This window comes from Equus przewalskii, chromosome 6 (genome assembly GCF_037783145.1).
Source record: "Equus przewalskii isolate Varuska chromosome 6, EquPr2, whole genome shotgun sequence".
Taxonomy (NCBI): domain Eukaryota; kingdom Metazoa; phylum Chordata; class Mammalia; order Perissodactyla; family Equidae; genus Equus; species Equus przewalskii.
In genome coordinates, this window is record NC_091836.1 from 73,708,922 (window position 1) to 73,781,010 (window position 72,089).

Genomic DNA, 72,089 nt, shown 5'->3' on the forward strand with positions numbered 1-72,089 from the left:
TATTTTCACCTGAGTCAGGGTACATAACTGCTTTAATGAAAGATCTAAAGAGATTCATTATGGATAAGAGAAGAAAGGTGAAAAATGCTCATTAGACCAAGAGGTACTCATGTCCTAGATCAAATTCTGACAGCGGAATTACTATTTCCTTTAAAGATTTTTGCTCAGAGTGACCTTTATGAACAATAACAAGGTGCAATTCCCACAGACTTTCCTTGGATCCTTTCTAAATATTTCTCTATCTTGATCTCAGAGGCACCTATTAGAACATATACTCACAAGTTTAATTCTTCAACTTTCATATGTGCATTCACCGACTCATGTGGTGTAGTTATGAACAGTGCAGTTATAAACACGCAGTTATGAACAAATCGTTTTCAATGAGACAAATATAGACCAGCAGTTGGCCAGGACTATGACACAATTCTTCTGAGGAAGAGACAAGTGATGAATTATATTCCCTGTGGTCAACACAACTTAATCTAGCTGGTTTTTAAAAAACGTTGGTATAAGGATGGGATATAAAAAAATAAAGCCAAGGCTCTTTGACCTCTCCTCCCTGAATCTTCGTGATGTCTGTTCCTATCCCACAGAGTTTGACAGCAGAATTCTCAGTCTTTGGCTGAAATTGAAGCCCGAGTGAGTAACAAACAGGTCAAGAAATGCCATCATATAACATCTAAATTTTTCTGGCTTAATAAGATAGGGTAAAACGTCTCAAAATTCTCATCTAACCCAATCTTAAAGAAATTATAAAAAATAAGGTTTTCCTGGACAAGGTGACACAGAAATGTGTTAAAATAATGCACTAAATTCAAATTAGTTAGAATTATCCTTTTAATAAAACGACGTTTATTCCCACATCCTTAATGTGTCTCTTTTGTATTTTCTGTCCCCTTCAACTACCTTTTCCTGTACAAGCTACCTTTGGATAACATTACTTAACTCAGTTTCCTGTTTGTCGACTTTATTCATTCTGACATGGAGTATTAGTAGGTGTTCCAATTCATAGACTTGCTTTCAATTTTCATTTAAAAGACACTACTACAATTCCTTGGAAGTTTATTTTCCTTTTACATGTTGAACTTGATACGCCATTCATATAGAGTAGAAATTCCGCCTCAGAAACTATGTTGATGTCCCATCAATTAAATTCTTTCAGTATCTTTCCCTCTTTGCAATGGGGCAAATTTAGCTTGATGAATGAGATTCTGGTGTCAAAATTATCTTTCATCTATATTTTCAGAATTAAAAGAGGTAACAGTATAAAAGGTCATAACATACTTTATAACTGGGATACAGAAACAGAAACGTCTGAGAGACAATTATCATTCTTAAGGCTGGATCTACTTTTAATTATGTGGTGAGTGATGTCACTGTAAAATGACGTGGCAGGGTAAGGAAGTCTGTCTAATTAAGAAGAAATTAGTGAAAAGCTGATTTGGCTTTATATTTGATCAGTCTTTTTCAATCCAACATTACCAACAATACAAATAATGTACACCACTGGGTTTAGGACTTCTATAGGGAAAACTTTTATGTCTATTTTTGTAAATGACAGCAAAATACCAAACTTCTCTAGACAAAAAATAACTGAATGTTTTCCTATTCCTTCAAAGTCTCTCATCTATTCAGTGGCTAACTGACAGAGATTTAGCTTCTGACCACCTCTCTGTTCCTTTGTCTCACTCTTTTCAGTCTCTTTTGCTCACCTATGTCATTAGCATGTTATCCTCATTGCTTTCTCTAACATAGATCTTTCTACTTCCTAATTCATGGCTTGCTATGCAACTGAAAATTGTGTTTTTGGATTTTTTTTTAGTGAAATATGAAAACTTGTGTAGCTGTAGTATTTTATACTTTCCAGGGTGAAGGTCACATGAAACTACCTGAGATCTGTACTGCGTCCACATGGAAAACTTCATAGTGAAGTGGTTGACATCATGGATTCGGGAAACTGAGTCTCAGCTCAGTGCTTTCTAGCTGTGCAGGCTCTGCCAAGTTGCTAAATGTTTTGCAGGCCTCATTTGTCTCAACTAAACAATAGGGATCATAAGCATCCTTCTTCACATGGAAAATAAGGGGGTTACTTGAAAAATAATGCTTGAAAGCATTATCTGAAGACAACATGCTTACAAGAATGCTAGGAATATAGGAAGCACCACACAACCGTATGCTATTAACATTGTCATCATTCAATTCAACCTTCCTTACAAACTTCTTACTATTCATTAAGAAATGTATTTTGGAACACTCAAAAATATATTGAAGTGCTCCAGCATGTATCTTCTACTTTCTTATGCTTATATTCTGTTTCTTTTAGATTCTCTCCTGTCCCCATGATTTTACCATCTAACACATATCTGTTTATCATGCAACTCTCAGCTCAACCCTCACCACCTCTATGAAACACCTCTTGGTTTCCTTAAGCAGAAGTCCATATTCCTCCTTTGTGTCCTCAATGGAAGAGATGGAATTTTTACTGATTATATCCCTTTGAAAATTAATGAATCAACTCAAGTTTAATTTGCCCTGAATTAATTAAATATCAAAAATACACAAATTTTAATACAGATGGAAATCTATTGGCCCTCCTGCCATGTGTATATTTGTAGGAGGAACAGAGGGCTAGAATTAGTAAAAATGAAGACTCAATCTAGGAAAAATGCTAAGAATCTTTGCATCTTAATGTATAAGCTTCATCTGTTTTTATCACAGCTTTACCTTCCTATGTTGACCTGAGCAGGGATGCATACCCGTCTTAGTTGAAGATTTGCTGAGCAAAGAAAATAAAAAGGAAATACCTACTAGACCAGGAGGAAATCAATAGTAGTTTTAAGCACCTCTCATGTCCTAGCTCAAATCCTAAATGAAATATTAATCTCCTTTTAAGAATGTCTATACAGAGCTGACACTTACTCGGAGTCAATCCAATTTATACAATTACATTTTCAATTTCCTACACTCCCTTTATATTTCTCTAAATATTTCCCTCTAGATTTCACAGGCACCTGTGATACATACGCCCAAGTTTAATTCCCCAGCCTTCTTATGTGCATGTGCCTACTCATGTTGGTGTAGCATTGTCCGAAGATAAAGAAAGCCATTCCCAGAGGCAAACATGGAACAAAAATAGCATCAGCACTTGGACAAGGGCTAGGAGGCTATTCTCCTGAGGAATGGACCAGTGATGAAATTATCTTCTCTATAGGCCACAAATTGTATCCAATTCCCCCTTTATTATTATTATTACTGTTTCTCTGTGGAGAAACCACACAAAAGAAGTATTGCAAGGATCCCGGGTCTCCCTCTCTAAATCTTATTGACTCCAGTTGTCCCCATAATGCTTTAGGAGACTAAGTCTCACAGTTGGACTGCCCTTAACAATTGAGTTAATAAATGAGAAGTCAAGAAATGGTATAATAAGCCAAATAATATTTTTTATGGCTTTGAATGACTGCTAAAATTGAATGCCTCAATACTGAGAAGGCATCATCTCCAAATCCAGGACACCATTTCCAGCATACACAGGGACTCATAATTTATAACTTCATAAAACTGAAAGTGAGCTGTGGAAAAGAATTCTTCTTCCCAAGAAGAGAAGATCTAACTTCTTGAGATACCTATCGGGACCCTTGGACTTTTCACAAATAACTATCCCTATGTCTAGAAATCAGCTCTGGTGGTTGTCAGTTTTGACCAATGGATGCTAGGTAACTCACAATCAGAATCAACTATTCTGTCTTCCATATGAGCTGGCTCATAGAAACATTTTTTACTATGGTTTACTGAAGAAGTGGCATTTTACGTAAAATGGAGTTACACTGATTCACAATCCCTGTACATTCCAAAACAAATGTATTTAAAACTATTTTACCTATAATATCCTGAAGCATCAAAGATTGATTAACATAGCACTGCTTGTTTTACATAGGAAACGGGGTGTTGACCTTAGGAGGGTATGTTCTAGTTCCTGAAAGAATGAAGATTTCCTCATAAATACATTATTATTACTAGTAATATTGCTACAAAATCAATCAAGCTATGGGGGCTGGCCCCGTGGCCGAGTGGTTAAGTTCGCGCGCTCCGCTGCAGGCGGCCCAGTGTTTCGTCGGTTCGAATCCTGGGCGCAGACATGGCACTGCTCGTCAGACCACGCTGAGGCAGCGTCCCACATGCCACAACTAGAGGAACCCACAACAAAGAATACACAACTATGTACCGGGGGGCTTTGGGGAGAAAAAGGAAAAAATAAAATCTTAAAAAAAAAAAAAAAATCAATCAAACTATGAATTGGGAACCCCGCAGCTATCTAAACCCTTTCTTTTAGAAATAGTCCTGACAAACTGATAATTGCCTTATGTTTCTGACTTGCTGGTTGGCAGGGAGCACTGTTCTAATCTGTGCATTCAGAGTCATTTCTAGCAAAATCTTAGGCAAATGTACTTCCAATTGACCATGCCTTCCTTGGCTCTTGTTTTCCCTATCTATGAAGTGATGGTATTTGGCTTCTTAATTTTGAAACACTTAGCCTGTCTCAACTATAACTCTGTGAGCTGACATGGATACGACACTTTGTACACAAAGAACATGAACAAGAACTCTCCAGTGGGAGTGTGATAGAAGTCTATAGGCAAGGGTCTTCATCTTCATTGTGTAAGGAAAGAAGGTGTGAATAGAATACGTTCTGTATTTTTAAATTTATGTAAATGACAAATTCCTTGGTTATTGTTTTTTCCTAACTCCCATTGTTACTAATGTAAACTGAGAACAGATGTGGAACACAGACTTGGCCTTAGATTCTGTATGGAGTGAGGACATTGGAGTCAGAGAGGAAGGGTAATCTTAGAAGAAAATACTGACTGCATGGACAGAACTTTAAGATTGGGATTCTTCCTTTAAAAACAATCTATTGTATTTCTGGTAGAGATAAGGAGGCAAAATAAAACTTAGTTTTTTCTTATCAAACAGTGTTTTATATCTAGAGTTCTCCGGTTGTAAGATATTGGCCAAATGACTTAAATTTTGTTACAATATTTCTCTCATCTATGAAAACAATAATAAAGTTGTAAAAACAATGATATGTAATCTATGAAAAGATCATGACATACAGTACAGAATAAATGGCAGCTAAAATGCATGCGAGATTTAAAATCGTCTATTATGTGGGCTGTCCTCATCTTTCAGTGTCATCCCTTGCTACCCTCTTTAATTTACATTTCTTTAATTATGAATATCCTAGAAGACCTCTAATCTAATAAAGTAAAACCCATCTATTACTCAGTTATTATAAAGATTCAGTAAGTGTAGAATCGTTGAAAGAACATACACATATCCCACATAGAATTTATTATGTCTTGAAACATAAATGTATATTCATCTGCCAATCTGTTCATTTAAAGGCAGCCAAAATTTGTTCTTGGAATATTCTCAGCTTCTACATATGTATTCTCATGCACAAATTGCATCAAAAATTCAGTCTTTAAAATTATTTTTCTCATTTTAAGTGGAATAAAAATTATAGATGTTCTGAATCAAGGTATAGAATCCTTCCAAAGTTTATTATCTCTTTTTTCAATCATTTGCAATAATGTCTCTCAGGCAAATTCAACACCAAAGATGAAAATATATCAGGATGTATTTGTACATCTTTGAAATATTCAACTTAGTGGCATTTTTTCCTCTTTCAAAATGCATTACTTTATTTTCTACTTAAAGTAGCCACACATTGTAAACTTTAGAATGTAGCAGTCACGTGATTTCTTTAGTAAGCCCCAAGATTTCTCTGAGCATTCCCGGAGCTTACAGCCTGAGGAGTGGTCCTGAGGTCTCAAATATTAAATCTTTTCCCACAACCACAAATTCCTTTGAGGTTTGGCTTATTTAATCGCTGGGTAATTTGCCTTGAACATTTCTAGTTTCTATTTCTAAAAGTATCAACTATGCTTCCTTTTTATGAACACTCTGATTTCATCTTGCACAACTTTATCAGGATCTTCTCTGGTCTTCATAGATTCTAAAGCATAAGAGAGGCCATTACGATCCTCAGTGTAGACACCAAATTTCACACCCACGTGTTCAAGTTCATCTCTAAGTAGCTATTTCATCTTGTTTGCTGCCAGAGATGTCAGGCCGAGGGTGGTCCAAATGGGCCGCAGCTTGCTCTCGCTCACATCCTGGACAGTGGCCCTGAATAACGCTGACTCTGGGCATGCAGGTGCCCCGGTGCCTCAGGCCAGAGTTCAGACACTGCAGCCTCTCTTCCTGGACAGCGTGGGTGCATTGAGCCAACTTAATTTTTATAAAGTAATTCCCTTTATTTTCACACTTATTAGTTTATATGATATTTCATTAAATGACATTACAAAAAATGAGTAAAAGATATAACTAACAAAATATATGACTCTTGATGAGCATATACTTCAACTTGAAAATAACAAAATCATTATTTGTACTAGTTTTTTTCCAAAGTGAATATGTATTTTCATGCTGCTACGTCTTTGGACAGGACATTTTTTGAACTGAACTGATATTCCTTTTCTTCAATGCGTAAAATCTTTATTCTCCTTAGACTGTACATTATACCATATTTCCCCAAAGTTTGCTTACTTACCCATTGCCACACAGCAAACCACTTTAGGCTAACATATAGAATAATTTGTCCAACATTTTCCAAACATCATCCACGTTATAGTTAATCAATGTGGTCACAGATACTCCAAGCTATTACCTGATAAAGAACAACTTATCCTATATCTTGTACTTCTCTCAAAGAGAACCACAAATGTACCAGACTGAACATAGGAGAAAATAGATCCTTGGTCCGACTTTGGAATTTATCACCGCATTTGGGCAGAGTTTCACATAAGTGGAAAATAAAATAACATAAAGGAAACTTTCTGTCATCAGATTTAGATGAGAGAGAATTTAGGGATGAATGAAGAAAACTAGGGATTCTATTCTATAACTCAACAGCAAAAAAAACTAGCAAATCAAAAAATGGACAGAGGACTTGAATAGACTTCTCCAAAGAAGATCGATAATGAAAAGGTATTCAATTATCGCATGACAAGATACTCAAAACACTAATAATTGGTGAAGTAAAAATCAAAACCACAATGAGATACTACTTTACACCATTAGGTTGGCTATTGGCAAAAAACAGAAAATAACAAGTGATGTCAAAGATGTTGAAAAATCGTAACCCCTGCACACTGCTAGTGGGAATGTAAAATGCTGTGGAAAACAGTATGCAATTCCTGAAAACAATCAAAGTAGTATTACTGTGTGATCTAGTAATTCCACTTCTGGATGTATACCCAAAAGAGTGGAAAGTAGGGACTTGAAAAATATTTGTGCTCTAATGTTCACTGCAATGTTATTCACAATAACTGAAAGATGAAATCAACCCAAAAGTGCATTGGAGGATGACTGAATAAACAAAAAGTGATCTATACTTACAAAAGAATATTATTTAATCTTAAAACGGAATGAAATTCTGACACACGTTACAGAATGAATGAACCTCAAGGATATATAATAAGTGAAATAAACCAGACAAAAAGGGGAAATTATTGTATGATTTCCCTTAAATGAGGTACCTAGAACTGTCAGGATCATAGAGATGAAAAGTAGAATGGTGGTTGCCAAAGGCTGGCGGTAGGGAAAAATTGAGCAGGTAGGGAGTAATTGTTTAATTGGTACAAACTTTCAGTTTAGGATGGTGAAAATGTTTTGGAAAGAGATGATGGTGATGGTTGCACAACAATGTGAATATATTAATGCCACTGAGCTGTGCATGTAAAATGGTTAAAATTATAAATTTTATGTTATATATGTTTTACCACAACAAAAATAAAGTCCTTATCACATCATACTCCTTAAACTAAAAACAAGCAAACAGAAAACTCTATGGATTCCAAATCAAAATGAGTTCATTACAGAAATTTCAAAATAGAGATTGTAGAAGATTGAATAATTAGCCCCCCCAAAAATGTTTATGTCCTAATCTCCAGGACCTGTGAATGTGTTAGCTTGCATGATATAAGGGACTTTACACATGTGATTAAATTAATCATCTTTCGATACAGAAAATTTTATGCACTATCCAAGTGGAACTAATGTAATCACGGGGTCCTTATAAGAGGGAGGGCTGAGGGTCAGAATCAAAGAAGATAATGGGACAACAGAATTAGAGGTCACATTGAGGCCACAACCAAGGAATGAAGACAGGCTCTACAAGCTTAAAAAGACAGGGAAACAGATTCACCCTTAGATCCTCTAGAAGAACAGAACCCTGATGATTTATTTTGACTTCTAACCTCCAGAATTGTAAGATAATGAATTTGTATTAAGCTGCTAGACTTGCAGTTATTTTTTATAGCAGCTGTAGAAAACTAATACAGAGATATCTTCTCATCAGCTGAGGAAGAGGTGTGGCTTTCAGGACACGGCAAGATTAATCCTGTAGAGATTGCTATATTGATGAAAGATATTTTAAAACTTGGAGATTTAAGTCTTTGCAGCAATTCTGGAATGGGTGCAATATCAACTGAGCCCTATCCCCGAAGATATTTTCAAGGAGAACTTGGTAATTCGATTCTAAAGCACTGAAAACACAGAGATGAATCAGAAATTATATTTTTCCTTGAGATGGTTCCCATCTATTTGAAGAAGGATGAAACAGACACACAGCACATTTCTGCATAATATTAAACATTCAGGGTGAAAACAGTTCAGCAACCCATAATGTTATTAAAGTTTATTTGTATATCCTAAATATCATTCATATCTCTTATCATATTTCCATTTTCACAACCATTGCTCTAAGAGAGGCCACGATCAGTTCTCAATTGAGCCTTTGCAATAGTTTCTAAACTAAACTCTTTTCTGCAGACTTTATGGATAATTTACAATGCCACAAGGAAGTCCTAATGATATAATATTTAGTGAAAAAATGTAGAGTGAAAAATTGAATGCAATAAGGTCGCAGCTTCATAACACTGAAAAAAATTAAGGAGAAAACCTTTGGAATAGAGGGGTTATACATCTTTTTATTCCAAAACATCTTTAATGGACTTGCATTAAGTCAGTAATAGAGGAAAGAGAATAGAGCAGAGGGAAGCCTCAACATCATAGTAACTCAACTCACCTGTAGGAGTGAGGGAAGTGCAATTTCACTGTATAATATATTTTGATATAAGGTCCATTACTTGAATAACATAAAAATTAGGTGTGTTTTTGAAATTTTAGGTAGAGGTGTGACTAAATGGAATGAAAATATTGATTAACTCAGGATAACACAATTTTCATATGGCAATCATGCTGCAAGGATATACAATAAAATACAAAGCTCCTCATCGTTTCATCCATAATGGTTTGAGTATCCTACAGTAAACTTTGAGAAACCTGCTCTGGATTCTGTATCAACAAAACTTAGTTCATTACCTCTCTTGCATTAGCAAGTCACTTAAGTTCTTTAATGCTCAAGTCCTTATAAAAGAATAAAACCTTATAGAAAATAGTATTCAAATTGTATCTTGTTGCACACATGGGGACTAGCATTATTATTTTGACCTTAAAACATTCTTACTGATAAAACCCAAGGGTTTCACCCCATTTTCAGGGAAAACCACTTCTTCATCCTGCTTCAGATCTGCTGGGTCTTTACACTGTAGATGATTGGATTCATCAGGGGTGGAAAGAGAATATAGATATTGCCCATAAGGACATGAACCAAAGGTGAGAGATGCTTTCCAAAGCGATGCACTATGGTGAGACCAATCATGGGAATATAAAAAACCAGGACAGCACAGATGTGGGAGACACAGGTCTGCAAAGACTTGAGCCTCTCCTCCCGGGATGCAATTGCCAGCACCGTATGCAAGATGAAAATATAGGAGATAAGAATGAGGACGGCATCCAACAACACGGTACAAATCACCAGAGCCAGGGCATAGAAGCTGTTGAAGCGGATGTCAGAGCAGGCCAGCCGGAGTAGGTCCTGGTGAAGGCAGAAAGAGTGAGAGAGGATGTGGGGACGGCAGTAAGGGAAGAACTTCAAACGAATGATGACGGGAAGAATAGACAAAGCACTTCTCATCAAAATGGTCACCATAAAATGAATGACTCTATTATTAGTCAGGATGGACGTATACATCAGAGGATTGCAAATTGCTATAAAGCGATCAAAGGCCATGGCAAGAAGGACTCCAGACTCTGTGCAGGAGAGTCCATGGATAAAATAAGTCTGTGAAATACAAGTATCCAAACCAATCTCCCGGCTGAGCCCCCAGAAGATCCCCAGTACCGTGTGCACTGTGGACAGCCCCATGCACAGGTCGGTGAGGGCCAGCATGGCCAGAAAATAGAACATGGGCTGGTGCAGGCTCGACTCAGCCTGGATCACATGGAACACCATGCAGTTTCCCAGGAAAACCATAGCATAGATGCAGGAGACGGGAATTGAAAACCAGAGATAGTACTGGTCTAGGCCAGGGAACCCTGTGAGAATAAATATCGAGGAATTAATAATGGAAGCAGAAGAAGCAGACATGAGCATTTGGAGCTAATTCCCAAGGTAAGGTAAATATTCACAGTTTTGTTTATACTATCTGGCTTTGAGAACAGTTTAACATAACACAGTGCCCAGAGCTTATGTAGCACAAGTTAAGCTAATTGTAGAACCCCAGGGAAGTCAACTGTAGGAGAAGCTACAGCACAAGATGGTTTCACAGAGAACGTCCTTGATGTCAGGTCTCAGAGTTTATAGAAGCAAATCAACGTCCTGACCATTTTAGGCAAATTGGATCATTAACTTCCTTCCCTTGTAGTCTCTCTCAGCCACTTGCACCACACACACCAGGTGACAGTGACTCAAGTTATTGAGAGCATAAGGCTGCTCCTGCTCTGCTGCTCCTGGCTAACCTCTGAACGCTCTCTCCTTCCCCAGTCCTTGTGTACAGGGAGTCAGAAGGGTCAGAGTTAGGAGGAAGGAATGAAGAGGATTGTGGGAGCTGGTGAACCCGGGATCCAGGGAGAGCACTATTCTCTCGTGAAGGATGATGCAAGTGAAAGATTCTTCCTGGTTCTTCCAGGCTAGCAGTTTCCTGGTATTCTGAGGAAAGGATAAATAGCAGCCTTTTCCCCAGAGTCCACAACTTTTCTAATCTTAGAGGGAGGATGACTCATGGCATTGACTGAAAATGGACTGGATTGACTGACTGTGCTCAGAAGAAGCTAAGAAGCAAAGATCCAAAGGGAAAGATAGTATCAGAAATCTGAGGAATTTTTGTGTCCATTTCAGTCTGAAATAAACTATAATGTTTACATAAGAGTTATTTATTGTTTTCCACTTAAGGAAATTTTTATTTTTCACTGAATTCCTCAGTCAAACTCTCTTCCTTTTTTGAACTCCAGAGAAATGTGTCTCCTTTCTGACAGGTATAGTATAAGAGCTATATACAAAAAGGTTTCATAAAAATACTATAAAGTGACACACACCATACTGCTAAAACATTCACTTATGTGTTAGTTGTACATAGTTAATTATGTACTTATGGTGGGCAGCATGGAGGCACACAGGCGCAGGTGGGACACTGCCAGCAGACAGAAAGTAGTACATGGGCTGGTGCAGGGAGATCTAAGAGCACGAGTGTAAACTCAAACTCAAGTACGTCAGAATTAGAACGAAGCTTATAGACCCTGCAGCATCCCCAGCCTTGTATTGATGAGGTTCCAGTGACTCCAAAAAGGCAAGAACTTGTCAAGAATCAGATCTCCTGTAAACAGCAGGATAAACCACATTTGGGAATAGAACCACTGTCCACCATTTCTCCACATTTTCTGTCCCCTGAACCTTGTGGGTCTCTCAGCTGCCAATCCATGTATTTTCTAAGGTGTGCTATTTTGTCCCAGACCCTAGTAGAAGATGACTCTATTTTAAAGTATTTCTCAATCCCTCTTCAACAAAACCCAGCCAGGAGCTTTCTGCAAATCCACAATGATCCAACATAAGAATAACAATAGCTGGTAAGAGCAACTGAATTTTGAGGAGTAATGGGTTTGTTTGTTTTTCACAGACATTGTCTTGAGTTGAAAACTGTTGTGATGATAACTAATTTGTCTGGAGATATGTACACTAGTATTCAACTCCTTTCCAAAAGAGATCCCCCTTATGGATCCTGCCCTCCTCTGAAGGTAGCAAAGTGCAGGTGTAACCCTTCATATTTGCATTTTCACTTTAAATACTTTAAAATCACTTTTTCGTCTATAATCTCAGATAATCACCTCAATTCTCTAAGACTGAGAAATGAGATTTTATTATGCCTGGTTTCTAAATTAAGAGATAGACTGCAGCAAATGAAGAAAATAATTTGCCCAGAGCCTCCTATTTAATAAAGAGTGGATGCACGAGGAGAATACAATGCTTGGTGTTTGTTATTTAGCTTCTGAGCATTTTAGCTTATGGTAAAAAAAAAAAAAAAAAGAAGGAAAAGAAAAAACAGAGGAAGATCTCTGCTGTGATAAGGAAAGACTTTGGAGAATCAGAAGCCTGGTGTGACTTCTACCTGCATATCGGCATAAGCTAAATACTCCCTTAAAATTCTGATTTTTAAAAAGCTACAAATGTGATGGTAGCTTCAGATGTTTCCTTATTACAGTCAGAGAGTCAGTTTTAAAATCCTAGTATTTGCTTAAATAATTTTTTTCAGTAAGTAAGTAGCGTTAAGGACTCTTATTTATAGGTGCTAGCGTTATAGCGTCTACAGGATAGACAAAATTACACCTACAATGAAGCATCATGAACACGATGGATGCTAATAAAGGTAAATATTGTGAAATAAATAATGCTGATAGAAGGGCTGCATGTGATAGCATTTTATATAAAGTGTTCTGGATATAACTCTCAAGGAGGAAACAGTTGGAGTAAGATTAGAATTGAAAAAAAGCAGCCATTTAAAGACGTGCATATATATGTGTGACTTTGAGGGAGTGCATTGCCTGGACCTCTGTGTGTGTGTGTGTGTGTGTGTGAGTGTTTAATGGGGTAGGTGCAAAGAGAAGCATCAGGCAAAGGAAAGAACCTTGAATTGTTAATACCTGGGGCAGCTGGCAGACATAAACCAGCTGTAGCTAGTGTGAGGATGCCAACAAGAAAAGTTGTAGACAACAGAGAATCCAAAACCCAAGCAATCACTAAGAAAAGTTCACTCATCCATCTTAAAATTTTGAATTCTATACATCTGTGCTTACTACCTACACAATTCTGATCTTCAAAGAGAACACTGTTTATGCAGCGAAATACATTATTGCTCTCTAAATGGCGATTAAAGTGGGTAAGGGAGGAGAGGAAGAGGTTAAGAATTAAGAGACAAGGTTTGTAACCCTGAGTCCTTAGGTGAAGTGGGAAAAGTTCTTCCCAAAAGCTAAGTTTTGAGACAAACGATGGTGGCAATGATGATCAGGAATGCACATATACTGAGATGATCCAACATGTTTATACAGACAAGCATTAAATGTAAAAAAGAAGGGGATGCCATAATAACCCAAGGCCATCATTTTATCAGTGGTGATACAATGCAAAGAAGACCAACTGATCAGATAATCCCTATTTTAGGCTTGTCTCTGCTGTGGTGAGAAGCTGGGAAAATGCTTTTACTCCTTCTATAAATGGTTTTATGAATTTCCAATAATGTGCTGAAAAATGGAGGGAGTATAAGAAATCATAAGATAAGAGAATTGTTGGAGACTCTCATTGAGGAGAAGGCTGCTTTCAGAATAACAGTATGCATTCAATGTACGTACCTGTGGACTCTCATTACCACATCTTTCAACTCTGCACATATCTTACACTAAAAAGAGCTATTTCAAGACTTTTATAACTAATTAAATAGTCCATCAAAGACTTCTAACATGAAGATACAAGCACAGGAGATGCTCTTGTGGTAGACAGATTCAGCAATATGACTTTTATTTTCCTAACCAGGGCAATAAAATGAGTATTATGTGACAAGGATTTGAGATTCGTCAATACATGGAACACGTCCTATTTACTTCTTATTTCTTACATTTATCCAAGTACCTGGAAGAGGATTTTTTTGTTGTTATAAATGACTATTTGTTGTGAAAAGAAATTTAGTGATAGAAAGTGATAAAAATTGTTTCAGGGCAAAAAGCAAAGGCTATGGTTTTTGACCATAACTTTATCACAAACTCACTGAATAAATTTGTTCAAACCTCTTATTCATTCTGGGTTTCTGTAAATTGTAAATAAAGCAATCTCATCCCTCTTTACTTGATTTTTTAACTTGCGATTCCTAGAAATTATTCAGTGCAAGTATATTGTGAAATATATAATCCAATATCAAGAGATTGTCAACATTATTTTGTCTGCCGCAACATGAAACATTTCTTATTTTTGCCAGAGAGAGAAGTGAGCAGAAGTTCATTTGAACAATTTTAAGCATAGACTGTAAGCTGACTGCTTAGAGGAGCTCTTAGTAGCACTAGTAGGTAGATGGTAAAACAGCTGTTCAAAAGTGGTATCAAAGCAAGAGCAAAGTTGGAGGCAGCACTGTATTTTTCATTGAATCAGTATGCATTCTTTCTGCAACTATATTAGGATTTACACCAGAGGATCAATGAAACTCATACTACCGGATAGTCAAAAGATGATGGTTCTCATCCCCCAAATAAATTTCATACCACCATATATACACATGCAATATCAAGGTGGTATGCTTCAAAAAGAAGTAATATTTAATAACAAAGTTAAGTCAAGCAATTTTGTAAATTTAGACTCATTTATTTATTCCTCAAATTTTTACAATTTTAAGCTTCAAGTATGTTTTCAAAGTTGGTAAGTCAACGATTTAGAAATAATTGACTTTGACCTTAAGAACCCTGAGTTTATTGACTGAGATTATCACTTTTTTTTTTCCAAGAGGTGAGAGACCCTACATTTTTCAAATCTCTTCATAGCACAGCTTTCTCCCTATGCAGTTCTCTTCCACAGTCCTTCCTCAGTTTTACCTTGGCTTATTTGAGGGGCAATCAACCACACATAGATTCAGATACATACACATCAAGATTTGTTTAAGAAGAGAGGATTTGTCAGTGGGTTTCCATGCTTTCCTAATTATGCATTCTACTGTTGTTCTCTCTTATAGCAGTACACTTGGGGAAGGCTTAAGGAAACTATGTCTCCCAATAGCTCCTAAATGTCACCTTGGGGAACGGATCCTCTTTCGTCTCTCTAGACATCCAATGCACTGATATGCAGGGCTGCATCACAAAACTTATTGGTACCATCCTCAAACATGTGGCTGTTTCTTCTTTCCTTTCCAAGCCCCACAATATTGACTTACCCTTAAGAAGGTCAATGCTGAAAATACGTCTTCCTTCTGTAAGAGGAAAACATCAGGGGGTTCTCAGTGGAGAGTAATTTCACAGCATCTTGGGCAATGCTCTAAACATCCCTGCCTTGCAGAACACAGAAGCTTCCCTCCAGGGGTTAGGAGAAGTCATTGCCAAACAAGTTCTGCGATGGGCTATAGAAAGACTTTTGTGACTAAGAACTTTTTGGCCCTGTCCAAGTGTCAATTCTTCAGATTCTGAATGCTCCATCCTGGGCTGAGGCAAGCCTAAAATGCCTGGGCAAAAAAGAGTTTCTTTAAAGAATTCTCTCATCCTGATGGCTAGAACTGACCATTTAGAACTCAAATGAGGGGAAAGTCTATGATCTGTGTGTTAGAACAAATATTTGGACTGTGAAGGTTTTTCCAGCCAGTGAGTCAGGATAAAATAAAGCACAAATTCTAGAAACAGTAAGATAGACCTGAGGCACTACAGGACAAGTTTTGTGTTTCTGGAAATTAATATCTAAGGCAGAAATTATAGAAATATGAGAGAGAAGGATTTTGTGTGTCATGCTAAGAAATTTCAACCTTCATAGAAGTGGTATTATGCAGCATTTGTCTTCCGTATCTGGCATATTTAACTTAGCATAATGTCTTCTAGATTCATTCATGTTGTCACAAATGACAGGATTTCCTTCTTTTGCTAAGACGGAAAAATATTCCATTATAAGTATATACTACAATTTATTTATCCATTTGTTTGTTGATAGACATTTAGGTGGCTTCCCTGTTTTGGCTATTGTGAATAATGCTGCAGTGAACATAAGAATGCAGATACCTCCTTGAAATCCTCTTTTTATTTCCTTTGGATATATGCTCAGAAGTGGTATTGCTGGATCATATGATGGTTCTATTTTAATTTTGGAGAGATCTCCATAGTTTTCCATAATGGCTGCACCAATTTATATTCCCAAGAATGTAGAGAGTTCCCTTTTCTCCACACACTGGCCAATACTTGCTATCTTTTGTGGGGGTTTTTTGATAATAGCCATACCAAAGGGTGTGAGATGATCTCTTATTGTGGTTTTGGTTTGCATTTCCCCGATGATTATTGATGTTGAACCCATTTTCATTTATCTAGTGACCATTTGTGTGTCTTCTTTGGAGAAATACCTATTCAAAATTTACCTTAGATGGAATTTAATTAATGAAGTCTGTCTTGAAACCCCCTAAACAATTATCACCGTGTTCAGTTGTCTATGTCATTTTCCCATGATGTCAGTAGGGAATTTTCAATATTCCTATATGTCTGTATCTTTCAATTTAGAAAAAATTTATTCCATTTTATAGCCACTGTTTGTATGGTCAGCCCTGGAACAAGTCAGAGAATACATAGATGAGTTTTGATTTTCTTGGGTGAATTTATTCTCCTAAAAATATTTATTACCTTTCTAATGAGACAATGAATGACTGAAAGAGTAATCCTGGAGTCAGTACCCCTCATGTATGTGCACAATTTTGCTCAAAGCAGACTTTCTCCAATGTGAATGGGATGTTTTATTACAATTGGGCGGCAGTCAATATTCTCATGTATCTGCAGATCTAAAGATACAGTAAAACCTAACAGGCATGAAAAAATATGCAAAGAAAAGAAACTATGTGTCCTTGAGGATGTCTATGTGTGTAGGATGGGGACGGGAGGACTTGGCTTAATTTCATTCCTGATTTCTTTCCTGCTCCAAAATTCTGGTGCTCAGAAAGTCAGGCTGCGTCCCTGCTCTTGTCTTTCACAGCCTGTCCTTACACAATTAAAATAAGTTTCTATGTGTTGCTTAATTTTGATTTAACTATGTTTTATTACTTGCAACCAAAATTCTGAAGGAGTAGACTCCATTCCGAGGTCATCCACAATATTTCTTTTCTCCGTAAACTTCGATATATTATAGATGAGAAACAAAGAAAGATATACTTGTGGCTCTGGCCAAGAGAATGGAGGGGCAACCATCATGAAATATACCCAGAGGCCTTTCCATAGCACAGACTAACATTTCTAGAAAAAAAGACAGTCATAACCTTATCCCAACTGAGGGAAGGGCATTCCTCTCCTCTCCAGCTCCTTCATTCTTCATGTCTCATCTAAGGGGGAAAATGGATCACAATTCAATAGATTGAGAATGCTGCTATCAGGGAAGGAAAGGAGCCTGGTGTGGGGGGAAAGACCTCTGTAGAAATCCTTGTGAAGGTCACAGCTCTGGGAAATAGATCCAGTAAAATCTTAGACCCACTAAGGTTTAATTAGTAGATTATTGTATGCTTGACTCTTCCACATGCCACATCTTACCACTAACCCAAAAAGTTTCCAGTATAATAATAATGGATTGCAGCTAAAAGAGCTGCAAAACACAGATTTTCTCTGAAGAAGAATATATTGGGATAACTAAAGTCAAGAGAGACAAAAGAACAAGGACAGTACCTTCTCCTATCTATAACTACAACAAACACAACCCTATTTCTAGTCATATTAACATAAATTCTCATGCTAAAGGCATAATGACCTACCTCCTATTGTGCAATAAAACATGCCTTATTGTCAACAAAAATTATAAGGTGTGCAAAAAGGAAAGATGAAAACACACTCCAGGGAGACAAAACAATCCATCACATAGAATCAGATATATCACAGAATATGTAACTATCAAATGGGAATTTATATATCTATGAATAACATGTTATAGGCTCTAATGGAATTACTAAACATGAAAAAATGAATGGCATTGTAAGCAGACAGACAGAAATGCTAAGAGAGAATCAAAAGGACAGGCTAGAAATGAAAAACCCCTGTTATAGAAATGAAGAATGCCTTTGATGAACTAACTGGTGGATTCAAACAAGAATAAATGAGAATAAACCAACTTGAAGGTCAGTCAGTAGAAACTTCCCAAACTAAAATGAAAAGAGAAAAAAAATGAATGAAAAATAGAACTCCCAAGACCTATGGAACAGTGTAGAAAGATGTAACATATACGTAATTTGAATGCCAGAAGAAGAAAAAGAGAACAAAGTAGAAGAAATATATGAAGCAATAGTGGCGGAGAATTTTCCATGGTTGGTGACTGAAAACAAACCACAGATCCAGGAATCCCATCTGACAGAAGAAGGAGCAATGCTGAAATAAATGCGTCAGTCAAAGTTTATTCAAGTGGAGAATTCACAAAGAGAAAAATCTTGAAAGAATCCATTGTGTGGAGGGAAGACTTACCGATAAAGGAAGAAGAAGATTTATAGCAAAATCTTCTTCAGAAACAATGCAAGCAAGAGGAGAGTGGAATGAAATATTTTACATATTTAAAGAAAAAAACCCCACCAACCCAGAATTTCATTTTCAGTGAAAATATTCTTCAAATATTAAGGAGAAATGCAGATGCAGATTTCAGCAAACCCCAAAATGTAATAATAATAAATAAGCATGGGGCCGGCCCCCCCGTGGCTGAGTGGCTAAGTTTGTGCGCTTTGCATCTGTGGCCCAGGGTTTCACTGGTTCGGATCCTGGGCGTGGACATGGCACTGCTCATCAGGCGATACTGAGGCGGTGTCCCACACAGCACCACCAGAGGCACTTAGGACTAGAATATACAGCTGTATACGAGACGGGGGCTTTGGGGAGAAGAAGAAAAAAAATGATAAAATAAAAAAGAAGATTGGCAACAGATGTTAGCTCAGGTGCCAATCTTTAAAAAAAAAGAAGCAATTCATGAATTCATGCGAACTAGCTGACCTTCCCTGAATGAGATGTTAAAAGAAATCTTTCAGACAAAAGGAACATTATATGTCAGAAACTTAGCTCTCCATTATGAAAGGAAGAATGTCAAAGAAGGAATAAATGAACGTAAAATAAAGTCTCTTATTTCTATAAATCTTAATTGATCTAAAAAGTACTGTTTACTTAAAGCATATGAATCATTGAAACAAATGTCAGCAATGTCACAAGGCACAGCAGGGAGGAATTGGGACTACCTTGTTGTCAGATAATTGCGTTACATGAGCATGGTGTAGAGACACTTGAAAGTAGATTTAGATTATTTCAAAAGGTATAATGTAAACTCAAGGACAACCACTGTTTCGAGTTTTTCATTAAGATTTTGTTTTGTCTCTATAACTCCAGTTATGGTATTACTGTAGTGTGCCTACTGATATTTCAAGAGATGAGTAAACAATATGAGACTATTTAGTCCCTGCTCTGTTAGCTCTTCTTTTACTTGTGTTAGATTTCTCAAAAATTTTTATCTTGTTTTCCCATCCTGTTATAACATCTGTAACTCACTACTTCCCTCCCACTGCTGTATCTCTAAGTTCCCCTCCTAATATGTGTGAGGAAGCCAAAAGTAAAGGTGTTATGAAGTATATACAAAGAAATAACTACTGCATTCAGTGTGAGGGCTATAGTAATAAAACTCACACATTTTATTTTCAAAGCCTCTTTCATTTATAGTTGGGCGACTACTTCTGTTCAAGACTGATGAGATTTAAAACAAAAATAAGCTCAAAGCTAAAAGAATTTTGCTCAAAATTGTTTTTCTTATTTAAAAAAATATGTTGGTAATTCTGGCCAAAGCTATTTGCAATTTAAGAGCTGGATAGCCACAGCATCTTTGAAATTTATATTGAGAAGGAAAGAAAAACAGCAAAATCCTGGAATGCTCTAAAAGTTAAATTAAGAAGTTCTTGTAGGCTTGATTTTCCACATATCTGGAATTACATTCATTGCCTCATTTCACCCTTGCCAGAAATCTTCCTCAAAAATGTCACCCACTCATTCATTCCTTCATTCTATACAAACCAAATACCTAATATGTGGAAACCTCTAAATTCAGGAAAGGTGATGCAATGGTCAATGAGAGAAAGAATATGTTTCCTCACGGGGATTATATTTAGTAGGGATTTTCCAAAATGCTTCTAATATCATTGAATTCCAAACATACCCATCACTCCATCTGTCAAAATTTTTTTCTCCTAAACTCTAAGGCAAAGCTTTTTGTGCACTTTTATAAATTTGTAAAGGTCCTAAGCTATTCTTTAGAGTTCTTTTTCCTTTTAGAATAGCGGTTCCCTTCATGAGTCTTAAATAGTATGAACTTTTCCTCTAAGACAGAGGTTGTATCTTAGTTATATTTCTATTTGCAGGGTCTATAATAGTGTATTTAACATGGTGAATATTTAATGCAGTTTTGATTTGCATTTCCCTGTCTATCTTACATTTTTCTCTTCACTACCGGACTCACTTTATGTTCAGTGGCTCATTAAAGACTGTGACTGAAGTCCCTCCTGCCTTTTATCTCTCTACCAAAGACTTAATGATCCTGACCGTCTCTGATGCCAGCCTTATGCAACCAGAAGAGGCGCAGCATCCTCAGTCGAATCTGCTTGGTCTTAATGGTGTAAACCACTGGACTGAGAACCGGGGGTGTGAAAAAGTGAAGATAGGAAAGCAGTACACGGGTGCCTGGGGAAGCCCGTCTCCCAAATCTATGGATCATAGACAGGCCAATCATAGGTGTATAGAAGAGCAACACAGCACAGATGTGGGAAACACAAGTATTGAGGACTTTGAGGCGCTCAGCCTTGGAGGCAATGAACAGCACTGTTTGGAGGATCAGCACATAGGAGAGGACAATGAGCACTGAGTCCACTCCGAGAGTAGAGAGCACTACAAAGAGACCATAGGCACTGTTGATATGGGTGTCAGCACAGGCCAGCTTCATGACATCTGGGTGCAGGCAGTAGGAGTGGGAAAGCAGGCGATTCCCGCAGTAAGGCAGCTTCTTCAGCATGATGGGGGCTGGGATGTGGAGACCAATGCTGCGCACCATGATGGCCAGGCCCAAGCTGGCAATCCGGGGACTTGTGAGGATGGTGCCATAGCGCAGGGGGTTGCTGATGGCCACAAAACGGTCAAAGGCCATGGTCAGCAGAACAGAGGATTCCATGATGGAGAAGGTATGAATGAAGAAGAGCTGTGCCAGGCACACATCCATTGCCACTTCCCTGAGACCCAGCATGTAGATGGTGAGCATGGTGGGCAGCGTGGAGGCAGACAGGCCCAGGTCGGTCACTGCCAGCATGGACAGAAAGTAGTACATGGGCTGGTGCAGGGAGGGCTCCGACCTCACCACCCACAGAATCAGGCTGTTCCCTGCCAGGGATGCCAAATACATGACACACAGAGGGATAGAGAGCCAGGTATGCACAGCCTCAAGTCCTGGGAAGCCTGTTAGGAAGAAGGAGGTGCTGCTTTGGTTGGAGACTGACATAATCATCAGGAGGAGTCGAACTCCAGGCAGAGGGGCAATCATAGACCCTAGAATCAAATCAGTTTCTGAGTCAAAACCTGTCCTATAAAGCAAGACCTTATAAAAACTCACCAAAGTCTCTTTTTGATAGCCACGGCCATGCAATTTGCCTAAATATTTCCTCTAATTCATAGACAAGGAGCCCTTAAAGAAAAGTTAGTTTGAAATATTAGAACAAACCTTGCATACCTAGTAAGCTTCGGTCAGGAGCCACACAACAAAATTTACTCCAAGTCAGAGTTTCAAACACAGCTCTGGAAAGGGGCAGAGGGAGTACTGGTCTTAACTCTTCAGTATACATATTGGGAAATGAACTCCAGGTTCCAATATGGTTAGTGTGTCTGGTCTGGGACCAGAATCTAGGTTACTCACTTCCTGTCGAGTTCTCATTCATACTGCTTTCAATGGGTACTTCTCCAATGTGGTGAATATGAGAATTTTTCGGAGACATCTTCTTTCATAATTAAAACAATACAAAATGATTCCTCAACGTATCAGCCCACTTCTGTGAGCACACAAACACAATTTTGTCACAAAATTTAAAATGCCAAGCTATGGCAAAAATAGACATTTACACAAATACCATTCATTCTCTAATGGAGCTGTGCATATGGAACATTAAATAGATGGATTCTTAACTCATAGAACATTAAGCAGATACCTTAAAGCTTACCTGTAATTATTCAGCATTATACTGATGAGGATATAGAGACTAGAAAAAGACACTTACTTGCCAAGGAATCAGGACTTCGATCCACTTATATAAAGTAAGTTCCGGAGAAATACAACACTCCGAGAACAGATCTTCTGCCGCTGTGTTCTCTCCCTTGAACATTAGCCACTGCTCCACTTCCTGCCACCTCAGCTACCTCCCTGTATCTGCTCCATTATGAGTTCTATTTTTTGAGAACTCAGTGAAAGAGAACTTGATTTCAAAGTGTTACATCTTCCCTCGTAATCTTAAACAAAGATAGGAGATTTCTGGAGTTTCCCAGAAATACAAAACGCTAAAGAATAATGACTAAGAAGGACAACTTAGTTTTGAGGAATTTTATTTAATCATATATTCAGAGGTTTTTTGTTTCTGCTTTTCTTTTAGATGATCTCGATTTTCTCTTGATTTTGTCATATTCCCTCTCGTATTCTTGTTCCCTGCATTCTTGGGGAATACAATCCAGTATTCCTCTCTCTTTGAAAAATAAGTCCAATTAATAATGAATTCTGTCCCTTTTTTCTGCAGGTAAAAATGTGCAAGTGCAATTTATTACTTTTTTATTTCATTTAAAGTACTTTACAAAACAATTTCACATATACCATTTTAAAGCATCTCAATCCTCATACGTTGGCTGATTAGTTTTTCCAGACTAAGAAATTTAATCAGTAAGGATTCAAGTATATAACTTTGCTAGTCACATGGGTTGTAATTGGAAGATCCAAGACTGGAAATAATTCTGTCTCACTTAAGGCTCTTTACTTGGATGCTGTTGTTTGTAGTTGAAGACAAATGCCAGCTATTAACCCACAGACTCAGGACACTCACAAGGCTTATCCTTAAATCAAAGGAAGCTGAAAACTCCCATGAATTTCTATTTTTTAAAATTTCTTATATGAAGGCCACTTCTGGTTTTCCTCTTGTATTCCACTTTATTACATCCAGCTTAGGTGCCTGCATTTTCATTCAACAAGTAAACTGTCCTAGGAACCGTTCTAGATAGAGCAAATAGAGCTATGAAGAAAATAATAAGGTCCCCAAAATAAGGGGGACATGAGTCAATATCATTTAAAATATGTGAAAAATAATAAAATAATGTGGAAAGAGAAGGGGGTGCTATTTCAGATTGAGAGTTCAGGTAATAGCTCTGTGAGGAGGAGACAATTGAAGAACAAGCAAAACAGCAAGAAGGAGTGAGACGGTTGGAGAGCTGTGTGTGCGTGGGTGAGTGTGTCAGTGATCGTAGGGAATGTGTAGAGATGTGTCAGGAAAACTCCAGTATTATTGCACAAGTTAACTAGGAGATGGGTGCCTGTTTTAGCTAGAATCGTGATAGAAGTAAGAGTGTTAAGAGAGCAGAGACAACCTTCTTGCTCCAACACAATCATTTACGAAAACTGCATTGCACCTGCCCTGGAGTGGGGAGATATTCTCTTCTGTGATGAATAGATACCTAGTGGCTCTGAAAGTGTGGACTCTGGGCATCAGGAGTGGCATCAGCTGCACTTGAGAACTTGTAATAAATGAAGATCATTAGGTCCCACCCCAAACCTACTGGATCAGGATTTCTTTGGTTCAAGCACAGCATTGTGTTTTAACAACCCTCCAGGTGATTCTGATGCAAACCAAAGTCTGAGGATCACTGCAGTACATAGGCAGGTAGAGTATTGCTTTGTAAACACATGTGTGCAATGCTATTGAGGACCTAGTAAAGCAAGACAGTAGGGGAGAAGCAAAGGTTATGAATAAAGAAAAAAGAACAACCTTAGACAAAGAAAGAAAACTTGCACCTCAGTGCCAAGCTCTGAGATGGGGCCAGCAAGGATGCTCAGTCACAAGCACAGATTCTTTCATTGAGACGCCCCAAATGATCTTACCATAGATCATTCAAGACCCAAATGCATATGGCAATTATAATAAATTAGGACACTGTTTTTCCTTATAATTTATTGTGCAAAATATCAAATTGTTAACAAGGTAATCTGTATGTTAGTTAAATGCTGCTACTGCAGGAAACGGGACGAGCTGTTTTACCCCTTCTATGGATAGATTTGTTCATTTCTATTCAGTTACTGAAAGATGGAACAAATGTGAAATAAAGTGAAGAAATACTTGAGGCCATTGATTGGGAAGAACTGTGCCTTCAAATCAAGTGTCTGAATGCTCTCTATCTATGAATTCTTCATTTTGCATTCACCTTGCCCTGTTTAAATTTAAATTAGAGAAAAATATTTAATATTTCTTTAAAAAACTCAAAGTTCCCTGTCTTCACCCATAGATTTCAAGTGCAGAGACACGAGCACAATGGATGTCCACGGTGTAAGCAGTCAGAATTTCTGACTTTATTTCACTTATTTAGTTTTTTCGAAAATGGATCTATGAAAAAAGGCGTTGAGATATTAATATATGTGGAGCATATGATTTTTGTGTATATTGCACTTAGCTGATGCCTAGAAAAGGAAGAGGTTTGTGAGTTTGTATGTGTGACTGTGTTTGTGTGTGATGGTTTTCCTTGTTTTAAGTTTTTAAAAAATTCGTGTTGAGAAGGGATTTAGTGTTAAGAAGCAGAAGAATATAACTGAAAAGGCAAGGTACTTGTTTTGGGACCTGGCTTCAGTACAAAAACACTGAAAGAAAAAAGAACTGGGCAAGGCTTGGCCTTAAGTAAACGCTGTTTCTCCAAAGTCTTAAGAACTCACTCTCAGCTTCTTCCTTACAGGAACTCCTTCTCTTGACTCGTCAGCAGAATTTCAGTCAGACGAGAACCAGTGGCATCATGGAGCAGACAAAGTGGGAAGCATGCTGGATTTCCTAATACCAATGTTTATTTTCTTCTGCAACCGCCTTAGGATTCAGTCTAACAGCATTAAGAGCCAATGTTCTGTCATGACAGTAATATGAAAAAGTAAGAAAATATATTTCATGTTCACAAAGCATTCTCCTCTCACACTGTATACATACGCTCATATATACTATGCTAATTTCAGTTTTCCCTTCTACTAAGAAATGGAAATGGGTAAATTGTCCTACTTCACAAAGCATGCCAACTTCATAGGTTTAAATGATGATAAAATTAGATAGTGGATGGAAGAGTTCCTAGCATTTTATAAAGTACTTAGAAAGTAAATAACTCATTATTTGTCTGTCCTTTAATTTTTTCCTAAATTTACTAACCATTCTCAAAGTTCAAGGGCCTTTTTTAAAAATGATTCCTTGAGCATTCAGGAATAATTGTCATTATTCTTGATCACCCAGGGTTTATTGATTCACATTATTATTCTATTACCTTCCATCTTGCAAGAAGAAACAGACTGTCTTTTCAAACTGTCTTCACAAACCAGCAACTCCCCATACCATTCTGCTCCTCAAACTTCCTCATCTCAGCTTGTCTCCCTTTGAGGGGCGTAGAATCCATCTGCTTAGAGTTTCAGTTACACATATTCCAGGCTGTATTTAAGGCAAGGAGGAAAGTGGCAGGTGAGTTACCAGCCTATTTCCTAATTGGCCATTTAATTGGTTTTATCTATTATGACAGTACATTTGAGGAATTCTTCAGGTAACTCATTCCAATAGCTCCCAGATAGGCTCTGAAGATGAAGAGCCTATTTTCTTCCTTTAAATCTTCACGATACTGTTCCTTTTCAAGATCGTAACACAAAACGTATTATTAACACTATTCTTAAATGATTACTAATAAGAACCCTAAAAATGGCTTTACGCCTTTCCTCTCCATATCCCGTGTTATTGACTCATCCAGAAGGAGACAAGAGCTGAGAACACTTCGCACCCTCCTCCAGGGTACAACAGAAGGGAGTTCTCAATGAAGAACAGTTCTCCAGCAAATCAGCCACTTCCTGGACATCATCCCTTGATGAACACAGCAGGCACCATGGGCTTTGGGGCAGCAATTGTTTTTAACCCTGTCAATGCCAATCAAGTTTTGCAATGGCAATGCAGAGACTCTGTTGTGATTGAAAATCCTTTAGCCTTGGCAATCCTGAATTTTTTAGTTACTGTGTCCCCTTATACTGTTATTAAAAAGTAATTGGACTTTTTGAGAGTACAAGCTTCAAAATCAGAAAGACCTGAGTTGAAGACGGTCTACACTGGTAATTATATAAGTTGCACAAGCTTTTTGAGCCTCATTTTTTATGTCTGTAAAATATAATAATACAACCATTGGGAAGTAATAGATATGTGGTTAATAATAAATGGCCCTGGGGTTAAACTTTGTAGATTTGAATCTCAACTCTATCACTTAGTAGCTCTGAATATTTTGGTATGTTACTTAATCTCTCATTGACTCAGTTTCCTTGTTGGTGAAATTGGAATATTGAAAGAAACTAACACACAGCATTGTTGTGAGTATGAAATGGAGTACTCCATTTAAAAACTTATAATAATGTTTGTCAATACTCAAGGAAGTACCTGTTATTTTAATATTATTATTCTTTCAGAATAATATTTTTGGGGCTGGCCCCACGGCCGAGTGGTTAAGTTTGCGCCCTCCACTACAGTGGCCCAGGGTTTCTCTGGTTCGGATCCTGGGAGAGGACATGGCACAGCTCATCAGGCCACGCTGAGGCAGCGTCCCACGTACTACAACTAGAAGGACCCACAACTAAAATATTATAACTATGTACTGGGGGGATTTGGGGAGAAAAGCAGAAAGAGATAAAAAAAGAAGATTGACAACAGTTGTTAGCTCAGGTGCCAATCTTTAAAAAAACAAAACAAAACAAAGCAAAAAGAATAATATTGCTTTTAATATAATATATGCAAATCACTTACTAGCATTCCTTGAAAATCACACTTTAAATATTTAGTAAATTATATTATTATTAGTATTTTCACACAAATGCAACAAAGAAACTTTCTATTGTTGCAACAGAAATAATAAAAGTTCAATAAAATGAAGGACTTTCCAACTTTGAGGACACATCTGCAGCTAAATAGAAATTGCAAACTTAGCCCCAGTATTGAAATCCAAGGTAGACAACTCATGCCTCTCAAAAATAATGTCTTGTAAAATTCTTTGTTTCCCAATATAGATGCAAAGGAAAACAACAAACTCAGTTTATTGGGGGCAGACTTATTTATCAAACCTCTAAGCATAAAGACAAGAAAATAGAGAAGCCCAAAAGGTTTCCACCTCAACGTTGTCATAAAGAACTAATGGATAGAGAACATATTCCAACAAATAAATGACTTTATCTCTGGGCAGATATATAAAATAGATATTGAAAGACAGACAGTGCAGAGCTATGATTCCTTGTGATAAAGGAAACACGAGATGAACTCCATGTCCATCCAGGCATGCTGCCAGATAACACTTTACAAGCTCAGACTAATATATTTCTAATCTAGTAAAATTAGATTAGATTTTGAATATAGATTATATAATTCTAATCCAGTAAAATTTTTCTTCAAAATTAAGGAAGAAATAAAGACCTTTCAGATGATCAAAACTACACTAGAAAATAATGTTAAAGTTTTTCAGGCTGAAAGGAAATGATACCAGGTATAAGTTTGGACATATGCTAAGGAATAACAGTATTATATGGAATAAATATGAAGGTAAATATAATTTTTCTCATTTAATAATTTATTTACATGGGAATTTACTGTATAAAGCATATCATGGTATATTCATAAAGTAAACTATTATTAAACAATAAAAAGTAATAATATACAAGCCACATGGATACATCTCAATATAATCATGCTGAGAGAAAGAAGCCAGACCAATAGGAAAAAAGTATATATTTATGAATACATTTATGTAAAGCTATAGAAAGAGGTAAACTAAATCTGTAGTAACAAAGCCATGTCAGTGTTTGAGACAGGTTGGGTGGAAAAAGGTACTAGGGAAGGAGTACAAAGAGTAACAAGAGACTTTTGGGGGTAATGGATATTTTCATTGTCTTTATTGTGGTGATGATTTCATGGATGTATACATATGTGACATTTATCAAATCATACACTGTAAATGTGTGCAATTTTAATATGTCAAATCTCAATAAAGCTGTTAAAATTAAAATTAAATGTTAGTAAAATAGACATGCCTGAGATATTATGAGATCATGAGAAGGGTTCCCTAACACAGAGTGTGGTAGGAGGGTAACAAAAGCTATCTCACTGCCTTGATAGTAGATCTGTAATCTGTGGGGTAGAGAGTGGTATAGAGATGTCAAAGGAGAAAGCACTGGGTATTACAGGCGGAGGTACAGGATGAACTATTGGACAGATGCCAGAAACTACCAAGTGTTGATGGGGTAATTCAACTATTTTTGTGTTTCTGGAATGCAGGGTCTGTCGAGAGATGAGGTCAGATCAAGAAAGGCTTTATTTGCCATGCTTAAATATTTCATCTTTCTAGTCTCCACTTAAAACTCGTCACTCCAAGAAGTATCTCTTGAAATCCCATCAATCAAATAACCCATCCTTCTTTGTGTCCTCACTCTAAGCTGTGCTGTCTGTCACCGAAGCACCTGTGACTTACTGGAGAATTATATGTTTGCAATCCTATTTTCCCTGATGATTTCAACTTTTCACACCAAGGAAACAATATTCAATTTGTTTTCTTTATACTTTGAATTAGGAGGTGGCCCAGCATAGGTGAATAAATATGATTTAAATGAATTACTCTGTAGGGGAGAAATCAAATAGTGGTACTATGCTTCCTTTCTCAATTCTATCTCAACATTGTGAGTAACTTTCCAATACAATCAATCCAAAATATGAGCATGTAAGTGAAAGACTTATGTGATCTCTCACTGGTTATGTTTTAATAGAGGAATTCTATTAGAGAAGTTAAAGATTTAGTCCAGCACCATGACAAAGTGAGAAAATTAATTTCTCTAGTTTTAACTTGTTTATGAAAGCTTTGTCAATTCCCATAAAGTGGCCTTCCAGGATGTCTATTTTGCTTATTTTTTAAATCTTCCCTAAAGGAATGAGGTAAAATTGAATTATACATGGGATCCATCATTCAAAAACTATAGCATCTCCTGGTAGCTTATGAGGGCACAGAATACCCCATGTATCCGTTAGGAAGTGAGGAGTAGAGCTTCAACTACATTCAGAGGGCTGGAGAATTTTGGAGGCTGTGTCCACCCTTCAAATGTCATGGAGCTTAGAGGAATATTGAGCTGCATAAACTTCACATTGTGACACACTTTATTACAATGATTAAAATCTTTATTTCTTTAAATGCATTTAAAATTTTTGAAATATTTTATTTGGTTTATATTTTGCAATGTAATCCACACCTATGGTTATTACACAAATCAGAATAAAAACAAATTTTGATTTTACATATTTGCCAATTTTCAGAAAGTACAACCAAGTGAGGTCCTTTTGAGTTTAATTTTGTAGGATTCTAGGTTTTTAGTTGGAATAGATTTTAGATGCCATGGAGTCCCACTTTTCCAATATGCTGGCTTTTACCTGTAAATGAGACTCTCTCAGGAAGCTGTTTCCCTTATAGTAGTCTGAGTTTTCACAGGCTGGTAATGACTTTCACAGAATGAGAAACATGGTTTTTCACATTAACAAGGACTGTTCTTATGACTGAAGAAACATCATAATATATTTCAGTTAGTGTTTTTGAATAATTAAATGAGAGATCAGATGGAAGCTACACTCTGCTTTCTCCCTGATATGTCTTTAGTCAGCAAGCTGACTGTCACAACTAAGAATTTATCCAAGTGGCTCAGTGCTTTTTGGGGTAGACCAACTTCAGAATGCGTGCCCGAATCTCTTTGGTTTTGACACTGTAGACAATTGGGTTGAGCACTGGAGGTATAAGAAAGTGCAGATAGGAGAGAAGCATGTATACCTGAGCTGGTAACTTCTTCTTCCCAAAGCGATGGATCATGGACAGGCTGACTAGTGGGGTATAAAATAGTAGTACCGCACAGATGTGGGAAACACAAGTGTTGAAGGCTTTGAGCTGCTCAACATTGGAAGCAATGCTCAACACTGTCTTCAAGATTAGCACATAGGAGAGGAGAATGAGCACAGCGTCCATCCCTAATGTGGAGAGCATGATGAAGAGCCCCAAGCCACTGTTCACAAGAGTGCTGGAACTGGCCAGCCTTAGCACATCAGGGTGAACACAATAAAAATGAGACAGAGCATTTAAAAGCTGGAATTGCAGTCTTACAAGGAGCACAGGCAGAGGCAGATGAAGGGCAACACTACGGATCACAATGGCCAGCCCGAGGGCCCCAACGCGCTTGGTTGTGAGAATGGTAGCATAGCGTAAGGGCTCTCGGATAGCCACACAGCGGTCAAAAGCCATAGCCAACAGCACAGCTGATTCAATGACTGAGAAAGTGTGGATGAAGAAGAGTTGCAAAAAGCAGGTTGCAGCTCCCACCTTCCTCTGGCCCAGGAGAAAGACAGCGGCCATTGAAGGCAGTGTAGAAGCTGAGAGACCCAGGTCAGCTGTTGAAAGCACGGAAAGGAAGAGGTACATGGGCGTATGGAGGTTGGGCACAGACTTGACGATGTACATTATGGTGATGTTGCCCAGCAAAGAGAGAACATAGATAGAGCAGACAGGAATAGCTGTCCAGCAATGAGAAGCCTCTAGTCCTGGGACATCCATCAGTATGAAGAAGAAGCTGCTGGCATTATTGTTGTTAGGAATTGCCATAACTCTGAGGAAGTCTCACTCTGGATAAATTATAAAGAAAGCAGAAAGTTATTCATTCATGAATTTTCCTATCATCTCATACCACATGGCGTTGGTGGCCTGTGCCTGCAGAATAATATTGCTCTTGCTTTTCTCCTTTTCCCACAGTACTGAAACTCATTTCTTTACATCTTTTCACTAGGGTACGATGTTGCCTCTCCTTTTGCTGGTTCATCCTACTTTTCAGAAGCATTTTTGGGCCATTCAGATATAGAAAATTATTGCCTCATTTGAAGATGTTTCAGGTTTGAAAAATACAAAAAGAAACTGTGTTAGGAGCATAGGGCCAATATGCATAAGCTATATTAGTTTTAGTACCAGAATATAGGATTCTAAAGTAATATAGATCAGGAAAATTATATTTAATGGCTGCTTCAGTGTTAGAAAATAATTTATAAGAATGTTAATACTGACTCTGAACTCCCAATGTTATTAGGTATATCTTTTGCTTGGAAAGGAATTCAGGACATCAAAAGTAATACATGTGACAAGAAGACATCAGGAGGGGTTTGAGTTTGATGTGTATGTTTACTGGATTTAAATCCCCTTCTCAATATCTATTACAGGGTGTTTTCTACAAAATGTTTGGAGAGCTGGTACAGATGTGTGAGAGGAAGAAGACGAAGACTAGATAATGTTTGTAGTTGGAAACACAAAGTATTCTCAATGGCATCACATATTTACTGACTTCCTGTGATGTATTCAATGTAAGTAATATAATGACAGACAATATACAGCTTCTGCCTTTTAAGTTCTAGTAACACACGGGTCAACGTAGAATACATCCATATACCAGTTCATGAGGGCATTGGTCATGGGGCAGATAAAAAGTCCCAATGGAGAATCCACATACTGCTTTCCACAACTTTCCTTTTAAAGAATGATCCTGGATACATTCAAGGACAATTATTAAAGAAAGCAATAAAGTGTGAAATCTGAGTACATAGAATTTAAAGGAAACTTCGGTTACATATCTAAGGTCCACATTGAATGATGATTTCCTTTCTTAATATCTTGGGAAATTTCTCTTAACAGTGGAGACCTTGACCATATTCTTGGGCAGTCATTTATGAGGCAGCTTCATTTTATTCTAATTCTGTTTCACAAACTGACTGTAAGTTTCCCTGTAAAGCTGTGAAGAATACCTACAATCCCCATTCCACATGTTAACTGTTAGTCTAAGGAAAATCCACAGAAGAAATTCTGTGAAGGATGAGTATCTGTGTAAGGTTTGAAACAAGCATGGTGATTGAACAGTAAACAGATATGGGCAGTAATTATAGGACAAGTCATGGAGGAAGAAAAACAATAACCATCTGTAAGGAAGGCAAAAATCAGAGGCAGGCCTATCAGAGTTGAGAAAAGATCTGTAATAGAAAGAGAACTCGGTTTTTGTGTGGATATACCTGTGGAGAGGTGAGGGTGGATGAGTATTAGGAGTTGTCAATGTTGTTCTAATAAAAACCATCTCTGAATTTTGGTTACAGAGGAAGAGGTGGTCAGTGAATAGATGTTTCATCCATCAACCTACCTCTGACAAGTTTTACCTATAGGCTGTTAATTACAGTCTGTTTTCAAAAGAAAGATAAAGCATTCCCACCTACCAAAATGTAATAGACTGAAGTTCTCATAAATGTAGGAAGTTTATCATTATTAATAAAAAGAAAATATTTGAGATTCAGCATTAATTATTTCTGGGAGAATATTTAACAAAGTGATATGAATAAAATAGCAAATCCATTGTTGAAACACGAGAATAGTAGGAAAAAAAGATAATTTTATATTCAGAAGACATGCCCAAGGTGATATGTGACCAAGTGGTGATCAATTCACAGATGAGAAGAGTCTAGGGGGCTACTGGAAGTCTTTGTCTTGACTCCACCTTGTAGAGATGTCGGAAAGGAGAACCTGCTACTCTCAGACTCTTAAGCTTAGACAGAGAGAATAGATTCAGCCCATGCGCCTGAGTCTGTCCAGAGATAGGCATTGAACCGTGCAAGGCCCAGTCACATCAGAAATGCAACTTCCATCTTCCCAAGGAGAAGGGATCCCCCAGAATATGAAGCTGGGTGGGAAGAATCAGGGACAGTAGAGATGCAGGGACTTACCTGAGACAGCAAAACAAAGAAAGAAAATCAGCAGAGGGCACTGCATTTTGTGAATGGTATGAACTAATTCTTTCAGCATAATTCAGTGACTATTATGGATCTGCCACATAGCTGGACTTTGCAGAGAGGCAATGGTGTATAAAAAAAAATTCTGATTAAACAGAGTTGTCAAAAGAACAGCATTTCACCAGTTAGCTGTGGTGATCAATGATGAGAGGGGAGAGAGGTACTCGCAGGAGGTGCAGTCATGGTTCTGAGTGTTTAAGAACTGACTAAACAATATCAAGCAGAGGTTAGAAGCGTGTATTTCTCTGTCTATTTCTCCTCAGGCTGTCCACTGCTAACCGGGAGCAGATGGGGGAATTATCCCTCACCCATGGACCTTTGACAAAATGTTTTCAAGCACAAAGTGAGAAGCAAAAATGCTATCGTCTTTATTTGAGCTTTGTCAGAAAAAAACATAGAAACAAAATTTTAATATTTTTCAAGGTTATCTTGTCCAACTCCTGATAAATTAACTCTGCAACATCCCTCAAAAGAATGTGAAACTCCATGTCTTTGAATACAATTCATTCTATGATGATATTTAAGTAATTAAGGAATCTACCTTCCTGCATTGCCTTGTGTGTATGCTGGAGAAGTGTTCTAAGTCTCACTTAATAACTGAGTGTCTAGATTTTACCTGTGTTAAAGCATTCCAGCCTGCATTCTTGTCTGATAAAATGAGGCACCTGGGTATTTTCTTTACTTCCATAGTCTTCAAAAATTTTTGTATGTTTAATATTTAGCAAGGAGCAACTATACAATTTTGACATTCATCTACATGTGGAGAAGAGATGCACATTATAAATATCTGGATTTTCTCACATAAAAATGCTAAATTGACAACAGTCAACAAAGAACGGAAGACAGGAGACTTGTGGACAAAGGCCAGAGCTTGCAGTGCAAACCAATGCATGCTTCTCTCTTGATAACAATTCCCTCCACGCTTTCTTCCCTATGTGTCTCATCATTATAAACCAAGTACTTATGCCATTTTGTTGAACAGTGTCTAATATTTCTAGAAGATAGTGCAACTTCGAAGTCAAGACGTCTTTTTTCAAAAATATACAACCTTCTGACAAACACTTCTACATTGCTCATCCTCTACATGGTTCTTTGGCTCTTTGGCACAGATCTTTAAACTTATTAATGTTGTTATAGGCACTAAAGCTATAAGAATGAAGTCCTGGTATTTTTGGCCCTGCCCTGAGAAACTACATAAACTAAGCCATATCAGTTCTTCAGAAAGTAAATGCAGAGTTATTATATTTTTAAAAATATATTACAGCCTAAGTTCAATATTATCAGTCCTTTTAAACCACTTCTTTTAAGGCAAGAACTCTACATAGCTCTTCATCGTAGGAGGTTCATTGGTAAATGTTTGGTGTGCCCTCTATCACAATGTTGTGTGAAAATTAGAAATCATATTTCTACCTTTCCTCCTTACTTCTTCCCCATTTGTCTTTCTTTCATCAATTATTCACCAATTATCTAATATGTATCACACATAAAATGTAGTTTGACTTACAGTTGATCTTAAACTCTAAGGGCAAGAATTGAGTGATTGTTGGGTGAGGAAAGAAGGGCCAGGGATTATTTTCCAAAACTGTAGAATATATCATATAAGAGGCTTAGAGGTGCTGTATAACTCCAACAGATGTCCTTTCTGCCTCAGACATCCTCATACAGAGTTTGAAACCAGATCTAAGACAGCCCACGACTTCTCTTGACTTCCATCCCAAGTACACATGCAACATGATTTGAGATAACCTAGCCAGAGATGTTTCTATCACTCACCAGACCCGAGGGCAGGGATAAGCTGGATGGATCGTGATGCAGCTGGGGCCTCTTGAGGCTCCCTGCTTTGAACATAGTGCCAAGTGACCAGGTTTATAAGGCACTGGTTCCAGGTCTCCCTGGTGGCTTACATCCAATCTCTGTGGTATAGGTTGTCAGAGAAACATCAGATGTGCATATGCCAGCCAGAGCTGTCTATTGCTAATCCTTGTGAGTCTTTGCCAACTCTTCAGATGATATGTGATATAAGCTTAGAACATGCAGTCTGTTCTGCTTCAAGCTTCCTTTCTTCTGTTCCCAGCCTAAGACCTTCTCAGTTCCTTAGAGAGAGAAGTCATCATATATATCATAGCTGTTCCCCAGAAACATCTCGAATTATATTTAGATCTCCAGGACATCCAATCTCTTATGTCCTCCAGCCCTCCTCCTCCAAATCCAGTAGGTTTTACTTAAATGGTAATATGTTGTGGAGTGAGAGTGAAATATCTGAACACTATTTCCATGAATAATAATAAATTTCCTCCAAGATAAATTCATTCTACACTGATTGGTCTTCTTTTACAATAATGTACTGCTTACTTTTCCCTAGTTTTGTTCCTTTTCCTCCTCCCTTCTTCCTCAAAGTGAGGTCTTCATATTTACTGAGGAATGATTATAATGGGTAGAGCAGATTAAAAAACATTCACCTGGAGCACATGAAAAGGGCCCAGATTTTTGTCTTGAAGCTGAAGAGAGAGTGATATAAGACACAAATTCTGGTCATAGTAGGTGTGGAGCTGGACAGGAATGGCCGGGGAGATTAAGGTAGGGACCAGATTGGGCACGAGGCAGAGGAATCATCTCAGGGTACCACAACCACTCGCTAGATTGGTGATTCACACAACTCAACATAAAGCTATACTCATGGCTATGATTTAATATAGCAAAGGACACTGTGCAGGAGCAGCAGGAAAACATACATACAAAGGTGAAGGCTAAGGAAGTCACATACAAGCTTCCAAGTATTTCCTCTCTTTCTGCAATGGTTGCTGTAGCTGCAAATCTCAGAGACACATGAGAGATGTCTCTATCCAAGGAAACCTGCTTGAGTTTTGGAGTTTGGAGTTCTTAAATGGAGCTGGTTGCCTAGGCATATATCTGTCACATGACCAGTATGTGTAGACTGCAAACCAGGCAACAGGTACACATAATAAGTTTTATGTTTATTTCACACATGCTGTCAACCTGGTTCATCTTGACCTACTGCTTTGGGCATAAATAATAGCATCATTACTCAGTAACTATGTGAACATTCCAGAAGGTTAGTTCTCACAGTTTGGTCACGGGCCATCAATCAACATGGCTACAGAGATGAGCAAGAACTGAGTAATGCAGATGTGTTGCTTTGACTCTTTTCTTGTAGGAATCTTCCAGGCATTCCATGATCTCATTGGACATGTGTTAGAAAGGTTTTCATTAAGGATCTGTGAAATATGACTAGCTTCTAATGTGGCTTAAAAGTAATTCTAATCCTAGGTGACAGAAAATAACAAAAAAGACAAGAATTATAAATTCAAAACTAGATGACCACTATTTGGGGCCTTTAAATAATAAGGAGAATATTTAAGGAAGAGAGTATAGCTGGAACAATTGGAATAACTTGTTGGAAGTACAGTAGGTGATTAAATAGGAAGTTATTCAGTTTAGAGCATGAAGCATGTAACCAGAAGTGAACATTTTGAGCTAGAAAATCATCAAAAAATAATAGTGGTAGTTGTGAGCAAAAACTAACCTGTAAGTGAAGAGGAAGAATGAAAAGGCTTAAACAAGTGTGTGGCATAATTATATTTAGATTTTGAAAGCTATTTTCAGTTCTGTTTGGAGTTGTTTGAGAATAAAGGCAGAGAAGCCAACTAGTAAAGTGGTTAAATCATCTACTTAATTATTAAGGTCTAAATTCAGGAAGGAGCAGTGGAAGTGTAAAAATAGTGATTGATGGGAAAATCTTAAGAAAGTAAAATCTACAATATTGGTAAATGATTATAATGGAAGCAATTTTTAGTTCAGCTTAATTACAAGTAAATGATGTTGTTTAGGACTGCCTAGCTACATAATCACAATATAAAGAAAAGCAATGAAATTAATACTATAAAACTCAGATTACCGGGGCCAGCCTTATGGCATAGTAGTTAAATTCAAGTGCTCCAGTTTGCCGGCCTGGGTTCACAGGTTTGGATCCTGGATGTGGACCTACACTACTCTTCAGCCATGCTGTGGCAGCAACCCACATACAAAGTAGAGGAAGATTGGCACAGATGTTATCTCAGGGCTAATCTTCCTCAAGTGAAAAAAAGAGAAAGATTAGCAACAGACGTTACCTCAGGGCAAATCTTCCTCAGGGGAAATAAACATCAGATTACTGGCAATCGTGAGGTTATGTTCAGGAAAGTCTGAAAAGGAAATTTGAGTGTTGGTAATTTATTACTTCAATATTTAGGTGATATTTATATGGGTGTTCATTTTGCAAAAGTTTTTAAATTATACATTTATTTCCTTGCAGTTTTCTGTGTGTGTTTTATATTTCACCACAATTTTAAAAAAATTTTACAAGAGGGAGAATATTAAGAAAATTAATGCATAGAATTTTTCAAATAGCTTAATTATGAGCCAAGGGAAACAAGAGACTAAGTACCTAGTGACAGCCATATGGTTAGTAAGAGTTTATTTTGTGAAGTGAGCATCTTGAGAAAATTTTTAAACTGTTGTAAAGTACCTAGTGGAGAAAGAGTGGCTGGAGAAAATTATTTCCTATTAAAGAAGTATAGTAAATTCATGCTTAGTAAGGGAGATGTATTTACTTTCTATTGTTGCTACAACAATTTACCACAAACCCAGTGGCTTAAAACAGCACAATATTGTTATTTTACAGTTCTGGAGTTTAAATATCAAAAACGAGGCTTACCAGGCTAATATCAAGGTAACTACAGGGCAGGTTCTTTCTGTAGTCTACGGGGAGGAATCTGTTGTCTTGCCTTTTCCAGCTTCTAAGGCATATTTGTGTTCCTTTGCCCGTGACCTCGTTCCTGAATCTTCAAAACCATCAACATAGTCTCTTCCCTCCCCTCTGACCTCCTGCCTCCCTCGTACAAGGACCCTGTGATTCCATCAGGCCCACTCAGAAAATTCAAGATAGTCTCCCCATGTCAAGATCCTTAATTTAATCACATCTACAAAGTTTCTTCTGCCACATAAGGTAACCTATTCACAGGTTAAGACATGGAGATATTTGGTGGGCCTGTATTTAGCCTACCAAGGAGGAAATAAAGATATAAGAAGAGAGAGGATAAAGATTTGATTGAAACAGCAGAATGAAGGTCAAAAGGAATTGTATGCAGCTATATGAGGGTTAAATTCAAGGGATGAGATGAGAGTGTCATATACATACGGATAAAAGTTATCATGAAATGATTCCATCAGGTCTCACGCAGAGACTGGAGTTAAGTCTGAGGATGTAGAGGAGATGGGTAGAATATGCAGTTCTAGAATCTCTTCAATATACTTATTATCTATGCTTATACGTATATAACATATTTATACACACATATGCTAAGTATAAAAATATAATAATTTCCTTTATTCAAAAATCTAGTGTTATTCTTAATTAGAACTCAAAAATACAGGTGTTAGAGCAGAAAATGTGAAGATATTTAAATTGGTTCCAAACTTAAGTTTAGAGTTAAAAAGTACAAAAAACAAGAAAAGAGGAATTCTGATGAAGCTTTTCCTGAAGTATGCATGGTCGATAGTGAATATGAAAGACAATGAAATAATGATGGTTGCCATAGACTTAGAAAGGTGAGAACCGAGATTGGAGATCTGAAGGACAAAGGTTAGAGGCTGTGAAGTCCAGGAGTGAGCATGTTTGAAAGATAGAACATTATGCTACAGATTGACATCCCAGATTAGAAAATTGCACTGTTTCCAGATGATGATGATTCTTCGAGTCTGGCAATAGAAATGCTGATACATCAAATTTAGGTAGAGATTATTGACATTGTAAATTTCATGGTTTTATAGTTCTTTTCAATAGCAATATTAGATACTCATTCGTTTATGGGTTTGTTTCCTGTTTTTCCCTACTTCAACAACAATAAAATCACGAAATCAAACCACTGCGACGGCAAGAACTTTGTTTAGTTCACTGTGTATTTCCAGCTCCACAAAAAGTCAAGGATAAAGTACGTATTCACTAAATAACTATCACCCTATCAAATATATACAGATGATAACAACAGTTACTTTATTCACCCTGTCCAAGATAAGTTATAAGAATACAAATTTCTCTGACCAAAATATATCAACCATTGGGCTAAGAAAAAGCTAATTATTTCAAATTTTTAATTTACTGAATAATTTTTATTGTTCAATGTATATTGGTTCAAGTCATAGAATAGAAACAGTTTTGGGCCAACCCCATGGCATAGTGGGTAAGTTCCACGTGCTACGTTTGGCGGCCTGGGTTTGGTTCTTGGGCATGGACCTACACCACTCGTTGGCAGCCATGCTGTGGCAAAAAAATGAATAGAAATTGTTTTAAAGTTCTTCCAACCTAATATCCTATACAATTCAGAAGAGTCAGTGGTCAAACAGAAGCTTTGCGTGCATTTGAAATATCATCAGGCACTTTGTTTTTGTTTCAGAAAGCATTCTTTCTTTCTTTGAACGCACTCATTTATGAAATAAACGTAACTTGGGATTCCTCTTGTCCTTTTTTGATAAAAGTTTCAGAATTTTGTCTCGTATCTGCTTGGTTTTCACCACATACACAATGGGGTTCATCAGAGGAGGAATGAGAAAATGCATGTTGGCCATGGTCATGTAGATGTGTGAGGGAAGCTTTGGGCCAAAGCGGTGCAACATAGACAGGCAGATCATGGGTGTGAAGAAGAGGATCACAGCACAGAGGTGGGAAATACAGGTGTTGAGAGCCTTGAGGCGGCCACCATGGGATGCAATGGTCAGTACAGTTTTCAGTATCAGAACATATGAAATGATAATGAGGACAAAATCAAGTCCCATAGTGGACAGCACCACAAACAGTCCAAAGATGCTACTGATCTCAGTGTTGGAGCAGGAGAGTTTTATGAGGTCAGGATGCAGGCAGTAGGAATGAGAAAGTACATTGGAGTTACAGAAGCACAGCCTCCTCAAGAGGATGGGGAGGGGCACTTGTAGAGTCAAGGTGCGCACAACAATAGCTAAACCTATCCTGGCAATTACACTGTTAGTAAAGATGGAGCAATAGTGCAATGGATGAGAAATGGCCACATAGCAGTCAAAGGCCATCGCCAGTATCACAGCTGACTCAAAATCTTGGAAGGAGTGAATAAAAAACATTTGAGTGAAGCAAACAGAGAAGGTGAGCTCTCGAGCATCTAGCCAGAAGATCCTCAGCATTGTGGGGAAAGTGAAGAGGGACAGACCTAGATCAGAGGCAGCTAGCATGGCCAGGAAGAGGTACATAGGTGCATGGAGAGTCTGTTCCTGCAAGATCACTGTCATGATGGACATGTTGCCCACCAAGGTAATGAAGAACATCACACAGAAGGGTATGGAGATCCAGACATGCACCCCCTCCAGCCCAGGTATGCCTGTCACTAGGAAGGTGGAGATTGCGGAGGTGTTGTTATTGATATAAAGCATCATGCCAGGGTCGCATGCCTTTCCTAGAATGAAGTGCATTATCCCAGACACAGATGTCAAAATTTGACTCTGTAATTTTTACACTTTGAGTGTATATACCTTGGAATAAGTGATTACTAACCTTACAAAAGCTTTTATTTTAAACCAACACTGACCTATAACACTCATCTACATATAATCTGAGTCTAAACTAGAAAATTCTTCCTCTATGGATCAAATAATCCAGGTGTTAGCCCAGTGGATGGAAGAAAAAGCACATTCTACTCTCTGTTTCTATTAGTTTGACAATTTTAGATTCCTTAAATAAGTGGTATCATGTAGTATTTGTCCTTCTGTATGTGGTTGTTTTCACTTAGCATAATATCTTCCAGGTTCCTCCATACTGTTGCAAATGGCAGGATTTCCTTCTTTTTAAAGGCTGAATAATATTTCGTGTATGTATATACCACATTTCCTTTATCCACCTGTTTATCGAGGGGCATTTATCCTGTAATTTACCTAGGTCGTAAAATTGGTATAAAGGTGTTTTAAAATGCAAAATTAAAAACAAATCATTTTAAGAGAAATCCTCAATAAAAGTAAGGTAGATCACACCTTACCCTGTAATTATAGTAGAATCCTCTTTTATGGAATTTCTTTGCCTTGATCAACAATGATTCAGACTCCTGAACAATAGCGTGTCGTGATCTACTATTTTTCTGCAAATAGATGCATGCAGACATTGAATATAATCATTTAGAAAACTTTATATGCATTTGACATAATCTGTTTCTTTAATAAAATTTAAGCTTTTTATTTTGAGTGCATTTTTATTAGTTTGTACTAATTTATTTCTATTTCTATTTTACAAAGAAACTAAATAAATATTACATACGCACTCTTCACACCCATTCGCAGTCATCCTCACAAACAATAAATGTTTGTATATACTAATCATCCCAATTTCTCACCTCTCCTCACTCACTAGTGTCATTACTGGTATTTTTTGTAGATCTTTATCGAGATAGGCACTTCAAAATCTTCACTGTCTGCGTGGAAGCTTACAGACTCTAGCTGTAGTAGCCTAAGCACTTCCCAAGTGTTTCAGTTAAAATGTCCCTTGAGTCCAATTCTTGAAGAGAGAAGAGTACTAGAGAAAATAATAAAAATAAACAACTCTTCCTCCCACTCTCACCCTCCTTGCCCTGATAGTAAAGATAGGAAGCATAAGGATCCTGTCCGCTGCTTTTGGCTTTCATTTGGAATAATATTCAACTTTTCAAATTCTCAATCTGGATCATTTTGGGTGAGACTTTCAGAAGTGATCAAAGTGATTAATTAATATCCTACATGCAACCTAAAAAAAAAAAAAGAATGAGGGAAATAAAAGTAAAATCTCAGAGGCTTTAACAGGTTGTTTTGTTTTGTTTTTAAATCCAGAATTAAGCTGGGACAGAGAAGATGGAAGATGGTATAGAAAACTCTCTCTCCATTTGATGAGAGCATAGGCTGCCTACTCTAATTGTTGTGCCACTTAGAGTTAAGCATCTGCTGCCCCAGTTCTTTTCAATGCCTTTTCCCATCCACGATTTCTTTGGTGTTTTCAGAATATATTTCTCCTGATCTTAAGAGATGTTCATGTTCAGGGATGAGGCTGAACCTCATATTCCATGTTGCCGTAGGCAGGGATGGTGCTCCACTTCCCTAATTCAAGAATACTTTAAGCCCACTTCCTTCTATGTGGTTCAGTATTATTGTCCAAACATCTCAGGGTTTTAAAGAAAACAAATTACGAATAGTTTTGCACAGAGAAACAATCCCAAGATGGCTGTGCTTCCTTGTATTCCAGGCTATGGTTTCTCTACTCACTAATTCATCCAAGTCTCTTCGATCTGAGCTATATTTCAAATTCAGTTAAGGTAAACCTTATTTCTCTCTCACTTGGCATCTTAAGACAGCATGGTTGCTAAAGTCCTACTGTGACAGCTTTTTCTTCCATGTCCAAGATCAAGAATGCCTGCAGCCTCATTTGAGCTGCTTTATTATTCATACAGCTCTCCCCTGAAAATAGGAATCCCCTGGGCCTCCATCTCTTCTGGATCTGAGAATTATCATTAACCCTTTTTACTTCCTAGAAGTGCTCCAAGAATAGCCCAAGTTCTGGGTAATTTTTGTGTCTGATAAGCTGAAAATCAAACCAATCCACACAGAGTTTCACATGGTAGATGTCAATAATCGATAGCATGAGCTCAATTCTGTTCAAAATCAATTTAAAAATTAATTATGTACACTTTGGGAACATCCATATTTTCTGTAATATATTTAAGAAAATATGAAAAGTTTATCTCATCAAAGGCCCCTCAACAAATTTTAATATTAGTGCAATTCATACAATATGCTTCAGACATAAAACGCTCTTCAGTATAAATAGAAATTACCTTAGTATTCAGAAATGGTAAACTTCTTTGCTTCCCCGCCATCATCCTTCATCCCCCTAATACACCACTACTTTACATAAATACATAAATATATGGCAGTGGGCCTTTTTTGACATGTAGTTTTGTCAACAGGAATATAATCTTTTAGGACCATGACACAAAGATCAAAGATACTTATAGTACTGGCCAAAATTCAATGAAAGTAAAAATCGGGTAGTAGCAAATACAGATATACACATATAAGTACAAGTAAAACTGGGGAACCTGAATAAAATAGTAAACGTATCCAAGATAGTATTGTGATTTCCATATTGTACTATAGTTTTCAATGCTACTGTTAGAAAAAAATGCATAAAGTGCTCACAGTATCTTACTCCTTTCAACTTATTTCTGACAACTGTATGTGAATCTGCAGTTATCACAACAAATAAAATTTCAATACAAATTAAAGTAGCAATAAATGTTATGGCTGCTTCAGAAGAGTTTCCTTAAATACATTTGGGCTAAGGAATTTTAAAAAGTACTATAAATGGGTTTTTTTTACATATATTATGGCATTTATCTCTCACAACAACTAAGCTAACTAGTTTTAACTTCTTTTATCTTTGAAGAAACTGATGTAAAAATAAACTGCTGACCTCAAATAAGACAGTTAATCTAGGTAGGTAAATAATCTAGGATTCAATGGTCATTCTGGTTCCAGAGTATAGTCTCCTTCTAATTCAACGTACTTAAAATTAAGAGCAAAGTTATAAGTTGTATAGGGTCTGATTTGAATTAATTTGTTTCTTCCCTAAAACAGCTAATTTATTGCTATGCAGGGGATTCAATTATATGAACACTTGAGTGTATATGTAGGTAGACCAGCTGTCACCTTGAGTTCTTCTCAACCTGAAGCTTGTTATATCCATTTGGGAACAATACTCAGAAAGTATGAAGGCACTAATGTATATGAGATAAAATACCTGAAGCAAAGTTTTCAGGCCCTCTTGAGGTTGCTATTCAATGCATAGAGGGGCAGTAGCTGGCCAATTTTCTAGTTTATTTGAATACAGTAGTCCTTCCTTACCTGCAGGGGATACGTTCCAAGAACGATGCCTTCACACTGTGGTTCGAGACACAGGTTTCTTGAGTCTCCTGCTTAGGTATCTCCGTGAGGCAACAGTGAGATAAATCTCATGTCGACATTGAGCTCCCAAATAGTGAGATTGTATTTTATCATGAATGAGGAACCCTTGTTTTTTTATTTGGTTTTTGTATTTTTTTGTGAGGAAGCTTGGCCCTTGCCAATTAAACTTTATCATAGATACGTATGCATAGAGAAAAACATAATATATATAGGGTTTAGTACTATCCAAAGTTTCGGGCATCCATCATCTGTTGCCAATCTTCCTATTTTTGCTTGAGGAAGATTGTCACTGAGCTAACATCTGTGCCAATCTTCCTCTATTTTATGTGGATACCCCTACAGCATGGCTTTACAAGCAGTGCTAGGTCCGTGTCTGGGATCCCAACCTTCAAACCCCTGGCCTCCGAAGCGAGCAAGTGAACTTAATGACTACACCACCCAGCTGTGCCCAGAGGAACACTTGTTTTTAAGCAACCCTTTCATACTTGATTGGCTTAGAAAGCTTTCCCTTGGTGCAAATTTACGATATTGAGAATATAGAAGACACGAACAACACTATTAGCCAATTTGACCTAATTGACATTTATGTATCACTACGCATAATGTTGTGATTTTCTGTGTGTAAAATCTCAAGAGGTCTACACAAAAAGTCATTGAAACTGATAAGTAAGTTTAGCAAGTTTATGGGAAATTAAAAAAACAATGCATTTCTACGTACTAGAAATGAGCAACTGAAAATTGTAATAAAAATTCAATTGCATCAGTAGTATGATGCATTAAAATTTTAGTTATAATGCATCCAAAATACATACAAGATTTATAGCTGAAATCTGTTTTAAAAAGTGATATAAGGAATCAAATACCTGAGAAAATGAGAAGATATACTTCCTATATAAATCAGAAGAGTCATTAATGTTTTAATCAATTCTCCCAAAATTGTTCTCCAGATTTAATGACATACCACTCTAAATACCAACAGATGAATTTTTAGAAATCAGCAAACTGGCTGTAAAATTTAAATGGAAAAACAAAAGAAATAAGATATGTAAACAATTTAGAAGAAAAAGTTGAAGATTTATGCTAATTGATTTCAAGAATATTTTTAAATACTGTAATCAAGACTGTAGTAATGGTGAAAGAATAGGTATACATACTAATAAAAAAGAATAAAGATTCCCAAAAGAGACATACTTTTATGGTCATTTTGTTTTTAACACAGATGCCTGTGTAATTCAATAGAGAATGACTGTCTTTACAGAAATTAATTAAAACCAGATCACAGACATGGATATGAACTCTAAAACTGTAAAACTTCTAGAAGAAAACAAGAGGAAAGGGTTATTACTTCTCATTAGTCAAAACACATCACCTTGAAAGAAAAAGAAAACCATAAATTTTACTTCTACAAAATTAAAAGTACTTTTCTAATGATGCAGTTAAGACAATGAAATAGCAGTTCACAGACTGGACAAAGTATTTGCACAAGGCATATCTCCAAAAAGACGTGTCCAGAATATACAACAAAATCTCACAACTTAATAATTAGAAAATAAATACCAGCATAAAAAAGGGAAAATATTGAACACTTTACCAAAGAAAAAATACTGACAAAATTTATGAAAAGATATTCAATACCATCAATCATCAAAGAGATGCAAATTAAAACTGCTACCTGTCTGCACCTACAAAGCTTTTAGAGTATCTGAAAATAAACTCTCACAAGAATTTGGAGCAACTTTCACACTTACGTATTGATGATGAGAATGCAAAATGGTATGTTAGACGCAGCATCCTTACTCACAGGTCTTTAACCAACTAAAATATAATCATGTCCACAGATATACCTGTTACCTGAATGAACTGTATTCATAACTGCCCAAAACTCAAAACACAAATATCCATCAAATGGTGAATGAATAAACAAATTATAATGTAGCTTCGTATCATAACACTATTTGCTTTTAGTAAAAATCAATGAATTTCCTATACATGCAACAACATGGCTGAATCTCAAGAGCATAATGCTAAGTCAAGGCATTAAAACACAATAACTATTACTGTATAATTTGGGTTTTATGGCATTCTGGAAAACTATAGAGACAGAGATTACAAAAATGGTTTCCAGGGCCTAAAGTTGGTGGGGAAAGAGTTCCTCAAAGCAGCATACGGGACATTTTTGGAGTGATTAAAATATGTACATTTTGATCTTAGTGATGTTCACATGAAGGTATATATATTTGTTAAAACTGAAAACTGTACACCTAAAAATGGTGAAATTTACTATATTGCTATACTTCAATAAGCTGCTTTGCATAAAAACAAAAGAAAGGGGTAAATACTATGAGTTTTACCATCTAGTCTTCCTCAGCATAATCTTAGATAGAAATATTTTGTCACAGTGTAGGCGGAATCAGAACAAGGATACAAAGAGATAAAATGGTTTTGAGGGCTACTGTGAATGGGCTCCTGGTTTAGAAGTGTGGATTTCATACTGTCCCCTAAACAAGTGCCTACATAAACATATTTGCTGAAAAAGAATTGGGTTGCACCTATTTTACAAAATAAAGGTAGACTTGAGCTAAGACTGTCTCTGTAAATAACCATTTGAATGTTTAGAAATACCTGGTTGGTTGGTCAATTTACAAATGAAAATGAACAAATTGCCCAACAATAGATAAAAAAAGATTTTTGTCTTTACTAATAATCAATTATAACAATATAAATTAATAGCAATGCACTTTTTTATTTATTTATTTTTTTGGTAAGGAAGATTAGCCCTGAGCAAACATCTGCCTCCAATCCTCCTCTTTTTGCTGAGGAAGATTGGCCCTGAGCGAACATTTATGCCCATCTTTCTCTATTTTACATGTGGGACACCTGCCACAGCATGGCTTGATAAGTGGTACACAGGTCCACACCTGGGATCCAAAGCTACAAATCCTGGGCTACAAAAGCGGAGCACAAAAACTTAACCACTACACCAGCCACTGAGCTGGCCCAGCACTTGTTTGTTTTTGTCTAGCATGTCAGAATTTAAGACATTGGCAAGTGTGAAGCAAAAGAAGACAAATCTTTACAACTCTGTGGATGTAAATTTATTCAACATTTTTCGAAGTTTGACAGGAATTAAATATCTAAAATGAATATACTTTGATCCAGCAATTTAACTTGAGCATTCTCTCCCATAGAAATACACATACAAAGTGATATGTACTAAGATGGAATAATTATTTGTAACTGTAAAATATAAACAATCTAAAAATTCAGAGAAAGGCTGGCTCAGTGGCATAGAGGTTAAGTTCGTGCACTCTGCTTCTGCTGCCCAGGTTTCACAGGTTCAAATCCTGGGCACAGACCTACACATGACTTATCAAGCCATGCTGTGGCAGCATCCCACATACAAAGTAGAGGAAGATTGGCAAGGATGTTAGCTCAGGGACAATCTTCCCCACCAAAAAGTTTTAAAAATCAGATAAATGCTTAATGCATTCTATTACATTCCTATTAGGCAATATTAAGTATTTCTTTTTAAACACAGAGGGATATTTTTTGTACTGTCATGGAAATATGCCTTTAATAAATTCTTGAGAGAAAAACACAAGGTATAGAAGGGTATAATCTGATGACATGCACTAAATTATTTTATTTTCTATTCAGAAAGATAAATTTAGACACAGTTTTTTGTTACTTCTGGGAAAAAGAATTAGTCTTTGCTCCCAAATTACATGAAATAATTCTGCATATTTTAAGTTTTCGTAACATGCATTTATATATTTGTATTAAATACTTTACGTAGTTATTATTCTATTTGCTAAATAACTTAACATTTCTAATAGTTGATATTGTCTAAACATAGTTCTGATTTATATGTTTTCATTCTAGATTGCTTTTCATACAATAAAGGAAAAAATCTCTCAGACCTTCTGTGTTTCAATAAAATGAGAGCTTTTGGTTTTTCCAGTACAAAATGATGTGCTAAGATGTATAATACCTAAGATATGCTCCCTCCTTTCTCAGATCCTTTGGGGTGAAAATAAACTTATGTTCTTGCCTATGATATTTGGGAAACACCAGGGCTCTGTTAGTCCCAGCACAGCCTTCCAGACACCTGGGAAACCCTCTCTTGTGGCTTGTAAAGCACTGTTAGAGAACCATGTCCTTGAAGTAAGGCTCTACTCCACACTGAGCTACGGAGTTCTGTGTCTTACAGGGAAAGACAATCCTGCCAACAGACACATCTGAAAGTGAAAAGGTCCTTCACTGTGCAGTGAGTAAAGTATTTCAGAGATAAGTAATATCATCGCCTGTTGTAAACTTGTGAATGTTCATTCAAGTAAATTGGTTTAATAATAACCAGCTTTCCAGGGTAAAGAGACCAACAGAAATGGTCAGTGCTGTTGAGTTCAGATGTTTGAGATTCCGAAGTTAATTTGCTTAGAGAATCTTGTTTGATAAGTAGCACATTTTAAATTTGAATGATTGGTTTTATTTGATCTATGTTTTCTGCTAAGTAATGATTATTGTAGCTATGACCAGGTTAAAGAATATATGTTAATACTATATGTGCATATTGTGTTTGCACAGCTGGATTTTAGATTCATAAGTTTCACGGACTGTGTTTCTTGTTTTGATAACTTTCCTGTGAGTCCTGAAACCAACATCTCATGAATTTCATTTGCAAACATGCATTAGATTTGACTAAATCAGTAAATTCTGTTTTTAAGTGCTGAATCAAGGGGAACATCAAATGCTTTGGCACGTTTTGGAGAGTCCCCCCACCCAATTAAGCAAAAGAGCTTTTCCCAATCAGAGTGTTTAGCTCATGCCTATTAGTAATGTTTGTCATATTCTTTATAAGTTCCAACATATTCAAATAGGAATTTGTGTTTTAGAAAAAATAACCATTCAAATCCAAACTTAAGTTTTCAAATAGAAAAAATAGAACTGACCTGAGTGAAGAACTATTCTGCTATTGTTTTGAGACTTGCTGATATGCAATTTCAACCCTGTATTAATAATACTAGATGCCATAATATTCCTGAACTGACTTTCTTTAAAGTCACTGTAATTTTGCAGATGTCGTTTTTCTTGTTGAAAATGTATTTGCTTTTCCCCAACTAACGCTTCTTCGGTATTCTCCTTAAATTGCAACTTACCAGTGAAGCCTTTTCCTACATTCCCAAGTTAAAATATATAGAGTGATGGCGATATAGACATAAATTTGGTATACACGTCTGAATCAGACCTCAATGTATTTCTTTAGAGTAACTTTTATATAAGTTTTGTTTTTCAATTCTGTCAGCATTATAATAAACTCTTTTCTGTTTTATGTTTAATCTTTCTAAATATCCGTTAAATTAGGTATGATTACTCATATTTTGAGAAGGAATTTTAGTTCTCCGAAAGATTAAATGACTCTGAATCGTATAAGGATGAAGTGATAAAGCCGATTTTTTTTTTCTTTTTCCTTTTTGTTCTTTTTGAGGAAGATTAGCCCTGAGCTAACATCTGTCGCCAATCCTCCTCTTTTTGCTGAGGAAGACTGGCCCTGAGCTAACATCCGTGCCCATCTTCCTCTATTTTATACGTGGGACGTCTACCACAGCATGGGTGGACAAGCAGTGCTAGGTCCACACCCGGGATCTGAACCTGAGAACCCTGGGCTGCTGAAGCAGAACGTGAGAACTTAACCACTGAACCATGGGGCCAACACTGACAAAGCTAATTTTTAAACCACAATAAAGTTTCTTCCTTAATGCTGTCTTATTTCTCACACATGTCTGAATCTCCAGTGTTTAGAATCGCATTTGACACAAACATGGTTCTCATCAAAAATTTTATAGTTGATGTTAGGTTATATAACCTAACCTAACATAATATAAATTCAAAGAAGAAGCAGGGGAAATAGAACTTTCCTTCCCACAGCTGATATAAGAATTGGTTTAGAGTTTGGTCTCTGACTTGACCAATAAAAAATAAAAATATGGGCCTGCCCAGTGGTGCAGCAAAGTTCCCATGTTCCGCTTTGGTGGCTAGGGGTTCGGATCCTGGGTGTGGACATGGCACCAATTGGCAAGCCATGCTGTGGCAGGCATCCCACATATAAAGTAGAGGAAGATGGGCACGGATGTTAGCTCAGGGCCAGTCTTCCTCAGCAAAAAGAGGATTGGTGGCTGATGTTAACTCAGGGCTAATTTTCCTCAAAAAAATAAATAAAAGAAATTAAATAAATAAATATAAATTAAAAAAACAGTAATAAAACAAAAGAAGCAGGGCTAATGAGTGGGAATGAAAGGGATTATATTCAATTTATTGTTTGAAACTGAATTTATGGTAAAGAAAGAAGTTTTTGTACTGATATCTAAGTTGAACTCAGATATGTGTAAGTGAATGAGTGTGTATGCGTCTGTGCTTACGCGTAAGTGCAGGATATTTTTATAACAAGATGTATGTATTTTTAACTTATCTCTATCAGGGGGATTTCTCATTTATACATGTATACAATAGAGTCTTTAGTGAATCAAAGTGACGCCTTTTAAAAATTTGTATAAGGACACATCTTCTGGTTAGACTTCGAGGGGAACAAAATACACACACGTAATATAATGCACTCAATACTTATACATCATTTAGATGAACATTATCTTACATATATTTATATTAATAATGTAGCTTCTTTTCTTATAGAAATTCAAGTGCTAGGATCCAGGAAACACGTACTAATTTCACCACTGGTACATGAAGATAGGCAGGGCATCAACTGTTCTTTAAGTCGCTTTTCCTAAAATTTTCTTTCCTCCCTTCCTTTCCTTTTTCTTCCTTCTTTCTTTTCTTCTGTACTTCCTCTTTTCCTCTTCCCTCCCTCCCTATATTCCTTTCTTTCCTTCTTTCCTCCCTCTGTGTTTCTGTCTTTTTCTGCCTCTCTTGTTATCACTGATTCTGCTGTCTCTTTTCTTTATCCAACACATATTTAAGCTGCTATTATTGAAGCTGCTATTATTGACCTGGAATATTGCCTTGATCAACTATGCCCTTACTTTTTTTTATAATTCTTTTAAAAATATAAATAACACATGAAAGAGGTTTGATAGATATAGATAGTTATATATGTATATATGTGCACATATATGTATATATAATCTGAATGCATGTGCATATGTTTATATAATCTCATTCATATATATATATACACCTTCTTTCATGTAGTATGATTTTTAATAAAATCCATATATGATTTTAATGTGAAATGTTAGACTATACAAATAACATATTATTATTTTACAGAAATAGTTTCAAATTTCTTAATGATCAGTGTGTTTTCTGGTTAAGTTAATATGGAATTTTATTTTATAATGTCTACAATTCACTTATGCATACTTTTATGTGAGTTGAATATTATGAAAGCTCAGAAACAAATGCTGATTAATAACTTTTAGGCCTTGTGCTCTGTGCTGTTGCTCTGTGTCATACAATTAATCCTCACAGCAACGTTCAGTGTAGTATCATTATTACAAATTTACTAAAAAGGAAACTGATTTAGTGAAATCAAGCAACTTACCTCAGTCATTCTTTTTTTATTTTTTTAAGAGATTGGCACCTGAGCTAAGAAATGTTGCCAATCTTCCTTTTTCTTCTTTCTCCTTCTTCTCCCCAAAGCCCCCCAGTAGATAGCTGTATATTCTAGTTGTGGGTCTCTTTGGTTGTGGCATGTGGGACGCTGCCTCAGCATGGCTTAATGAGCAGTGCCATGTCCGTGCCCAGGATCCGAACCTATGAAACCCTGGGCTGCCTAAGCAGGGCATGCAAGCTTAGCCACTGGGCCACGGGGCCAGCCCCATCTCAGTCATTCTTAATGAAGTCAATCATTCACGTATACAAAAATTATTTATCATAGTACATAAGATTTTTCAGAAAAAAAAATCTCTTTTAGAGAAACAAAGAGGCTTGTAATCTCAAGTACTTCCAGACTAGTCGAAAGAGCAGAAAAATAATCAAAAATTCAGATCTTCATGGGTGCAGAGATAGAAGGATTAAAAGGTATCAAAGAAGAAAATTTGTTCAATTCTATTTGAAAGGATTAGGGCATACTTCCTAGAAGACATGAAACCTGAGATTAAGTTTTGAAGACTGAAGAGAAATTCACTACATTTGTAAGAGAGAGGGATGATCAAATGACACAGTCAGAGTCAGTCAGCTAGTCAGACGGCTTGGCTTGAGCAGAAGTGTAAAGACATAAAATGACAATGTATAAGGATAGAGCTCCAAATATCTTCAGAATTACTGTAACAAAATATAGAGCAGAGGCAGGTCATTTAGTACTTGTGATGAGCTTAGAGAAATATGCAGGGTCCAGATCATAAAAGTCCTGTGCCTTGTGTATGGAAGCAAAGGAACTTATGTTTGTTTGGTAGCTTATGAGGAAATATTGAAAAGAGTGCAATGTAGGAATATTGACATTTTAGAAAGTCACTATGAAAAATATATCAACAGTGGATTTATGGAGAAATACTTGAGGTAAAGCTTTCAGATAAGAAATTGCTGGAGTTTGTTTTAAAGTTACTGTAATTAAGTTGAAAGCTAACAGTGAGGTTTAATAGTTAGGCAGCATTTACTATGGTGAGGTATTATTCTTTGTTATTTCTCATTAGATTTGTAGAGAGTGTAGACACTAATATTCTCATTTTACCAATAGGGAAGTCAGCACAGAGAGATAACTTATATACTCATCCCATATATAATGAATTTCTGGTCAGGGAAGTTGTTATGTCACAATCTACAGTGACATTCCTTTATGAATGAGTCGAAAGGAAGGATTTAGGGAAGATATCCTAAAGAGATATATTTTGATGAAGTACAGATTTAGAATAATTAAAAAGCCATTAGTCAGACAAAAAAAAAATCTTTAGGTGCCAGCCCGGTGGGCGCAGCAGTTAGGTGCGCACGTTCCGCTTCGGTGGCCTGGGGCTCGCCAGCTCGGATCCCAGGTGCGGACATGGCACCACTTGGCAAAAAGCCATGCTGTGGTAGACGTCTCACGTATAAAGTAGAGGAAGATGGGCATGGATGTTAGCTCAGAGCCAGTCTTCCTCAGTGAAAAGAGGAAGATTGACAGCAGTTAGCTCAGGGATAATCTTCTTAAAAATTAAAAAAAAAAAAAAAAACACCTTTACTATTTTGGCTAGGTTTATTGAGGTGTAAGTTATATACAATAAAATTTATCAATTTTGGTAGTACAGTTTGATGCGTTTTAAAAATATATAGTCATGTAATCAGTACATCAGCTACAGTATGAAACATTTTCATCTCCCAAAAAAATGCTTGTTTGGAGCCCATATCTTCAAACTCTCTATTCATCTCTGAAACATCTCATCAACTATTGCTATGATTTTGTTTTTTCTAGAAATCATATAGATGAGATCATACAGTATTTGATCTTTTGTATTTGCCTTCTTTCATATAGCATAAATGATCCATTCATGCTGTATCATCTATCAGTAATTTCTTCCTTTTTAATTTAAATTTTATGGCTCTGCCACAATTTGTTTATCCATTCAATAGTGGATGTGTATTTGGTTTCTTTCCAATTTTTTGCTGTTATGAATAAAGCGGCTATGAATAAATGTGTACAAGTCTTTGTGTGGACATGTGTTGTATTACTCTTGGGCAAGTTCTTAGGAATGAAATTGCTAGGTAGTGCTAACTGCATGGTAAGTGCATGTGTAGCTTTATGAGAAACAGCCAAACTTGCTTTTCAAAAAGGCCGTACCCCTCACCTTCCATCAGCAAATGAATGAGAGTTCTAGTTGCTCTCTATCCTCACCCAACATGTGATGTTTTCAGTCTTTTTAATTCCAGCTGTTCTAATGGTATCTTATTTTTTTCTCATTTACATTTACCTAATAATTAATGATATTGAGCATCTCTTCACGTGCTTAGATGCCATCTACATGTCAAAAGAAATAATTATGAAGTTAAAAATATAATCTCAATTTTGAGTTGCCCATCTTAATTTCATAACTCTGTGAAGTAAAAATTTATTTACTTTACACTTGGTTTTCAACTTTCCTGACACATGATTTCTCTTTTATAGGTCTGTAAGCACCCTGGACTACAGTTCTACCTACCTCTTACCATGTTGGCTTTTAATAACACTGCCTCTGGTCGGCCCACCTTCTCTTTCATTGGTATTCCTGGTCTGGAGGCTGCACATATGTGGATCTCCATCCCCTTCTGTCTCCTGTACTTTGTATCCCTTGTGGGTAATTCACTTCTGCTCATCCTGGTTAGAGCAGAACAGAATCTTCATGAACCTCAGTTCTATTTCTTGGCCATGCTTGCCCTTACTGACCTCGGCCTTTCATTATCCACAATGCCCAGCGTCTTGGCTATCTTCTGGTTTGATGTCCACCACATCGGCCTGGATGCCTGCCTAACTCAAATGTTCTTCATCCACACACTCTCTTCAGTGGAATCAGGTGTCCTCGTGGCCATGGCCTTTGATCGCTTGATAGCTGTCTGTGCTCCGCTACACTATACCAGGATCCTGACGCACTACACTGTTGCTTGCCTTAGTGGAGCTGCTCTCCTACGAGCTACCACTTTGCTGGCCCCTTTGCCTTTTTTCCTCAGGACTTTTCCCTTCTGTGGGGCCAGTATCCTCTCACACTCCTACTGCTACTACCCAGATATGCTGAACTTGGCCTGTGGGGATGTCACTTTCAGCAGTGCCTATGGATGGGTTTTTGTACTCTGCACATTTGTAGTGGATGTTATCTTCATCCTAGCTTCATATATGAAGATCTTGGGCACTATTATGAGGATGGGGACTCAAGACAGAAACTGGAGAACACTGCATACCTGTGCCTGTCACTTATGCACAGTGCTTGTCTTTTACCTGCCCCTCATCAGCTTGGCTGTGCTGCATCATTACACCCAGGACATCTCCCCAGTTGTATACACCACAATGAGTAATGCCTACCTCCTCATGACACCACTGCTCAACCCTCTTGTCTACAGTCTCAAATCCCGGCAGATCCAGGCTGCCCTGCGCAAGCGATTTTGGGTGCAGCGTGTCATTGCTGGGGAATGATATCGTCTCTATATCAGAAGGGACAACCAATTTAAAAGTGCTGCTCAGGATCTACTACATGCCAAGCAGTGTGCTAGGCACCACAAGTTCAAAAATAAAAAATACTCAGGTCTTCCCCTCCAGAAGTACCTAACCTAATGAAGGAAGGAGAGAGAGACAGAATGCTTAAATAAATGATCAAAACTGTGTTCATAAAGGATGATTGTTTGGTAGTGGTAAGGAGAAACGGCAACAGAAACCCAAGCTCAGTGGTTTTAGCGTATGGATTGGATGAAAATCACATTGTTCCAACTGTTAAAGGAGGAGGAGTTTGACTGTAGACTGTAAAAGATCAATGAGGAGCTGATTTTCTAGAGAAAACAAGATGTCACCTGATTCTTGACTGACCATGTTGTTTAAGTGGAGGCATTAAAATTCAAAATTGATGATAAATTTACTAATATACCCTTGTCCCTCAGTATCCATGAGGAATTGGTTCCCAGGCCCCCAAGGATATAAAAATCCACAGATGATCAAGTCCTTTATATAAAATGGCTTAATTTTTGCTCAGAACCTTCACATATCTTCCTGTGTACTTCAAATCATCTCCAGATTACTTATAATATCTAATCCAATGTAAATTCTATGTAAATGGTTGGTGTACTATATTATTCATGGAATAATGACAAGAGAAAAAATCTGTACACGTTCAGTACAGATGTAATCATTGTAGGTCTTTCCATCTGCAGTTGGTTGAATCTGCGGATGTAGACACCCATATATGGAGAGCCAACTGTATGCTTAATATTTCTGACCATTTTTTGTAATTCCATACTGGCTGATGTCTGAACATTCTAGCTAGTAACAAAAGATAAAGGAGCTATCTGAAAAGAAATAATATATAAGGATCTGAGAAATGGTTATTCTTACTCATCTTTTTCCTTCATTCACACGTTATTTAGATTTTCTTTTGTTTCCCATTCCATACTAAGAATACATAGCGTTATATCTTGACTTCCGAAACATGAATGGATCTCTTTTCTCTAACTTTGCAAAAGAAAAAATGAATTAGTTTATTCTCTTCTAGGGTCAACTCATAAAGTTAGAGTCAGAAGCAAATGAAGATCATCCTGCTGGGATCAGCATAGAAGGCAAGTTAAGAGAGAGATTTAATTGCCCATGGCAATAAATAAACATGTGGTAGCATTAGCACAAATTTCAAGCTACTTTAAGGGAAGGTTTAAATAAATTTCTAAAAGATAGCTCAAGTAATTAATCAGAAAATAGTTTTTTAGTAGGCGGAGTCATACAGAAGACATAAGTGTAATTTTCAGATAGCTTACATTTTACTAGTAGAAATCATGGAATAGCAGCAAATTATATCACAGAATATAATTAGTGAGGTTGGGGCTTGCTTTGAATTGTTCTATGAATTCAGAAGCTCGTCAGTCAGTGAGGGCTGTGTTAGGAACTTTTGCCAGCAACACTGAGGAGACCACGAGGAAACAGATCCTGGAAGCTTGAAAACTATTTTGATTCTGAAATTATTCAGCAAGCTTTGATCTGTTAGGTATCAACAGGAGAGAGCAAGTTTTTTCTTTTTTTTTTTTTTAAAAAAAGAGCATGGTCTTTGTCCGTACTGAAAGATCATTTGAGAAATATAAGGAATACCCTCAAAAATGAAATAAAATTCTGATTCTTAAACTGTTTCTCCATATTTTAAGGCCCAGTTTAATAATTTTCTTTATTCTGACTCTTTCTGATCAAAAGCTTCTTAACTTTAACTTCCCTAAGCATGAGTATAGCGAACTGAGGACCATTTCTCATCAATTGTTTAATTTTTTGAGGCCAGCAGACAATTTTCCTTTGAGGAACTCCTTACTTCGGTGTACAGTTTGGGCGAGACCAAAATATCAAAATTCTAAGAAATTTCCCCTGAACTTTCAGCTGCAGAGATTAAGAACCTAAGGAAAAATTATCCTCCTTCATATTTTATGGTAGAGCTAGTGTGAAAGATTCCCCTTTCTATTTGGAACACTGGAAGGACCCCAAACCCCTTGTGGTCATCATCTTCCCTAGTTACGTGGAAGCAATGCCAGTCTACATAGAAGAAAATGAGTACAAAACAAAGCAGAAGCAGATAAGAGAGATTGCTTCAGAAAGAAAAAGTGACGTGACAATATTGAGTCCTTAAACTTGGGTCACTGAGATCCTCCCTTTGAATTTGTGACCTATTCTGATATATTTCTTTGCTTATAAATTAAATAATGAGGCAACCTAACGGGATGTTTTTTCTCTTATGAGGTGATTTGAAACATTTATTTAATTCCATCTTAAAGTATGGCAAATTTATCCCCATCTTGTCTCACTGAGTAGTACAGTAATGCTCCTTTATCCACAGTTTCATTTTCCACAGTTTCAGTTACCTGCCGTCAGCCGTAGGACAAAAATATTACATGGAAAATACCAGAAAAAAACAATTTGCAAGTTTTAAATTTCACACTGTTCTGAGTAGTGTGAAATCTTCTGCCATGCCACGCAGTCTCACCCAGGATGTAAATCATCCCTTTGTCCAGCGTATCCATGCTGTGTACACTGCTCGTCTGTTCGTCATTTAGTAGCCGTTTCAGTTATCAGATCCACTGCTGGGGTGTCACAGTGCTTGTGTTCAAGTCATCCTTATTTTGCTTAATAATGGCCCCAAAAAAGCAATAGTAGTGATGCTTACAATTTGAATATGCCAAAAAGAATCCATAAAGGGCTTCCTTTAAGTGAATAGGTGAAAGTTCTCAATAAGAAAAATCATATGTTGAGGTTGCTAAGATCTACCGTAACTTTTATTAAAGTATCTTGTTACAATTGTTATATTTCATTATTTTTGTTAATCTCTTAATGTGCCTAATTTATAAATTAAAAGTTAGCATAGGTATGTATGTATAGCAGAAAGACATTGCATATACAGCGTTTGGGTTTGGTATTATCCACAGTTTCAGGCATCCACCAAGGGGCTTGGAATTTGTCCCATGTGGATAATGGGTGACTACTGTAACTCTGTAAATGATGGCATTTTTTTATTCATCTGTCGCCTACAGTATGGCATATAGTGAATGCCAAAAAGTTGTGTAAAGATGTAAAATAAGGAGCGACAAAGCGCAAAAGGTGAAAAATAAGGATTATACATGATTATTGAATCAATAAATTACTGAATCATGACTTAATGTCCAAATAGCTCATTTAAAAATGGCTCAGCCAATAATGTCTGGCTCTGCTCTTTGGTAATTAATTTGGAGGCATCATTAGTATATATAAAGAATTTGGTGACTGTCCCTGATCTTCAATGACAACATTGAGAAGATAAATATGATGTATGATACATTCTTGATACTTGCAAATATACATTTTATAAAAAATATATAAAAAGGGAAGTCTAAATATGTATTCAAACTGGAGAACCACTATATTATTCTGTGGTCACCTTTGGTACCACTATCTGAGTGACAGAAGCATTTATTCTTTTGTATCTATCTTTAAAACCTGTCTTAGCCCTTGTCTACTATACTTTTAATTTGTAATATAATGGCTAATATTTTGATATACCATCATTGTTATAAATGTATTACATAAATTATCACACGTTTTTCTTATCATGTCCTTAGAAAGAAGATATCGTTATTAACTGCTTTTCACTGATGGGGACATTGAGGCACAGATAGGCTGAGTATCTGTGTTTCCTGAAAACATAGCAGATAAGTTACAGAGTCCTGACCTTTGTTTAATCAGTGCATACTTACCTTCAACTAAATTTGAGGTACAATTTAATACAACCTGGGGAAATCTAGTATACATTACATAAATGACAAATTTTAGGTACATTGCTTTGTTATACTTTTGCTTTAATATCTCACTGAATTTTTGTGTTAGATGAGGCTTATATTGGGACAGTTTCAGAAAAAAAACATAAAATATAAATAGATTTAAATAAAAACTATGTAAATAAACCCTCTTTTCTCTAATTTGGAATATTTCCTCTACAATATCTCAAAGTTCCCAAAGATAATAAATGTCTGTATAACAATATAAATATCTTATTTTAAATCAACTTTGAACCCTATAGCTGTATATGAGGGATTCTTGTGTAGAAAATATTTGTAGGACCATTTAGTTTGAAGTGGGGCTCATAGGTAAGTGGTGTGAACTCTAGGAATGAGAAAGATAAAGTGAGGGTGAAAGTGGTTTTAGAAATATCTTTCCTGATATAATATTTAAAACTAGAAGGGAATCTTATATTTCCAGAAAGATTGTAGTAATACCATACAGAGGTATACCAAAAGAGGTACTTTAGCACAGAGGAAAAGAATGTCTGTTCCTCCTTCTATTTTCCATATCCCCGGTATCTTTCAATCAGTTCCTCGAAGAGCTCTCACTTTGTTCTATCATCGTACCTTAACTGCAGTCTACATAGCACATTTCTAATCTGTTTTGTTTTAACACTATAAACCAAAGGATTGTGTACAGGTGTGAGGAAAAGGAAAATGTTGGACATGGTGACATGGGGGAGAGGGGAGTGGTACCTGCCTATTCTGTGGATCAGGGCTAAGGCAATAAGTGGGACGTAGAAAATGAGGACAGTGACAATATGGGAGACACAAGTTCTGAGTGCCTTAAGCTTCCCCTCTCTGGAAGCAATGCCTAGAACTCTCTTCAAGATCAAAGCATAAGACAGGACAATAAAGACAGAGTCAACACCAAAGGAGCAGAGAACCAAGGTCAGCCCATAGATAATGTTCACACGAGTAGACCCACAAGCTAGCTTCATCACGTCAGGGTGGAAGCAGAATGAGTGAGATAGGATGATGTTCTTGCAGAAGGGAAGCCGTTTGAGCAGGATGGGCAAAGGGGCCATCAGCGTCACTCCTCAAGCCACAGCAGCCAATCCCATCTGAGTAATGCGTGAATGGGTCAGGATCATCGTGTAGCGCAGTGGGTTGCGTATGGCCACAAAGCGGTCAAAGGCCATGGCCAGAAGGATGGCTGACTCCATGGAAGAGAAGGTGTGGATGAAGAACATCTTGACCAGGCAACCATGGAATTCAATCTCTCGGTGGTTGAGAAGGAAGACATTAAGTACAGTAACCAGTGTAGATGCTGACATACCTGTGTCAGTGGCTGCCAACATGGACAAGAATACATACTGAGGCTCATGAAGGCTGGGATTCTTGTGTATTATGTGAATGATGATGCTGTTCCCCAGGATGGAAATCACATACATCGTGCTCAATGGGATGGAGATCCAGATACGACACTCCTCCAGCCCTGGGATTCCTGAAAGAAGGAAGAAGGGTGGTTGGTAGTGGGTGCCATTGAATATAGACATGATGGTTAAACCTAAAAAAGAGAACATGTATAGGAAAGTTAAGCAATAAAGTCAAGTCAAGCTCATTCAATAGTTGAAGAGAGAGTCTAGAGGCAGAAGCAAACTAAATATCTGTTGCATGCAGAGAGAACTGAATACGGTTGAATTCAGCTTAATTCACAAAGTTTATATAGATAATTTTTAGGTGATTTATAACTGCTATCTTGTGAGCAATTTTGTTGATGCAATGGTTCCTCCAAATACACTTCTAGATAAACTATAGCAAAGGATTCTGAACAGAAGTGTTCATAGAACAAATTAAGATTCACAAAGCATATGATTAACTCAGCAAATTTAAAACACGCAGTGAGAAGCAGGAGGACAGAGAGAGGATTGGTTCAGACACTTAAAAGAGTGTGCAAGTGAGGAGGAAGGACCATGGTATCCGAATGCTGGATTATGCATTACTCATATGTTCTGTCTCTTCTGATGATGTTAGAAAGACCAGAGCTGAGGTTTGAGCAAGGAGACCCAACAGGTGTAACGTACCTAGGGCCAATACTCACACTTACTCTATCAGACACACAGCATCATGTGTGTATGCTCACATCTCGAACTCACCAGTAACACTGCTGAACATCAATGCATTTTACCCATATTTCCTGTGCTGAGAACATGTGGGACCAGAATGAAACCACAATATGTATCATTAATAGGTTACTGATTTAGGCATAACACAGCTGTCATTCTATATCGTTAATAGGTTACTGATTTAGGCATAACACAGATGTCGTTCTATACAGGGCATTATCATATCTTAAGACTTGTTTTTCTCTATCTTTTTATCTATAAATAATATTGCTGTTCATTCTATCATACAACTCATAAGTTTTATCTTTATCACATCCTTTAACATGTCCTACAACTTACCTATTATCTCTATTCACCATAATTTATGAACGTTACCTATGTCGGATATGCTATTTGTTTGCCCTTCACAACTATCCTTAATAAATACCACACATTCTGCATATATCTCAAAAACTACTAGTTTGTTCACTATGTTTAATGCATCTCATGAATTTCATCTTCTCCATTTCTTTTCTTGTTTACTTGAATGGAATATTCTCAAATAATACAACAAATATACATTACTACTTTGGGGACATGATGTCTACTAAGATATGATTTCTACCTCCATATAAGGCAGTGTTAGGTAAATATTCATTTTCTATGAATAAGGAAACACATTATATAATGACCTCACAAATAACAGAACTTTACTAAGTATTTTTTCTTTAAATATAATTTCATTTGGTCATAATTTTACCCCATCAAGGAAGGAAGCCAGACTTATTATGTCAAAACCAAAACCAAAGTAAATTAATTAGTAAAACAAAGCAAAACAAAAAACAAAACACGTGAAGCCTTTAAAATCTTAGAAAGGTAAAAAAGTTCCTAAGGTCACATAACTTCGAGTCAGCCAGTACTAAAACCTAATTTTTTGTCCTACTGCTGTGCTCTTTAAATGACACTCTTTTGTGATGTTATATAAAATAAATGAACAAATAGTAGGATACAGTGAATGAGTACTGCATGATGACTTAAAAAGTCTTGAAGAATTTAAGGAGAGAATGAAATGTGAGCTCATAATTGGGTGATGAAAAACTTTAATTAGAAGAGGCGAAATCAGCAATAATTCCAGGCTGGTTGACTCAAAGAGCAGAGTAATGGAAATCGAGTAAGGCTTATTAGGGAAGGGCACTAAGAATATTCTCCTGAATAGAACGAAGTGTTGTAAAAGGGAAGGAAGGTAAAATGAGATGGAAGAGGTAGTATGGAACCTTGTCGGAAAGAAGGTCAGGGGTAAAAGGATATAATGGTGGATATAAGTGGTATAATGAAGGTTCTACCAAGTGTCAGAAGGCAAACTCATTAGCATGAAAGGCAGTTTGGATTCAGAACAAACTCTTTGGTAACTCTTATGTGACTAAGATATCAAGTGGTGAGAATCTAAGCAAGAGGGTTTGATTCACTAGAGAGAGATGTAGGCAAGAGCATTTTTAAGGAAAAGAAATGCAACCAACCAACAAGATTTAATTAACTAGATAAAGGGGACAAAGCCTCCCACCTCTCACTTTACACCCAGATTTTAAGCCTGGTTTCTTGCCTTAGGTAACGACATGAAAGGGTATTTCAACCAGTTCATAGCAGGAGCCATACTTTCCAAAGAGAGGGTTACAGAGAAAAGTCCATTTGGAAACATTTTAATTTATTTGCTAGCATTGTCTCTAATGGCTATTCTCACTCTAATGGAGAAGGGAAAAGAGCATTGAAGCAGAGAATATACAATAGCAAATTGAGAAAAAAGAGAGAACTGAATAGTGGACTGTCCTGGAAATAAAAAAATGAGAGAGTTTCAACAAATAGGTAGTCAATGGAAATAAATGCTCTATAATTAAAACTGGAGAACTGAGAAATCCCCATATTGCACTTGGTGATTAGAAATGTTGTTGATAAAAGTGGTTTTAGGAGACTAGAACACCAGAAAGCAAGAATGAGAGGAGGCATCTAGGAGTGAACGGGTAGTGAGAGACTAGTAGTGGAAAAATATATACCATAAAACATAAGTTACAGTAGAAACAATGTTATATTTTTAACAAGATAAAGAAAGAAAGACAATTTGAAATGAGCTTAAGCTTTGGAGTAAGAGATGCCCAGATCAGAATCGAGCTACTATCACCCTTCTAATTTGCTGAATTTGTGATCTTGGACCCGGTAATTAACGTTTCTGTTCCGTAGTATTCTCTCCTGTGAAATGGATCAACTGGAATCTATCATACTGTCATTAGTGGAAGATTTCAAACTAAAAAGGCAAGCAGAGTGTGCACTATTGGCAGTAGAGAACGGTAAGAAAGGAGTAAGGTGGATAGGTCTTAGCAAGGAAGAGGGGGGCATGGAATGATGGAATATTTTCCTTTCAAATCTCTAAATCTGAAAATCCCTCCAATTGTAGATACAAGATAACAACTGCATTATTAACGTTATGAACTATTTCTTGTCACTGCACAACACACATACCAGGAACTGTGTTTTCTTCTAAAGTACACCTGCACTTTCAGAAATACACAGCATATCATATATTTTCTCTGTGGGAGCCTGACAAGAAAGGACCCACTTAGGTATGGAATCTTACTGTTTGCAAGTCAATTTGGGGCTGAGGAGCAGGAGTGTCTCTGGATTCCTCTCGGGTTGGGGGCTAGAGAGGAGGCTTTACTGGTTGTTAGAAGGGAGAGAAGACTCCGTGGACAAGCCCTGAGGAGCAATAAGACTAAATTATCTAGTAACTCTCATCGCATGTGTTATCTTCAAATATTCCAACAGAATAAAGTACGTAAGACTCCACTGCACTTTCAGGAGAGGATAAATAGTACTATTGTAAACAATCTGTGCGACATTTAACATTTATATAATTTAGTTAAATGATTTAACTCAGTTCTTGCCATGGTAAGGAGTTAACTATTGGAAAGATAAAAGTGTTTGAGAAAGAGAAAATGGATAATGGGGAGCCTGTGGAAATGGAGATATTTGAAAAGAAAAAAAAAAAGAAAGAAAACAGAGTAGGAAGTACCTCAGCTTCAGAACAGTACTTCAGGTTATGGCAAGAAATGAAAAGTATAGGCTAAAACTGATAAAACAGAGAGTGAGCAACCTTAATGGTTTGGTTGCCTTCAATTCAGCCACTTTAACATTGTTTTTATTTCTAGCTTTAATCAACCTATATCCATCTTCCATGAACTTCCTATGAGCTGTAATAACTTACTTCTTTCAGGTCTTCTTAAGTAAACTATTGTCAGAAAAGTCCTCAATCACATTTGGGACCAAGGGACCTAGGAAAGACAGTAGCATCTACAGGGACCCTCTACAGTACTTGGAGCATTTATTCCTCCACCAGCTGAAAAAGCTAAAAGGCTGTTTGTCTCTTCTCCCTTCCCTGAGGACTGGCCAGGCCTTGCAACGTCTTAGGAGATCCCAGTCTCCCTCAGAAAGAGGGGTCAGGAAGCTAGAAGTGAAAAACAACACCCAGTAAAATATCTCTTCATTCTCCTTGTACACAGTCATTTTTAGTAAAAACACTTCTGTGAACAGAAAATGGAAATAACTAGATCCATAGTAAGATTTACTGTCATGTCTGAGTGTGATTATATGCATGTGTGAATTGTTAGGAGAGTATCTTGGGGCCCAGGGCAGGCCACCCCAAAATATCCCACAATGGCATATTGATTATTTTGAATTAAAGTTACTTGAGAAGCAGCCAATGCAAAAAGAAAAATGTTGATCCTCTTCAATCTTTTCCCCCTGAAAGCAGGAAATAAATCTCCCATGTGAAAGATGTTCTCCCTGCATCCTTATCACCAGAGCTTGGGAAGTCAGGGCCGGGAAGCCTGTATAAACACACCTTGCTAATTTCCACATCAAGCCTAAACTCTGTTTAAATTCCTCTTTTGTTATGTAACCCAAACCTAAGTTTTTTGTTCTGTCATTCCTCACAAACCTACTGGTTTTTTTTGGGTGTAAAACAAATATATATATATATGTATACTGTCTGTTTGTTGACTTTCTGAGTCCTTTCTCTACGATCTCCAATACGTAGATATTAGACAGGTATTTCACCTGTTAATCTGTCTCAAGGTTTTTTTTATCAGTATGTCCAGAAGAACTCAAGAGGAACAAGGTAAAATTACCCCCTCCCTGACATACTCTATGACTCAACTATTTTTCCTCACCTAATGCTAAAACTACTTAAAATGCGTTGTTAGTGATCATTGTTCAAAGGCAATATCTGTTACTTTTAGGCTTTTCTTGAAAATAGAAACTGCTTGAAGTCCTAGTCCATTACAACGTCACAAATAATTGATATGCATGAATATAAAAAGTTGTCAATGATTATACTTTTTAATGTTAATTAATCTTATGCAAATATATAGCCGGTAATCTTCTGATGCTTTTGCAACTTGTTGAGGAGGGAAACTATGGACTGTAAAGGTGTACAAAGAGCACTGCATATTAATAGGCAATTGAGAAAGAACTCTAAAAAGACTGCCAGATACAAAACTGGTTAATGTACTGTACAACAAAACTCCTAAGCTTTAGGGTTATCTTCTCTACCAGATAGAAAACATTTGCATTGCTTACTGGACAACAACAAATTTTTTTTTTACTTCACAGGGTCTGAAAGTCTAGTCAAATAGTAAATAGCAAAATTAAAGTTACAATTTCCTAGAGATTAAACAGTCTTTAAATAGGCCTGTTAATTTATTCAATATGACATTGAAAGAACATGAAATCATATTTTGCTTTACTTCCATGTTTTGAATAATTTTGAACAGATTTTTTTTTCCAGTAGTATTTTCTAATAATAAATCATGGGCATAAGCAGGGCTTTAATAAACAGAGAAAACTTGCATAACCTCACAGAGTTTCTCTATCCCTTGGGTGGAGGAATAATTCAAGTAGTCATTTGAAGGGCTGGGGACAGGATAAATGAAAAAGGTCCCAAGTAGAAGAAGAGTGGCCTCTTCTTACTCAGATGTCACATAATAGTGACACCAACTTCTGACTCCAGCAGAAGTCCAGCAGTACAAATGTTCATTAAGCAAACCCAAATACATTACTTATTTCAGTAAATAAGAATAACGTCTTGACTGGGACTTGGTAGGATGTCTGCATGGGGAGCTCAAGGGGGATGGATGTTATGAGGTCTTGCTTCACATGGCTTAAGCGGATCTTTCAATTAAAGAATCTAATTGAGATTGAGCAAAATTCATCATATGATAAATTAGGATTGATAGATACTGTGAGGTGAGGGTCTTGACGAGAGCCTTAATGAGGTGACAGTTATTTGCTAAGCAAGTAGGTACACCCAGTTAAGTGATATATTATTCTAAGGGGCCTATTTATCTAATTGAGAAATTTAGTGTCCCGAGATGGGGGATTGTTGAGAAGTTTTGTTTTGTTTTTTTCAACAAATAGATTTGCGGATGTTCCTGAAACAAACAAACAATTTACTGATTTAGAGTCTTGTTTGGAAGAGTAAGTGATTCCTGAAACAATCAGCTAAATCATGTAGGTGTAGCTGACCTTTGTTCTTAGTCCTGATAATGAAGCTATCGGCCTTAGACAGTCACAGGGCTCAGTAATCACTGCAGTTTAGCTTGACAGAGAAGGTTGATCCCCATTTTCCACCTCCACATTTCTTGATTATGAGAAGAGGTCAAACAAGAATAACAATAACAACAAAATTCAGACAAGCAGAAGGAGGCGGAGAAGGAGGAGGAGGAGAATTTGGGGGAGGAGGAGAATGTGGGGGAGGAGGAGGAGAATGTGGGGGAGGAGGAGGACAAGGGACAGAGAAACTGAAATTTTGAAATTTTCCCCCCAATACTACTGGGACCATTAGCCAAGCAAATAAGTACTTCCATCAAAATTGGGGCACTGGAACTAGAGTGCCAGCACCACTCAAGTTCTCCAGCCTTAGACATCGAGGCAAACCTAAATATTTGAGTGCTTGAGAACGGATACGGGATATGGATGGAGAATAAATAATCACTAATAAGAAAAGGTAATAGAAATGGTCAGAAGTTACTCTTTTCTTTTTCTGAGCACTGAAAAGCTTTTTACTGTTAAGGCATAAATGTCGTCTTCTTAGTCTTAGTCTATTCCTGAGTTAACAGTCAACTTTGTGTTTTACTAGAGATCAAAGAAAAACATCATGTTGATGCTCTTCCAAAATAGAGCTTGAGCCTGTTCACTTTGATTCATATAATCAAAAACAACCCCAATCCAGGTTATTTCCTGGGAAACTGAAATAGGCTCAAAACATTTTTTTTTTCAACCAGTTCTTCCCTTTCAAGCCATTCTTCACAATGTAGCCAGAGTGAATTTCCTAAAATGAATATATGATTACATTAGCACTGTATTTAAAAATCTTTGGTGACTTTCCATGGTCCTTCACCACCTGAACCTTGCAAAATAGATCCAGCCACATTTCACCACTATTTCAACCAAAATACCAGAATAGAGATGTTTTAGTAACCTGGATTTTGCTTTTAATTTTTTTCTCTCACGCACACATCAGAGGCCACCCTTGTAGTCTCTCTTTTGAGTGGACTTACCTTCCCTACGTACTCTTCTGTGTCACTTATTTACCCTTCTGTTCCACGCACTTATATTAACACCTGTGTGAGTTCTTCTGGGTTCTTCTAGATTGAATACATAATTAAAAGACTGGAAATTATCGTTGGTACTTATTTTCTTAAAATCTAGGTCTGTACACTCTTCAGAAAAGTGAGAACAATATCTCGGTTCTACATGTTGGCTTAATAAAACTTTGGATACCAGGAATACTGAAGTAGAGACAAAAATATGTGGTTTTCTCCTAAAGATTGTTGGAATTATCCAAATAGCATCTGCATCCTTTCCAATTTCTCTTTTAGCCTTTCAGTACATTTTAGGACAATAATCATATTTGTCTAGCCAGAAATCTTCTCTTCTTTGTGACAATGATTGTATGATGAATGAAAATTTTGTTAGTTTTCTCTTCAGAGATTTTGAAATCTTTCAAGATAAGATTGAGAAAGGGCCATTTGTCTCACCTTCTGGAAAAATTAATATCACTAGACTTCCAGATTTTAATATAAATTATTTACAGTAATGATGTTTTGATGAAATGATTTATAATAGATTTGATGAAATGATTTCTAATAGATTTATAATATTATATACACTATATTGGAAGCAAAAAATACACTTTTCTAATGCATCCCCAGAGCACAGAGCAAGCCTCTGCATAGTGTAGTGAGTGTGTCCAATAAAAATTTATTGAGTGACTGAAATAATGAATAAATGGATTCCAAAAGCAAAGAGACACATATGGTTTACAGGAGAGGGATTATGTGTGGGACATTGAGATGCATGAGAAAAATGGTAAACCTGCTTCTTATAGAATGGAGAACGTTGGGAAGGGTTCAAATTTTTCATTTCTGAAAAAGTGGAAGTTTAGTGGAGCAGAACTTAAGGAAATATACACCTCCAGCCCAATAGTTTGCCTTTCTTTGACTTCTTCCCTGTTTGTAAATTGGAAAATATCATTCTTTTAATATACTAACCTATTAATACTAGTTAGCTGAAATAAGTAAAATTTGAGAATTTTCCCTTTAAACAAAGGAAGCAAGGAGACAAGAATGACCTTGCAGCTTTTGGAATCATAAAATTATGACATACAGATTTATCTCCCTTTTCTTCTCTCAAAAATATTTTTATATCTTTAATATTTTAATTTTTTTCTATTGATTTGGTCATACATTTAAAAAACGGAAGCAAACCTTTATTTCTTGTTCTATTTATGTAATAGTACATTTTAATTCTTCGCCAAGATAGAAGGGGTTTCACCTCTAAAATTCTTTCCATTTCTCCTCTTTTAACCCTTCTTCCCACTCATCTTATTTTTTAATCTTAGTTTTGTATTGCCAATGCTGATATTTGCATTTTTTATAAATATTTTTGAAGCATTCCGTATTATCTCTAGATTGAATCTACATTTAAAACCGTTACTATTATTATTATTTATTTTTTCTGAGGAAGATGCACCCTGAGCTAACATGTGGGCCAATCTTCCTCTACCTTGCCTATTGGTCCCCGTCACAGCTTGGCTGACAAGGGGTGTAAGTCCATACCTGAGATCCAAACCCATGAAACCAGGTCGCTGAAGCAGGGTGCGCTGAACTCAACCACAGTGCCACTGAGCCAGCTCTTTAACCGTTATTACTTCTAGATACAGCCAAATCTTATCTAGGAATACACTTTCTTCTTTGGAGTTCTAATATAACAATCACTGTGCAACTTGAAGGAGAAAGCTTTAAAGTCCAGGTAAAATCACCCGTTTTTCTAAAATTCCAACAGTTACTTAAAGTCATGACATATTTTAGCGTGCTTCATGTTTTAGCATTGACTTTATCTGTACTTTAAGAGTTATTTTCTGTGGAATTTCTAATAGAATATTTCCTCTTGTTGAAGAATAAACATCAACTTTCTTTGTCGTGACCCTGATGCTGTCTGCCAATTGTGCCCTTCATTCTATTATTTAGGTTGCTTCTTTCAGCTCTTCTTTTTGATAACAAACAAAATTTTCCCAGTTTTACTGGGATACCATTGACATTTAACATTGTGTTAGCTTGAGGTGTACAAAGTGTTTATTTGATACACACATGTTGCAAAATAATTATCGTAGTAGGGTTAGTTACCCCTTCCATCATGTTACACATTACCTTTTTTATTTTTTTTTTACTTGAGAAAGATTAGCCCTGAGCTAACAACCTTGCCAATCCTCTATTTTCTATGTCGGCTGACAACACAGCATGGCTGATGAGTAGTGCATGTCTGCCCCTGGGATCCGAACCCACAGACCTGGGCTGCCAAAGCAGAGCACATGAACTTAACTACTATGCCATGGGGCCAACCCCATATTATCATTTTTGTGTGTGTGATGAGGGCATCTAAACTCTACTTCTAGCAACTTTCAAATATATAATACAATATTGTTGACTATAATCACCTTGGTGTACATTAGATCACCAGAACTTATCCATCTTTTAACTGGAAGTTTGTACACTTTGGCCAACCTCTCCCTATTTCCCCCATTCTGCAGGCCCTGACAAGCTCCATTCTACTCTTTGTTTTTATAAGTTCAGCCTTTTTGGATTCCACATATAAGTAATATACAGCATTTGTCTTTCTCTCTCTGGCTCATTTCAATTAGTGTAATGCTCTCAAGTTCTATCTATATTTTAGCAAATGATAGTATTTTCTTCTTCCTCATGGCTGAATAATATCTCATTGTGCGTGTGTGTGTGTGTGTGTATGTGTGTATCTGTAGATGTAGTTGTTTCTGTATCTTTGCTATTATGAAGAATGCTGCAAGGAACAGGAAAGTTCTAATATTTCTACAAGATATTAATTTCTTATGGGTATATGCCAGAAAGTGGGATTGCTGGATCATATGGTAGCTCCATTTTTAATTTTGTGAAGAACATCCATACCGTTCTCCATAATGGCTGCACCAATTTACATTTTCACCAACAGTGCACAAGAGTTCCCTTTTGTTTACATCCTCATCAATACTTGTTATTGCTTATCTTTTTCATAATAGCCATTCTAATTGGTGTGAGGTGAAATCTCATTGTGATCTCTCATTTATTGCCTGATGATTAGTGATGTTGAGCATCTTTCAATGTATCTGTTGTCCATTTGCATGTCATCTTTGAGAAATATCTATTCAAGTCTTCAGCCCATTCTTTAATCAAATTGTTTATTTGCTCTTGAGTTGTATGAATTCCTTATATATTTTGGATATTAACCCTTTATCAGATACACGATTTGCAAATATTTTCTCCCATTCAGTGGGTTGTCTTTCATTTTGTTGATTATTTCTTTTGCTGTGCAGTTCTTTAGTTTGATGTAGTCTCATTTATTTATTTATGCTTTTGTCATTCATGCTTTTAGTGTCATATCTAAAAAGTTGTTTCCAAGACCAATTTCAAAGAGAATTTTTCCTGTATTTTCTTCTAGGAGTTTTACAGTTTCAGGTCTTATGTTTAAGCTCTTAATCCACCTCAAGTTAATTTTTTTTTTTTTAAAGATTTTAATTTTTTTTTCCTTTTTTTTTTCTCCCCAAAGCCCCCTGGTACATAGTTGTATATTCTTCGTTGTGGGTCCTTCTAGTTGTGGCATGTGGGATGCCGCCTCAGCGTGGTCTGATGAGTAGTGCCATGTCTGCACCCAGGGTTCGAACCAACGAAACACTGGGCCGCCTGCAGCGGAGTATGAGAACTTAACCACTCGGCCACGGGGCCAGCCCCAGCTCAAGTTAATTTTTGAGTAATGAAAGATAGTAGTCTAGTTTCATTCTTCTGCATATGATTATCCAGTTTTCCCAAGACCATTTATTAAAGAGACTCTCTTTTCTCCATTGAGTATTTTTGGCTACCTTGTCAAATATTAGGTGACTGTATATGTGATGATTCACTTTTGGGCTCCTGATCTTGTTGCCTTGGTCCATGAGTCTATTTTTATGCCCATACCATACTGTTTAATTACCACGTCTTCATAATATACTTTGAAATCACGAAGTATGATACCCCTGGCTTTCCTCTTCTTTGTTAGGATTGCTTTGACTCTCTTGCATCTTTTGTTGTTCTATACAAATTTTAGAATTCTTTTTTCTATTTCTACGAAAACTGCCATTGGAATTTTTTCAGGTATTGCTTGACTCTATAGATAGCTTTGTGTAGTATGGATATTTTAACAATATTAAGTT

The 72,089-nt window shown here is 36.8% G+C and overlaps 6 protein-coding genes across 6 annotated transcripts; 1 reads left to right on the forward strand and 5 right to left on the reverse strand.

The window, feature by feature from the left end:
* Window positions 1-9,649: 9,649 nt before the first annotated feature.
* Window positions 9,650-10,561, reverse strand: LOC103553340 (olfactory receptor 51V1-like). The gene has a single exon (XM_008523865.2). The coding sequence runs from the start codon at window positions 10,559-10,561 to the stop codon at window positions 9,650-9,652; it is 912 nt and encodes a 303-aa protein (XP_008522087.2).
* A 10,146-nt stretch (window positions 10,562-20,707) lies between these two features.
* Window positions 20,708-21,670, reverse strand: LOC103554120 (olfactory receptor 51G2-like). The gene has a single exon (XM_008524998.2). It carries the CDS (start codon window positions 21,665-21,667, stop codon window positions 20,708-20,710), a length of 960 nt encoding a protein of 319 aa, XP_008523220.2. The 5' UTR covers window positions 21,668-21,670.
* Window positions 21,671-30,132: 8,462 nt separating this feature from the next.
* Window positions 30,133-31,080, reverse strand: LOC103553352 (olfactory receptor 51G2-like). The gene has a single exon (XM_008523874.2). The coding sequence runs from the start codon at window positions 31,078-31,080 to the stop codon at window positions 30,133-30,135; it is 948 nt and encodes a 315-aa protein (XP_008522096.2).
* An 8,693-nt stretch (window positions 31,081-39,773) lies between these two features.
* LOC103554128 (olfactory receptor 51G2-like) lies at window positions 39,774-40,748 on the reverse strand. The gene has a single exon (XM_008525011.2). It carries the CDS (start codon window positions 40,746-40,748, stop codon window positions 39,774-39,776), a length of 975 nt encoding a protein of 324 aa, XP_008523233.2.
* Window positions 40,749-54,426: 13,678 nt separating this feature from the next.
* LOC103554131 (olfactory receptor 51G2-like) lies at window positions 54,427-55,383 on the forward strand. Its single transcript, XM_008525026.2, has one exon. It carries the CDS (start codon window positions 54,427-54,429, stop codon window positions 55,381-55,383), a length of 957 nt encoding a protein of 318 aa, XP_008523248.2.
* Window positions 55,384-59,782: 4,399 nt separating this feature from the next.
* Window positions 59,783-60,736, reverse strand: LOC103554136 (olfactory receptor 51I2-like). The gene is given in 1 exon segment (XM_008525037.2): window positions 59,783-60,736. A coding segment is annotated over 1 exon segment (954 nt).
* Window positions 60,737-72,089: the final 11,353 nt, after the last annotated feature.

Excerpts from the sequence above, each read along its gene's own strand:
- LOC103553340 (XM_008523865.2), bottom strand. The coding sequence starts at position 10,561 with ATGCTCATGTCTGCTTCTTCTGCTTCCATTATTAATTCCTCGATATTT.
- LOC103554120 (XM_008524998.2), bottom strand. The coding sequence starts at position 21,667 with ATGTCAGTCTCCAACCAAAGCAGCACCTCCTTCTTCCTAACAGGCTTC.
- LOC103553352 (XM_008523874.2), bottom strand. The coding sequence starts at position 31,080 with ATGGCAATTCCTAACAACAATAATGCCAGCAGCTTCTTCTTCATACTG.
- LOC103554128 (XM_008525011.2), bottom strand. The coding sequence starts at position 40,748 with ATGCTTTATATCAATAACAACACCTCCGCAATCTCCACCTTCCTAGTG.
- LOC103554131 (XM_008525026.2), top strand. The coding sequence starts at position 54,427 with ATGTTGGCTTTTAATAACACTGCCTCTGGTCGGCCCACCTTCTCTTTC.